The 72089-nt window shown below is 41.5% G+C and overlaps 1 protein-coding gene across 4 annotated transcripts; it reads right to left on the bottom strand.

Moving 5' to 3' along the window:
• Positions 1 to 17068: 17068 nt before the first annotated feature.
• smarca2 (SWI/SNF related BAF chromatin remodeling complex subunit ATPase 2) lies at positions 17069 to 71124 on the bottom strand. Of its 4 annotated transcripts, XM_030788843.1 has the most exons (34): positions 71054 to 71124; positions 69321 to 69558; positions 60643 to 60772; positions 53077 to 53412; positions 51316 to 51399; positions 50429 to 50717; positions 48561 to 48687; positions 47994 to 48167; positions 47463 to 47636; positions 46486 to 46659; positions 46339 to 46389; positions 45023 to 45153; positions 44818 to 44875; positions 44337 to 44440; positions 43934 to 44081; positions 43072 to 43235; positions 41855 to 41921; positions 40840 to 40950; positions 40370 to 40612; positions 40018 to 40131; positions 39508 to 39615; positions 39115 to 39201; positions 38879 to 38925; positions 38470 to 38636; positions 38120 to 38283; positions 37416 to 37643; positions 36552 to 36629; positions 35721 to 35939; positions 33834 to 34051; positions 32158 to 32263; positions 31772 to 31873; positions 21086 to 21209; positions 20634 to 20770; positions 17069 to 18368 (listed from the first exon to the last, which is right to left on the bottom strand). In XM_030788843.1, the coding sequence occupies exons 2-34, from the start codon at positions 69540 to 69542 to the stop codon at positions 18333 to 18335; spliced, it is 4722 nt and encodes a 1573-aa protein (XP_030644703.1). In that variant the 5' UTR covers positions 69543 to 69558; positions 71054 to 71124; the 3' UTR covers positions 17069 to 18332. The 4 variants fall into 4 exon arrangements, with proteins under 4 accessions (XP_030644703.1, XP_030644711.1, XP_030644695.1 ...); XM_030788851.1 differs by lacking the exon at positions 71054 to 71124 and having other exon boundaries at positions 46339 to 46382; positions 46482 to 46659; positions 69321 to 69542; XM_030788827.1 differs by lacking the exon at positions 17069 to 18368 and having other exon boundaries at positions 20253 to 20770.
• Between the last annotated feature and the right edge of the window lie 965 nt (positions 71125 to 72089).

The following is a 72089-nucleotide window of genomic DNA, read 5'->3' as shown; positions in this document are numbered from 1 at the left end:
GGTTCACAAGCCTGTGGAGCCTGGTAGACATAAGGCCGTGGAGAACGGTAGGGCTTCAGGCGATCACAGTGGACCACCATAAGTTTGGCCTGGGGTTCAACTGGTCTTGAAGGTTGTAATCAACCCCGATTTCCCATAGCAATGTTGTCTCCTACCATGTGAAATGCAGAGTAAAGTCGTAGTCTAACAGCTGTGGTATATTCACCAGGGCTTCCAGATGTAGCATTGGTAGTCATTGGGAAATCCTCAAGAATGACATCTGTAGGCAAACGAGCTTCTCTGCCATGACTCAGAAAGAGAGGTGTATGTTTGGTTGATGCATGCACACTTATTGCATGCAAACTCAACATGGCGCAGATGATCATCCCATTCACCCCCTTTAGTGTAGAGAAACTTGGCTAATTGGTCTTTACTAGAACGGTTGGCCCGCTCAACCATACCATCTGACCATACCATTGGATGACAGGCAGACGTTGGTGACCTTGATCTGTGTGAAGACTGTGTGGCACCCCATGTCTACTGATGTAGTCTTCAAACAAGCACTTTGCAACAGTTGTTGCTCTTTGGTCAGGCAGTGCATACAAATTCATTTCATAAAATAATCCATCACAGCAAGTATGTAACGATTACCTTTATGAGTGAGTGGCAGTTCAGTTAAGTCAGCAGCAATCTTCTGAAAAGGCATAGGTGTCACTATATTCTGCATCGGAGCCTGCTGATGTGGAGTCTGTGGTCTGCATGCCTTACAAGCACTACACTGGAGACACCACTGTGTGATGTCCCTGCTCATATGGGGCCAGTAACACCAGACTACTGCATTCTGTAGCGTGCCTTGAACACCAAATTGGCCAGACAGTGAGTGACCATGTAACGTCTTAAAGACCTCGCATGCAGGCCACTCAGGACCACCACCTGAAAAACAGGGTCACTCTCTGACACATAATGGAATCAACAAGGGCAAGTCTGAGAAATTCTTTCCAGTAGTGGTGCAGCTCAGACGGCTTGCCTCTCAGCTTCGCAAATGGTGGTCTACTGTCACCCAAAGACCAACTCAGTGACTGTTTTCAGGGCTGGGTCCTGCTCTCTGTGTCCTGGATGTTGTTTCTATTCCGAGAGGGTGGTTCACTATGTGCTGGATCCGCCAAACAGGCTGTCTCGACAGAATCAAATCAGCAAGATCTGGCGATGCAGTAGCAGATGTGAAGGATGGTTCAATGGCAATCTGTGTTTGTACTGAGTTCACAGGTACAGTTTCTTTCATAGGCATGCTGTCTTTGGTCCTAGATGGGCGTTGCAACAACTAGTCAGGATTACTGTGTTTGAGACCCTTTTTGTGTTCAACTGTCCAATCATATGAGTCTGTTTCAAGTGCCCCATCTGCTGTTCGTCCTGTAGGATCACAATCCGGGGCCATCTTTCTCAATCCAAGGAGGGGTTTGTGGTCCGTATAGCGGAATGGATGGCCTGTGAGGCACTGCCGGAAATGCCGTATGGACCACATGATAGCCTACAGCGCCCTATCAAATGTTGACCACCATCTTTCTGTTGGCATGAGGGTATGGCCACCATAGACAATGACGTGTTCAATCTGAGACAGTCGAACACCTCTTTTAAATGCAGCAGATGATCTGTAAAGGTCTTACTGTAGACAGTTATGTCATCGAGGTACACCAAGCATGTTTTCCAAGATAGCCCCTGGAGTACCAGTTGCATAAGATGTTGAAAAGTTGGAGGTACATTGACCAATCCCATAGACATGACTTTAAAATGATAGAGAGCGGCCGGTGGTGAATGCCATTTTTTCTTTGTCTTGTTCATCAAGCTGCACCTGCCAGTATCCTGGGGACAAATCCATGGTGCTAAACACAGAGGAACCATACAGTACATCCAGAGTGTCATCAGTTCTGGGCAAAGGGTGTGCTTCCTTAACAGTAACTGAATTTAAGACTCTGTAGTCTATACAGAAACGCCAATTTCCATCTTTTTTCCACACCATAACCACTGGTGCAGCTATGGCTAACCTCTATAATGCCTTGTGCCAGCATGTCATCTACTTGTGACTGTATCACAGATTGCATATGGGGAGAGGTGTGGTACTGATCTCATCGTCTAATACAAGAGTGAACTGTCCTCATTGCATACCTGGTTGATGTACAATGGGGGTGTTTGTGGGGTTCATAACACGCACAACAGTGAGACCATTGTCGGCTCTTGCAAGTGTACGAGCTACTGCAATCCCATCCAAGTCCATCTGGTAAGGCTCAAGGAGACCAATGTATCCATTTGGTGCATACAGCTTAACAGCAAGGTGTACCAGTTTGACTGTACAGTGAGTTTCACAAAAGGGAGGTATGGTGGTTCACTCAGAAATCAATGCGGCACAGCTGTCTGCTGTCATTTCGGTAGTGCACAGCAGTGGTAGATCTTGATCGTGAAGATGACACAAATCTCTAACTAAATCTAGCACAGCATAAAGCTGGTGAAGAAAGTCTTAACCAAGTATAATGGTCTGACTGACATTACTAATAACTTGCACTTCCTGCAGCAAATTCAGTGAGCCCAGGCGCAGTGTAATGTTAACAGCGCCTAGTGTGTCCAAATTTTGACTTTGACTTTGGTAAAATAAAATTCTTTTTGAGAGGCCTTCTGTTCAATGATGGGAGTGACATTCTTAAATTCTCACTGATGAATGAAATGCTTGAACCAGTGTCCAACAGGATGTGCATGTCAGACCCTTCAACTATGCCCCTAATGTACGCAGTGCCTTTGTTGCAGGTGGCATTATATGTAACTTCAGAATTTTTCTGCAGTGTGTTTTGTCCACCACTAGAGGGCCCTGTTGGACTATGAGAGAGAGACAGATTCAGTGACTTGTCATCTGGGGCTAGTTGAAGACTAGCTGATGGATGCTCCGCTACATCAGCTAACTGAAGTTTCCCTGCTGATAGACATCCTGATCCCCATATTCATTGCAATGCTGCTGATCGCCATCCCGGTGACCTTGGGATGAGACACGCTTGCGCACTGGACTACTATGACGGTGTCTGATGTCACCAGCTGGTCTGCAATATTCAGGCCTTGGCTTGTCACTGTCTGAGTAATCTGTATATCAATCAGGTGAGAACCTGGAGTAGTAGTAGTGGTCTCTGGGCCTCTCAACCCTGCATGGGGAGAACTCTCAGTCACGATGGTGATGTGCATAGTAGCCCGGTCTGGAATTGTCCATACCATGGCATGCAGGATACTTGTAATATGATGCTGGTGACAGCAGATGGAAACTTATCTGACTAGTAGGTGAGAAACTATGAGCCTGCCTCTGTGCTGCTGTGGGGTGACCTGGACTTTTGCCACGTGGGGAGGGGGACCTCTCAGATCAGGCAGGTGAGTATGCATTATGGCGAGATCTCAGGTTGTGGACATTGAGTATCAGTTTCAGATCAGTTAAATCTTTGCTTAAGTCTCTGACAGTGTCTGAGAGATCTTGTACAACCTTTTGGAGAGGTGCATTACTGTCTGAGATCGCACTGACTGACTGAGCTGTGCCTCTGCAACTCCTTGGAGATGGGGTCGGTGGAAGTAGTTTAGCAGCCTGACGGGCATGCTCTGCCTGGGTGGCACTATCAAATCCCTCTTGGAATGTTTTCACCCCTCTCTCATGACACTTAATCTGAAGCTCTTGATCCAGCCCAGCCAAAAAATGTGTGAGTTTCATATATTCAGTGGCCTTTGGTTCAAAATCTGGGAAAGCTTCTTTCACTGATATACACACATCAGCAGCATAAACTTCCATTGCCTCATTGGGCTGCCTGCTACGTGAGTTAAGAAAAGCCTGGAAAGAAGCAATTACGTCTTTTCTGTCAAAAACGTCTTGTAAATGTTTCTTTGAAGCTGCAAATGAACTTTGTGTGTCAAGGGGCAAATTGTCCCAAACAATGAAAAGTTCAGGCAGCAATCTAGTGGGGCAACTCTGTTGCCATTACAGAATCCAAATTCACCTCAGCATCTCTGTAGAGCACTTCCTGGATTACCTCGTAATGCCTGGCCCATAGCTGGAATGACTCACTGCCATCATTCCAAAACGGCAGAGGAAAGGGATCATCCCGTGCAGCTTTCTGAGCAAGCTGTGCGGCGGCAGCTCCATTCCCACGTCTCACAGCACGATTCATAGCTTGCACTTCCTTGTCAGACATAATTGGGGCAAAGACTGAACTCACGTAGTGCCAGCTGGCAAAAAAAGTGAGAGTGTAGTAGCAACTAATGATGATCCACAGCACAGTTCACTGCTAGCAATACTTCGTAGTGTCGGAGAAACTTCAGACGAATCTCAGACGTGAAGGACACCGCTGCCACCAGTGTAAAACTTGAATCCTCATGAGGGGCTATTGTAGTCAGTGAGTCCGACAAGTTTGTAACTGAAATGGTTTATTTTCTCCAGTGCCTACCCGAAAACAAACACTCTCACATTCCTGCCCTCACTCCTCTCTCCTTTTTTCCCTTTTTTTCCCTCTTTTTTTTCTGACCCCCAAAGACAAAGCATTATGGCAAACGTAGTTAATACTAACAATGAACAGAGGTGGACAAAGTACACAACTGCATTTCTTGAGTCAAAGATTAGATACTCCTAGTCAAATATTACTCAAATACAAGTAAAAGTTGTTCAGTTAAATTTTTACTTGAGTTAAGGTATTGGAGTACAAGACACCAGTCAATCACAGTGTGGGCAGACTGACCCCCACTCTTAGAGCTTTAGCAGATGCCAAGAAAATCCACATAGCACTGCCATGGCCTGCCATAGAAAACCAGGGAAAAAAACGATAATACCAAGATGGCTATAGAACAAAATGGACAACACAGAGGGTTCATAATTTCTCAACTAGGGTCCTCTACTGTGATAACTCACAAGAATTTTCGATGAAATATCTGCTTTTCCCTGAAGTAATTGGTATTTTACTACAATTTTCCTTTTTTTTTCCTGGTATAGTGCCCCCATGTGACCAAATTTCATGAAACTTGGTGGGTACTTAGCATTCCCCTGGCAATGAAGTGCTCCAAGTTTGGCATCAATCCATGCAAGCATTGCTGAGAGAAGCTCACTTCCTGTTTTAGAGGCCATGCCATCAATGTTCATTGGACAACAGCGGCCGTATGAGTTGGCCTGCGAAATTCTTTATACAATTTTTGATCAGACTGGTCTGTAGATGATATGTACCAAATTTGGTGGCAATTGGATCAACGGTCTAGGATTAGATTGCAAGAGTAGGTTTTTTGAAAAATTCAAAATTGCGGACAATCCAATATGGCAGATTTTCAAGAAATGGGTCCATTCTCCTCAGCATGATCCAGGCAATAAGGTAACACAAAGGTCACTACTCTAGGTCAATCGGTTCAAAGGTTATAAGCACAAATGTACTGTGGAGTTTGGCCTGTTGGTGGCGCTAGAGGCAATGATGGAATGACCCCAAATTTGGTGACTGGATACCTTTTACTGTGCTCTATGAGGGTGCCAAATTTCATCATGATCCATGAAGGGGTTCTATGGTCTGCTATTGAAAATTACTTATTCCAAGATGGCCACCACCAAAATAGCTGATGGCTAGGGGTCATAGTATTTCAGTTAGGGCTTGATACTGTGATGATGCACAAGAAGTTTGGCTGAAATATCTGCTTTTGTCTTGGAGTTATGGGTATTTGAATACATTTTTAATGTTTGTCTGGTATAGCGCCACCATGTGGCCAATTTCATGAAACGTGGTGGGTATCCAGTACACTGCTAGTCAATGAAGCGTACCACGTTTGGCATCAATCCAACCAAGCATTTCTGAGATATGCTCACTTCCTGTTTTGGCAGCTTCGCCATCGAAATTCTTCGGACGACCGCAGCCAAATCCTTTGACCTAGCCAAATTCTTTATACAACTTTTGATCAGATTCATCTGTAGATGATGTGTACAAAATTTGGTGGTGGATCAATGGTCTAGGACGAGTTCGCAAAAGTAGGTTTTTCAAAAAATTCAAAATGACGGAAAATCTACTTAGGCGGAAATTGACGTCAGTGTGCATTTGGCTCGTCATGACCCAAGGATTCAGGGGAAAAAAGATCACAACTCTAGGACAAAGGGTTCAAAAGTTATAGTCAAAAATGTACCTTGAATTTTGGCCTGTTGGTGGCGCTACAGGGCTTCATGGATTGACCCCGAATTTGGGGTCTAGATACCTTGGACTGTCCTCTATCAATGTGCCAAATTTCACAACTTTTTACCATACGGTTCTAGGGGCTGCCATAGACTCCCAGAGGAGAAAGTATAATTATAATAGTCAAGAACACTAACAATTACAACAGGTGCCTGCAGCTTTGCTGCTTGGCCCCTAATAAATAAGAACACTCTTTTTTAATCTAATCTCACATTACTGCTAATCCATTTTGTAGGTTTGTGGTGGTTACTGGGCACCTGTTTAACATTCCTCTAACTTTAGCTAATTTCTATGCCCTTAACTGGGATGATGAGCGTTTCTTTTCAACATTTCTTGCATCCTGATTTGAATATACATAACCTAATTATCGGTGAGGACTTTAATTGCGTCCTTGACCCCAAACTAGACAGGTCATCTAATAAAACCCAATTGTAACCCTCATAAATTAACACAGCGGTAGTCAGGCAAATAAAGGGTTAACCAGATTGTTACGAACAGGCAGGATTTATGTAAATGAGCTGCGCGCCATTAAGTTAATTTCCTGCCAGTGTTTCTTTACTGTCTGCATCGTTGTCTGATAGGTGAGCCTATGTTTTCATGTTTAAACGTCTAATGTACAAGGCAAGTTGTGTTAATTAACTTAATTAAGTGTAATGCAATGGTACCGCAAGTTTATTGCCTTTGTATGAATGCGGTGGATTTGAATATTAATTGTGCGGTTGTGTATAAAATATCTGCACGCTAGCCTTCTCGGGCTTTTGCAAGTTCATAGTTATTTACTTGGCATTAGTTTATTTTAAAATCGGGATTATAAAGTGCCGTGCATACTGTAGGAAAACATGTCATTTGAGTTGTAAGCCTACTTAAACTATTATGTGTGGGTGCTGATGCAAGTTATGTACGTATGTGTATGTGTGTTAAAATGAGCTGCACACCATCAAGTTCCATTCCTGCCAGTGATTCTTTACTGTCTGCACCATTGTCTGATAGGACTGAGGTTGTCCGTGGCGGCTCTGCATATCGGTGCCGAGTGAGGACTATGCTTCGAGCGTTCGCGACATAGTGTGTGTGTGTGACTTTGGGACATCGCTGCACCGCACGGGAGTGTGTGTGACTGCAATTCGTGGGAGGATGGAACATTCAAGTTATGTGATACGACAACATACTACGAACTGGTTTGCAACTCACCACACATAAAAAAAAATGCTCCTGAGGTATTAAGACAATATCACTCAGTTGTGCACAACGAGGCCTATAAGGGGGTTTGCTGTACTTTAATTTCTTTGGCTGTATTTTCTTGTCAATGCGTTACATGCTGTTTAATTTTTTTTCTTCATACAAGTAATGAATGGCCATTCATCTTCATGATTTAGGCTGAGTTTTTTTTTTATTTATTATTATATAGCAAATTTTAAGAGGAGTACACAGCCCTAACAGAACCACACCCACCACTCATAGCAACCCTTCTGCTATAGTAACAAAGTTAAGGGGTTACACAATCACTCACAAAATTCACTATACTAAGTAGATCTTTCCTTAACACCTATAAAATCACTGAGCCCTGGCGATTCAAGTATCCACTGTCTCATAGTTGTTCATTTTTCTCCCCTGTTCACCATTCATAAGGTTGAATTCATTATTTTCTTATTGACTGTAAACACCTCCTTTCAGTTAGACTGTGTGATTACAAGGCCATAGTCATTTCAGACCATGCTCCACTCCTAATGCAGCTGGCATTTTTGAACAAAAACATGCCCAGAACATGGCGCTTTGATAATATTTTATTGGCAGACAAATCCTTCCCAGACTTTATAACATCCCAGACTGAATTATTTCTGACACAGTAGAAGTATCACAGAGCACTTTGTGGGAAGCTCTAAAAGTTTGGGGTGTGCAATATTGACAAAAAATGATATCTTGACGTTCTCTGGGATCGATAAGTAGACGATATTTTGCATCCTTCGAAAATGTGTTTGTAAAAGTCTTATATTGTACTAGCTCACTCTTGTTAATACGATATTAATTGTTGCTCACTAACGATAATAATGGAAACAATATGACATTGATAAATATATGACACTAATGGTATTTAAGGAAAATGGGTCATATTTATGTACTTAAAACTGAGGCATTCAAGTAAAAACAAACAAAAACATTGAAATCACCAGTGCAAGTATTATTGAAGTCAAACAGTGAAAGCTGTCCTTAACGGCAACCAATTTCCGACAGTTTGCAGACTGTCGTCTTTTGAGATCTTCATGGCCAGATCATTTCTTATAGTGCTGCTGCAAATAGACTGCGAGTAGAACATATCTCGAGCATTACTGATCAGATCTTAGATTTAGACTGTCGTTATTCTGTATCTCCCGCTCTTGACCTGTACAAAGAGAGATTAGCTCTTCAAACAGAATTCCACCTTCTATCGACAAATGAAACAGCACAGCTGTTATTACAAGCCCGTCACAGGTCTTATGAAGATGGTGAGAAAGGCGGGAAGACTTCTGGCTTTACAAATCAGACAATCAGCTGCTTCAAGAATGATAAGTGAAATTCTAACTAATTCTAGACAGACGACTGTAGACCGACAGGATATAAATAAGGAATTTGAACAATTCTACACTTGTTTCTATTTCTCAGAGTCAGAGGGTGACACCACTTTAATAGATGACTTTTTTAGAAAACTGAATATCCCAATGATATCTGCAGAAGATAAACCACAACTTGACTAACCCCTGTCTCCTTAGGAGTTGAACCATTCTATAAAGAACTTGCAAAGTTCTAAAGCTCCAGGACGGTTTTTAGTTTTGAAGTTCTATAAAGCTTTTTCAGTGTTGATTTCCCCTCCACTGCTTGATGTTTTTAACAAATCATTTAATGCCAGTGCACTTCCTCCAACTTTTTACTGGGCCTGCATCTGTCTTTTGCTTAAGCCGGATAAGGACCCACTTGACCTGGTCTCCTTTAGACCGATTAGCCTTTTGGATGAGGACACAAAATTATTAGCTAAAACACTGGCTAAAACAAGCCCTTCTCACAATTATTTCGCAAGACCAAATTTCATTAAGAAAAGACTTTTACTTTCAAACCTTCGTAGACTTTTGAATATTATTTACTCTCCTTGTCCAAACTCCCAATGCACTGAGGTACTCATTTCATTAGATGCTGAAAAAGCGTTTGATCGGGTCGAGTGGGATTTTCTTTTTTCTGCCTTGGAGAGGTTCGAGTTTGGTGGGAAATTCACTTCATGGGTTGGTCTCCTTTATGCCTTGCCCTCGGCTTCCATTCAGACCAATGCCTTTGGGTCAAAATATTTCCATCTACAGTGGGGCACAAGACAAGGGTCTCCCCTCTCTTCTCTGCTATTTGCGCTTTCCGTCAAGCACTTGGCCATTGCTCTACGCTTGCTCAGTGACTATCAGGGGGTATTTAGAAGAGCGAGGGAACACAAGGTCTCTTTATATGCTGACAACCTACTTTTGTATGTCAGAAATCCAATTGAATCAATTCCAAGTATCATGTCTGTGCTGAGGATGTTTGGTAGGATTTCTGGGTACAAGGTTAACTTATCAAAGAGTGAACTGTTCCCCATCGACAAAGTTGCCCAGGGTCTGTCATACTTCCAATTTCCATTCAAGCTGGCCGACAGGTCCTTCAGATACCTGGGCGTGGTCGTGACTATGTCTGTCCTTGACTTAAATTGAACCTCAAACCTCAATTTCAACGTGCCACCAATGACGTCGGTGGTTCCATCTCCCTTTATCCCCGACAGGGAGAGTTAATGCTGTAAAAATGAATATTCTCCCCAAATTTTTATGTCTTTTTCAATGCATCCCCATTGTTATTAATAAGTCGTTTTTTTAGACAACTAGATAGAGAAATTACCTGTTTTGTTTGGAACAAGAAACCCCCTCGAATTAGAAAGGACTTTTTACAAAAACCAAAACAGATCTGAGGTATGGGACTGCCTAATTTTCAGTTTTATTACTGGGCCTGTAATGTGCAAGCTCTCTCTCAAATGATTCAAAGGCCTGCCCCCATGTCATCCTACTTCTCTCAGTGCACTGTTATTCTCTTCCCTTCCTATACCATCAGAATTTGCTAAAACTAATCCTGTTGTAAAACAGTACCTTAAAATCTGGACTAACGGAAGACAGCATTTTGGATGGCATGTGAATTCTCTCCTTGCTCCTCTGTGTGCAAATCACCATTTCAATCCCTCTCTATGAGATAGCTCCTTTCAATTATGGACCCGTAGTGGCATTATAAAAATGAAAGATCTTTATATTAATGAAATGTTTCCCTCTTCTGAATCGCTGCGCAGTAAATTCAATCTGCCTCAAAGCCATTTCTATTGATTTCTACGAATTCGCAACTATATTCGATCCGATACAACCACCTTTCCTAGTGCATCGAATAGCACCCAGATGGATCTTTGTTTTCTGTTGATCCTTAATCTAGGGGGTAATATCATATATCTATAACAATTTGTCTAATCAATTAGACACATCCCTAGATTTTCTGAAATCTGCTTGGGAGGAGAACTTGGGCATTGTCTTAACAGAGGAGCAATAGATAGAGGCACAGGAGGGTGTGCACTCAGCATCTATATGTATCGGGCATGGTTTTATACAGTTCAAGGTGCTGCATTGTCTCTATCTTTCAAAGGTCAATCTTTCTAAAATGTATCCTAATATAGATACTTTGTGCAACCGTTGTGGGGTATGTCCTGCCTCATTGGGGCACATGTTCTGGCTGTGCCCAAAATTATCCAATTTTTGGAATTCTATATTTAAAACTCTGTCTTACATCCAGGGACACATGGTAGAACCTGACCAAGTGTTGGCTATGTTTGGGGTACCAAGAGAGGACAGTTCTCTCAGGGGACACCCTTCCACTGTGGCAAGGTTAATAACTCTTTTAGCATGCAGATTAATTCTGCTGAGCTGGAAACAGGCACAGCCTCCCACTTACACTACATTGATCAAAGATGTTATGCAGCACCTTAAACTGGAAAAACTCTGATTCACTTTGCGAGGTTCCATTGAGAAATTCCATAAGGCGTGGCAGCCCTTCATTGACTATGAAGAGGCTATGCAATAAGCATCCTCTTAATTCTTTGCTAATATAACTATAACTAATGTATGATATCAATAATCACCATCTAAAACAGCTTTGTACCCTGTTTGATATTTATACTGTATCTGTATCTGTACTGTACATGTCCTATTGTTATGTGTGTCTTTGTATGCACATTCTGTATTGTTTTTGTAATATTTTATATAATTTTGTATAATGTACTTACTGATTGTTTATTAACTAAAATACCAATAAACAGATGTTAAAAAAAGAGATATCCCCAAACTGACCATTTACTTCAAGTCCACTGGATCATCATCCAGTTAGCCTGAGCCTGACCGCAGCTCTGAGCTAATGGGAGAAGACCACACCAACGCTGATTATGATGACGAGCTAGCTCCGAAATCAGAGGAACATGAATCAGATGCTGAAACTCCGCCACCATCTGCAACAACCTTTAGTATCCCAATTTGCCCATGTCTGTACCTGTCAACTTGCTGCCATGGAGTAAACTGAGGCAACCGAATAGGGGGCACCATAGCTGGTGGCAGCAACAGCAACTCCTGCTTCCTGCAGCTCAGATCCCGCATACTGGGGTTAAACAGATGAACAGATATGGGCAATGCCTCTCTATGTGACATTATAACATACTGCAATGATTTCAGAAGACAAATGCAGCTCATCTAGCAGCTGAAATGGATTTCTGTGATGCTGCTGATTTGGTTGGGTCATTGGATTAATGTAATGCTACTGATTTGGTTATGTCATTGGTTCATTGGCAGGCCTGTGTGACAAATTGGAAAACTTTGAGAGAGATGCAAAAAACATGTATCCAACAATATTCCAACAATACAAGATGGAAACACATAGGCAGAGAGGAAGGAAAGGAAGAAACAAGCATATGAAGTCACAGAGCCTCATTGGGAGCAATGAAGGGTGTCACTTTGCCGGCGCCTATGCGACAAAACATAAGAAACATAAAGTTGTCTCTGTACATACATAATGCATGTGGTGAATACCTAGGGGAGTTTAACAGATAAAGCTTCTTGAAGAACTAAGTTTGAAAGTTCAGCGCCACACTCAGCTTGGGCAGGCTGCAGTGCTCCTCATTCTTCACTGAGTGTAGCAGTAACATTTCTCCTTCTTAAAACTAACATGCTCACTGGGGGTATCAGGTCCAGTATCCTGTAAAGGTACTATGTGACAGTGTCCACTGTGAAAAGTACTATACAAATAAAATTGTATTGAATTGAAAGGTTTAACAGGATTGGTGTGGTAAGTGCATTGTTAGTCTGAGCTTTTGAGTTTAAATATAAAAATTCTAATTTCCAGTGGTGATGTGGAGCCCAAAGGCATAGAATCAAAAGTTTACCGTTGAGATGTACAACATTATTTTACCCAGCAGTATCTCTGCAGAGAGTCTTTAAAATACAGACCCCAGTCTACACCCTAGTGGGGGGTGCCGTGTAATAATAGAATAGCCTAGAAATGTCCATGACCTGTTAATCAAAATCAATAAAGCATAATAAATCTATTCTCCATTATACATGCATTTTCCCCTTTCGTTGAAAGTCCAAATGGAGATTTTTAGAGACTACTTTAGAGACAACTATAATCAAAACAATACATGAACAAGTCAGGGTTATGAAAGTTGCTCTCCCAGAGGAAATGAAGAATGTGAATAAATGAAGGGAAAAGGAGGGCTTGATAATGACTGTTTGCTGTTTGCATTTACAGCTCAGCATGGCTTGGGACTCAAGGATAAGGATGCAAGTGTAAAAATGTCTGCTTTCTGTCTGCATTCAGTTCATCTGCTTTAAAACCAAGCTAAGCCCCACATACAGCATATAAAGTTCCATTTCAGTGCCTCTTTCTGCCTGATATGGGCTTCTCTTCAACAACACAAAACTACAGATTTAATAAAACACAGACTTAACCTAATCCTTCAGCACACTGGCAAAATGTCAACATTACAGGATTATTCTATTTCCTACTAATGCTGTTGTGTGTTTATTTATATTTGTGTGTGTGTGTGTGCGTAGGAAGGACAAACAGAAAGAGATTTAGTAAATACATGTGCATGTGTAGGTGAAAGTTTGTGTGTGTATGTACCAGACTATAAAAATGTGTGTGTGTGTGTGTGTGTGTGTGTGTGTGTGCGCATGACAGTAAATGTGTGGTGTGTGCGCGCGTGCGTGTGTGTGTGTGTGTGAGTGTGAGACTATACATATGCCTACAAGTGTGTAGGCTTTTGTGTGTCAGTGTGAGTAAATGTGTGTTCTACAAATACCATAGAAGAGAAAGAGAAAGATCCTACGCAGTCGCAGTAAGAAGAAGCCAGAAGAATGCCTTTATAGATGGCAGTCATCTAACTGCAGTTAGAGAGAAAGAGAGAGAGAGAGAGAGAGAGAGAGAGAGAATACAATGCTCCCACCTGCTGAGGCCCAAACATTAATCCACTCCCTCTTTCACACGTAAATTCCTCCTGAGCATTTGGTACAGGGGTGACTGTTGACCCTTGCTCATGCCACACACTGTCCTCCTCATGCAGAGTGAAACGACCCTGAGTTCCCCCAACCGCTTGCTTTTTCACGTGCGCCTGTGGCGACCACGCTGCTTTTTCACGCCCATCTGTGCCAACCACACCACTCTCAGTGCAAGCAGCACAGTATCTCAAACCAGCATTTCAACCACACGCCAAAATTGGAACGAGTGTTAAAAAATCAGCTGTAAAGCCGAGCCAAGTTCCCAGAAAAAGCTTGTCAAGGCACTGTGCATGTGGAAGACTGAGAGTTTTGAAATGAAAGGTAATTTCAAACACTCAAGGAAATTGATGTTCAGAAGAAAACATTTATTTTACTCTCAGTGTGAATGGAGAGCCCTACGTTTTGTTTGAGGTGTGAGACTTTTACTCAGTTTCTTGAATTTTACTGTTTTACTGTTTCCAGCAGTGGATCCACATGCAGCCCTCAGAGAAAAAGTGAGACACTGTGACTGTATCCAAACCTGTTTAAACACTTTTTTTTTAAACTCACAGCTTTGGCCCTCCAAGTTGGTCAAGTTGCAAATTATAACCAACCATGACCATCCTATCACCATGGATTGACCAAATGGGTGTCTAGCCCTCTCCCATGATAACATAAATCAGATGAACAGGAATATCGTTTCATATCTATATCCGTGGCCCTGGCAGACACGACACAGACATTAGGGCCAGTGCCTGTGGTAAGAGCTGGCACCTCCATTAAACATTCATCAGCACTCCCCTAGACTCATCAATCTCCATGCTGGGCGCAGAGGACCTCAGACAGGTACAAATGGCTCATCTCACTGCCCCAATTCCAACACCATCCGTCTGGATGGCCGCCATACCAATCTGACGGCTTTATTAACACTGTTTGATGGGCAAATCTAGGTGTCACCAAACCCTATTCAAATACAGGCATTTTTAGAAGAGAAAAAAAAGAAATGTGGAATATTAAGGAATATCATAAACCACTAATACAGATTTTTTTTTTACTTCATGGACAGTCAGTTATGAGATTTTCTTTCTTTTCTTTCTCAAATATGCTCTGTAAAAATCCAGTGTTCTCTTTAAAAATACTATGCTAACTCCTCACCTAACACCATCCTGTGCTGTGTGAGCAGGTGTGAGCCCTGTCTGTTGTAATAAAGAAGTTCACAGTGACCCTGTAATCAAATTAGCAGCTGGCATTCAGAAACGTACCTACCCAGGGTTAAAGGACAATTGCTATTTTATAACGAAATGTTTTAAGACCCTATACGTGCTTAAAACATGCAATGAAAGATCGTAATTGCCAAGCCAAAGGGAAGTGTCAAGCTACTGTCTAGTTTGGTAAATGTGTAAGCTAGTATATGATGTTAAGTTTGGTAAATTTGCGAACTGGCGTATGGTGTTTAAAGGCCTTAGGAAGTAAAACAATACAAATAAATGGTTAAATTTTCTGAAGAGATACTGAAAAATTACTCATTCCTGTAATCAGCAGGGGAATAGACAACCTCATGTCTTCTTCAGAGAAATGTACTGGTCAGCAGCTTAAAGGAGACAGCACCACAAACACTGAAATTGTAAGCACCTCCTTAACTTGTTTTTGTTTTTGTTTTTGAAGGTTGATTTATCCAGAGCAGTAAGCAAGGCAGTGGAGTATGCCACAATATTCTCCAAGATTTCATCGGATGTACAACCATGGTCTAAATCAAAGAGTGCTGCAACTGCATCACAGAATGTCATGACATCTAAATCCCAAATGTGACTCCACCCCAGTCAATTTAGAACTTTTAAATCAGTGCACATTGCATTATCCACATATGAAGGTCTAACTCTGTGATTCTGGATAGAACATGCACTATAGAGGGTACTAAGCTTCAGCCTAAGCTTCAATCTATAACCAGTTCACTTCATTCTCTGTGTGATGTGTTCTCCTGGACTTTCTGATAAGTCAGAATGTAAACCAGCACAACCTTACTTTAGTTGGGCAGTTCACTGGTCCTAAGTTATGGAATTTGTGCAGAATAACGCATTCTCTCCACTTCCCTTTTAAGTGGTGCAGATTGGATATTGATGGGAATCCCAGCCTGGCCATACTACATGTGTAACAAAGCAAAATTAGTGTGACGCTCTAAGAATAGGGAGCACCTGCACCTTTCATCTGGCTGTACATGACTTATCTGATTGTACTTGACTAATTTTGCTCAGTGGCTCCGCAGCCATGCTGTCACTGAGTTAAGTCTGAGTTGACTTGAGCTGAGGCTACAGAGGAATAACAAGGATTGCATAGGCACCTGACTATTTCCCTCTGACATCTCTGGCATGGAGACAAGGATTAGCGTCCAATTTCTCTCTTTCTTCTGAGGCTTATACCAATATAAACAGCTCGCAACTTCAAAAAGCAGGACAAACCGGGGCGGAATAGTTGTGTACACTTGAACCGCATCGGCTCAGCATAGCTCTGTATTAACAGCCCAAGCACAAAGAGGAAAGATGTTTTTGATCTATGGGAAAATGGATGCATTCCAGCGACACCCTGAGCCCCTTTGCTGCACCCTGCTGGTCATTGTTGGTAAGGCACTTAGGGTAATAGCAGTGACATTTCCCAGCACTCTCCTTTGGGGTCACCAAACATCACATTTTTATCAGTCTCACATTAACACAACTGACTCAACTGATCACAAACATGCTAATCAGCCAACTGGAGGAAAATCGAGTGCCATGGTGAGGTCAACATTTTGCATATAAGCACAGGCTTCAAGATGACCACAAGCCCATGTCCTGACATCACCCAGAGAAAGACCAAATGAAAACAACAGTGTAAACTTACTCCACTTAAAGGAGCCTCTGTGGTCATTTGTGTAACATGTACAACCTATGACAGGCAATTCAATGAACCACATGACTACTGAAATGACACATGGATACTGAAATGAGAGATGTTAGGGATTTGGCATATGCTCACAGACCCTGAGATATGTCTTCCTACTGCTCTCCTGCTGTTCCTTTCAAACTCAGCGGAAAGCTGTCCTCCAGCAGGATCACACTGGATTAGTCTATAGATCGCTTTTAACAAAAGAAAGGCATTTTGAAGTAATGGCTTCGTCACATGTAGCAGTTCATGGACACTAGATGGCACCTAGGGTTTTCTACTACTGTTCACCTGCACCCTGCTGTGGTACAGTCATTATAGCCGTGTACATAAAAGAACATGTAATGCTAGGCAGTTTAACCTCACATGATCCAGCAAAGACAGACAGCAGACTTCTCAAAATCAATGACATTTATTTGCTTTGGGCGATGAGATCACAAAGACAGTGTGCAAAGAAAGAGATTACGACATGTGAAAGAGGGTGACAAGCATAGACCACACGAGTAACATATGGCGATAAACAAAGTCAAAGCAAAGCCAGACAATGCTCACTAATACTGTCATACAACATCTCATGACCAGGGGTCATAAGCAAAAGCATATTAAACTGCAAAATTACATAATTCATACTGATATTGAGGCTTCATCATGGCATACCTATACTAAGCTGTCTTTGAAAACATATTAAAAAATAACTTTTTAAACAGATTATAAGATTTTCACGGCTGTGGGGCTTGTTTTTAATCTTCGAAGAGAGCACACTCACTCAGAGCTGAGCTGCAGAGAAAGAAGAGGGACAACAAGTCTGGGTGTCTGCTAAAATCTCACTGTCATCACTTCATTTTTCTTTGGCTGTATCAGATTTAGACTAGCCTGTAAATTCACTGAAATATGATGGCACCAAACAGAGAAGAGGTGTAATCAAAATCAACTTCAAAACAGCCAGGTTCCAAAACTTTGAAACAGGTCCAACTCCCTGTAACCTTTACTACACTGACACTGATGTCTTACAGACTGATCCAACGTGACAAGCAACAGCTCATTGGCTAGTTATCTGGTCCACACTGAGGCAAAGACAAGGCCCTCTGTTAAAGTTTTGGACTAAGATTTGAATTCACTTTGAGTGAAGACCACAGAATATGGCACTACATACAGTGACCATGGGCGGTCAGACTTAGTGCCTCTGTATTGCTAAGATACAAACACTGAGAGAATTTTTTTTTTCTTTTTTTTTTTTTTAGAAAGTTACTAAAAATGCTGTATTTCAATTTATGTTTTCCCCCTCACCTCACAGATAAATGCATTTTTTATTTTCTTGCTTGATTACAATACTGCATGGAGATAAAATATGTACAAACACATAGACTTAATTTTAGACTGTGGCGGATATGAACATTTATTACTACAGGCATGGAACACCCACAACCCGCTCCAGCAAAGCTCCAATGTTCATCAAGCTCAACTTAAAACATGTCTTTAATGTCACAATGTGCCTGTCTTATCTTTCATAAAACAGTTTATCCTAACCATGTGGCAGAACTGGACAGAGAGCAGAGCAAATGTATCTTAAGAAGCTGATGAAAAATAGATGAATGAAAGTCAATATATCTCTGATGATAAAAGGAAAGATAGCATAAACAACGCTGCAAATCAGCTCTTGTTATCTTCCTCATTCTCCTCCTCCTCACTCATCGTCAGTCCGGCTGCCTTCCGTCTGTTCCTGTGAAAAACACACACAAACACACACACACACACACACACACAGCATGAGACATGACATGAAGTTAGAGTTTGGGAATATCTCTTACAGTAAGGCAGCACATGGCCATGTGTGCACAGTCCTGAGTGACACTCTGGTAGAGCAGGCTCATTATGCCAGGCCTGGGTGTGCCTGTCTCACACCCCTAGATAATGAGAGTGAAAGACACTCTCCCCTACTAGGATCATAAAGCAGAGCACCAACACTGTGGGAAAAGATGTGTCTGAGGTGGTGGAGGTGAGACTAAGAACAGGTATGGTATGAAGGAGGGTATTCAATCAGACAGAGAAAGGAGGAGAAGACTTACGTTGTCCTCTGGAAATGCAGCAGAGAAGATAAAAGAGAGAGGAACAGCACTTCAAAGCTGAACAATCAAACAGGACGGGACAACCAAGACTGGAACACGTTCCAAGTCTTTAAGGCTTTTAAGATCTTAAACCAATCCACTACTGCAGTAATTCAGTTTACAAATTGAACACTTGAATCATACCATGAAAAGAAAAAACAACAACCTCAAAGACCAGTGCCCCACCAGTGCAAGGTTTTCTGTGTTTTCTTACAGAAGTTCAGACAAAGCAGTATCTGTCACTATTGCTGCTTTCACTCAAGCTGGTGTACTTGTGCACCACAAATACACTGGTAAATACTGGTGTATGGCCTTAATGTTGTTGTGTTAATTGTTGTGTGGAAAAATTGTGTTGATAATTATCACCAGTGGGGTAACCCCTGGTGAACTGAGCGTGCCAATGTAAGTGTGCTGTGACACTTCACACTACCGCCACACAGCTACTCTGGTCCCTGATTAAAATGTCAAGTGATTGGATTGGCTGTGGCTTAGAGGACTAATTTAAAATCTGAGTGGATTAGAGACTAGGGCTGCCCCCAACGGTCGACCTAACTGTTATGAGAAGAGTCTTAGTTGACCAAGTTTTCATTGGTCAGTTAGTCCCAGGAAAAAAAACCCCAAACATTCTGGAGCTCCGCCTTGCCATTAAAAAGTCATTAGACTAAGTTGGGCAGGACATCATCTAAACTGTGGGATGATTTTGAGCGTGTGCAATAACTGATTCACGTGTCTGGTGATACTGTGGGAGGTCCCAAGGCCAAAACATGGAGACTTGTCATGTCAACCTGATTGATGCAGCTGCCATATTGGACTTTATCAAAATGTTTAAAAATGTTTCACATGCCAGAAAGTTTGCCTAATCTTCACCAAAACTGGCACAGATGATCTTCAGACCATGCCTCACAAAAGTTACCAGATGGATTCATGATTTTTGAAAGCATTCATCCGTCTACACCATTTGAAATTGGCAGCGAAGTTGCCAAAAAGGAAGTAAGCTCATATTTCAGCAACGCTTTGATGTACTGACACCAAACTTGATGGACTGACTCAAGACTCCACCCAAAGGGAGTCCAGGAAAAATGCCCCATTTTACCACTCAGGGGTGCTATAATAAGAAAAAACATGGTTTTGCTCATTACTCTTCATATCTTTGGTCTAGAATCATGATTGTCATTTGAAGTCATGCCTTTTCTTGGTCCTGAGGTCCAGACAACAATTCAACAATTACTTCAGCATGCTTGGCCCCCTCATTACTGCTTGCAGCTATATTTATTTGTTCATTTGTTCTTGTAATTTATGTTTATTTACATTAAAAAAGAAACAAAAATATTTTTTTAATTTAGATTTTTAACAAAAAGCTGTTTTTTATCTATTATTTGTTTTATAAGTCATTATGCTGGTGTTACAAGTTCATAAGTTGTGTGATATTACACTGTGTTGAAATAAATTAACAAAATGTTCAGTCTCCTTGCTGGTTGTTCCGACATGTTCTGAATCATTACTGCTTTTGCCGTTAGCACTGCTTTTGTTGTTAACAAGTGGCTCGTTCCTACGTGCGCTTATAAAATTCATATTTTAAAGGCTCATTATTACGGTTTTGTATTCCTCTGTAATGTAGCACAGTGTTAACAATGTTACTTAAAACGTTCTTTCCCAGTGCTGGAACTCAAACCATTTTCTAATGCCCCAAAAAATGTATATTTAAGTAATTACATTAATATCATTAATGTGCAACAACTAGTCGACTGATGGCTTGAACTAACGACAACTTGTTGACGTGGAAAATCTTTGGTTGGGGGCAGCCTTATTAGTGACCATAATGAAAAAAAGCAGGGACAGCCAGGCAAAACTCTGCTGGCCCCTGAGGATCTGTGACTTACATTGTCTTCATGCTCATCTTCGCTGTCATCGTCACTGACGACGGGCTTGGCCTTGGCACGGCTGGCTTTCCTCTTGGCTTTGTCCTGCCCACGCTCATCCCTCTTCCCAAGCCAAATCTTCACTTTCACTGACTTAGCTGCAAATTGCAACAGAGCAGAAACAAACTACTGACGATACTGCAGAAACACAGATGAGTGACAGAGCTACAGAACTTCACATCCTGATGCTTTTGTTTCAGTCTGTAATAAACCTGACATGACAATGAAAAGTACTGATTTAAACCTTCAAAATATTTCAACAGAAATGGCCTAAAGACTCTTAGCTGTCAGAGTTTACATGAGTTTCCACCATATGCTCTTTGGTAGAATTCTGTCTGACTGGCCCTTGACCTTTCTCTAAAGGGTTATAGTACATTAGCATGTCTTCATGCTTTTATTCAGGTACAGCTCACCCTCTGCCTCAGAATCCTCCTCCTCTTCATCGTCATTACTTTCTTCCTCACTCTCCTCCTCTTTAGCAATCTTCTGTCGTGCACTCTTAAAAACTGACTGGAGCACAATAGAGTCCTCATAGATCTACAGACAACAAGCAGAAAACAGACTTCAAAGACAGGTTTGGCCCTGATTTACTCCTCCCATAGACTACAACCACAACCACATAGTTACAGCTCCCAAAATTCTGCAGTGTATTCAGCAGGAGACACAGAACCCTGGGTGTGTACAACCCCAAAGTCTCTACATGGGAATACAGTTTTTTTTTTTTTTTTTGGTGGGGTTTGTGTTTATGTTTGGCATGGTGAGCAAAGCGTTGGAGTGTGAACCTGTCCACACAAGATGTGGCAGTTGTGATTTTTTGGGAACTTTGCAGTCACATGTGCGAATGGCTGTGGGTTAGCTGAGGAGACAGAGGGTCAGTGAGTTTGTAGACTTCAACAGGAGGAGGCCCAAAGAACTACTCCTCCAGAGCTTTCACTTTGAATTTCTCTTTAAAAAGACAATAAAGCAAGCTTAGAAAATGCTGGGTTCTTGCTCGGTAATCTGTATTGATGTGTAGCTGTATTCAACAAAAAAAGAAAGAAAACAAAAATTTACTGAGTAAATGTTCTTCAGCTTTCATTGATTTTTCAATTTACCAGAAAAATCACTAAAGTAATGTGGCAGTAGCTTGGCCAGTCCCACAGTGTGAAAAAGGTCTTTTCAAAGACAGCACCCACTAGACAAAGCATCAAAGGGCACACTAAAGCAGAGCCCTTTAGAGGGCAAGTATAAAAACGACCTGGTAATTTACAAAACCTGAAGCATTCTCCTGATTGTTAAGTAGAAATGAAAGCTGTGAGAGAAACACTGTAATAAGAAAAGTGCTTTTTTTTGCTATGATGGAGATCATCTAATTGGATTTCAAATTGGTTTGAATCTTCTGAGCTTTGTCTGGGCAAATAAAGCAATGGATTAAATTATGAAATATGCATTGTTCTATAATCCTACTCCTTCTTGGATTTATCTGAACCAAGGTCACCCCAGCACAAACAAACACCTCCAGCGCAGAGATGATGACAAAAGGGGAGAAGCTACTCTTTCAACATCCATTGAAATTCCCACACCTTATTTCACTTCAAGGAACGTAATTAGGAGAAGTCCTGTCTGGACAAATCACCACAATACACATTACTCAGGATTCTGAAGGGGAAGATTTACATGGTAATTTAATGTATGTGTGACAAGCTAATTTTAGTGTAAACAGAAAAAAAAGGTCTGTGACTCTTACTCGTGTGACAGGAAAATTCAAAGCAGGTCATTACTGAAAAATTCTTTCCTATACTTTCATATGTATGAGAGTCACATCTGGCTCTTTCAAAAACCGTTCCATTCAACATAGCACTTTGTGGAATAAACTGTATAAACTGAGCTGCATCTTTGTTCTCATTCACACTCAGTACAAAGGATTTATGAACTGCTGTTTCCAAGGTATTTGTAGGTATCAGAAAATTCAACCCACGGGCGGAATGCAACAGAAATTTTGACAAACTGCTTCAAAAACCTCGCCAGTTTTTGTCCTAGAAACATGAAAAGCATATCATCCGAAACCTTCAACGGTCTACTTTAAAATGTATATAGATAAAACGTGAATTTATTTTGTAGAAATATGTGAGGGGAATAAAAAGAACAACATGCACATTTCAGTCTCTGAGTCAGAAAGTAGCTCTTGATGGCCCACCCATTTGCAAATAGATCTATTCATATGATAACGGGATAGTAATTCGCGAGTCGTTATTGGGTCAGTACGAGGCAAGAAAATGCTTGGAAACGCCCAATTTGAGTCCTGTAAACAAGAGCACATGTTTGGGTTGTTTTTACACTGACCAAGGAGCTACACGATGGCACAAGCACGCATCTATCTGTTTTGAGTCAAATTGGACGAATCCTCGGAGTTTCTGGTAAGTGTTTGCGTTTACTGCTTGTCGTTAGCAAAACTAGCCTGTTAGCTGTTGTTATGGCAACAAAAGACACTGTTATTTTCCCACTGAAAATGAGTGGGGAAAGTTTTACGGCTCGGAGGGTTTGCACACAGCGGCAGCAGATAGTTGGATTCAATGATCCGCGAAGCGATTGATCATGTTTAGAGTTATTAATGTGATTGCTGAATGTACATAGCCTGACGATTGTTGGCAAAACTCGTGATCTGCTGGGTAAACAACCTCACGTAGCCAGCGCGTTGCTATCTGTGGCTGAGAATCACTTGTTTTTTTTGCAAAAGGTATAGTGCTTTTATAGGAGTATTTGCTCTTGTTTGTAAGTATTATGATGTTGACTGCTGTTTGTTTAGTTGGCCCACTTGTTGTTTTTTTTATTGCCGTTTTTAATCGGTTATTTTCCGACTGAAAATGAATGGGGGAAGTAGTGGTACGACGACGGATTGTACACAGCGGAAGTAGTTGGATACAATGTTTTTTTTCCTCCGTGTTCAGAGTAACATATCAGGCTCCTGTAGCGTAATAGTGTGTGCTATACAAAATAAGAGTGTTGTAATCATTGGAGCCAAATAAATCAGACTCATGGAGATTATACTGCCCTTACTATGACAATTAGTCTCATCAGTGTAGGCTATTGTAATGCATTATTAGTAATGATGTTGCACTGTTATCAAGTATATGACAATAAACTTGAAATGTGACCTTCTGTTATCTATTGTATCTTTGGGTTCGTACACAGCATATTCAATGAACTGTGAAAAGGCATTTATTGTCTCTTCTTTTCTTACAACTCACACTGACTTTCCAAACACAATGACAGGTGACAATGACATTCCAGACTGATGGGCCGTTACCTTTGACAGTGGGGCGGGGGACTGTTACAGGTGTGGTGACACCTACCTCATCAATATTCATTGTGTAGGCCACTGACTTTGAAAAAAATAGTGTCAGCCCAAAGTTATAAGACTTTAGTGGTCAAACAACATGAAATTTCTGAATGCTTTACTCACCTATGTGTAGCCAACAACTGTGTTTACATGGTTCAGAGCTCAAAAGTCTTGGCCAGAAAGGTTTATAATGTGTTTTTTACAATATCTCAGCACCTCTGAAAACAGGTTTTTGAAAAGTGTATGTTTAAAGTTGATTTAAACAAAAAATAGATTAATGAAATTCTTACTGCTCTCAGATTACTGGTGCTGAGTTTGTGGTGAATATAAGCATATGCAACACTTTGGGATCAATGTTTTTAGATAGGTGAAATATATAAAAATGTCAAGGCATGTCAGACTACCTCAACAGTGGCTGACAGGCCTCAGACTCCAGAGGGTTAATGCTTTTTAAGAACTTCTTAATGATATTTTGATGCCTTTTTAGTGCCACTTTGACACACTGGCTTCACCACTAAGACTACACAAAAACTAAATTTACTAAGTAGTGAGAACTCCCCCACATTTCTGTTAGTACAGAAATGCACAATAGACAAATGCTGTTGGCCTTCCACTGTGGAAATTCACAGCATTAATACCAATAGATCACAGTTTAAATATAGCCACGGAGCACAGTTTAAATATACCCACAGAGCGCAATTTAGAAATACATACACACAAAGCACAGTTTATATATGTACACACAGAACACAGCTTAAATATACTTAAATTAAAGACAGCACAGTGGGTTTCTTGATCATCACTGCCAATAGCCCGATATACATATATGACTAGGCAGCCAATTAAATTCTCTCATGCCAATTAAATTAGCAGTACAATACACTGACTGTTCACAGATCATAGAAATGTCACACGTGCATATTGTAATATTTGCTGAAACAGTGTTCGTAGCACTAAACCAAAAGAAGTACTGGCAGAAGTATATGCACAAGTTGCCCTTGTTATGATCACACTGGCATAACAACAAATCAAACTGTTTGCAGGCCATTTTACTTTCACCCGAGCATATATTTTAACACTTGTTGAAATTGCAACTAAGGGTGTCTGTTGTGTTTGAACAGAAGAAATTTTCAACACCTGCACTAGTAACAGTGAAAGGGAAAACTAATTTGGCAGGGAAGAGCATTGGATCCATAAGAATCACTCGGTCAGAATTATCAGGTGATAACAATAAAGAAAATATTTAAACTCTATGGGAATTGTATTACAGACTGTCTAATGCCATATAAGGCCTAATTTCGCTAAACTGATTTAATGCCTCTTAATGACCAATGGATACCTGGTGTTTCATGAGATCAATTCATCGTTTTTGTATTTGAACAGCTGACGTTTTCTTTTGCTGTTCTATGTAGAGATGAAGAACTATGTTGTGTAAAAAGGGCCTGCTGTGTAATCTATTATAGGTAGATACTTAAGACAGCCTGTTGTGGAGTGCATTGTAGGTATAGGTCCAGTGTATAATGCATTATAGGTACAGGTCCGGTGTGTAATGGACTATGAATAGAGGTCCAGTGCAATGTTGTAGTAGAGTCCAACCTGAGTCTCAAGTCTCCACTGCTCGAGTCCAAGTCCAAGTCCAAGTCCGTGTTGCCTGAGACTAATTACAATTTGGTATTTGGCAGACGCTTTTAGCCAAAGCGACTTACAATAAGTGCATCAGTCAGATTCCTAATATCTCATGAGCAGAGATCACAATAAGACTGAGTGTTAATTTACCCCTTCGTATTGCGCCCCTGGAATACTTTGACAAACATAGATACAAGACAAGGGTTTTTTTTTTTTTGGTTTTTTTTTTAATGTAAGGAAAGGGAGGTTAGCCAGTGGGGGACAGGTGGGTTCTGAAGAGCTGGGTTTTCAGTTTCCTGCGGAAGATGGTAAGAGATTCCGTAGTCCTAACTGCATGAGGGAGGTCGTTCCACCACCGCGGGGGCAATGGCAGAGAAGAGGCGTGGTCGGGAGGAGTGGCTGCTGGGTTCCCGAAGTGAGGGGACCGTCAGTTGACCAGAGGTGGTAGAGCGGAGGGTTCTAGTATGGGTATACGGAGTAGGGGACTGAAGGTATGATGGGGCAGAGCCTCTTGTGGCCTGGTAGGTCAGCACCAGTGTCTTGAACTGGATGTGGGCAGCTACTGGAGGCCAGTGGAGCACAGTAAGCAGTGGAGTGACATGAGAGTGCTTAGGGAGGTTGAATACCAGGCGTGCAGCGGCGTTCTGCACGAGCTGGAGTGGCCTGATGGTGCAGGTCGGCAAGCCAGGCTGTGGCTGAATAGTCAAGAAATTATGTCCTTTCCTAACCACTGGATTCTCCTTCACATCCTTCCTTGACCTCATGACGTTTTCTACTGAGGTCAAGGAAAGATGTGAAGGAGAATTCATAACGACTTAGGAAAAGACAACTGCGGTGCCAAGAGAATCTGGCTGCACTTATGCTTGGCTACGTAATTATGATGTTATTGATGTGGGTCTGCCGTGGTGAAACTACAATGTTCCGAAGATGAACTACTAAAAGCGCATCTTAAATACTTTGCCCCGTGCGTTCTTACCAGTTGTTACACGCAAGCTATTTACACGTGGACAACCTGGTGAAAAACATTACTTCATTACCAAAGTTGGAAATGAAATCAAAAAACGAATATAGGCTACCTGTCACAAAAGTGAAATGAAATGGTTGTCACATTGAGAACGGTTGCTCACGCTCACCCTCCTGTCCACTCACTTATTGACATGAATCCCAATTAGTATCATTGTATGAAAATAATTGTTAAATTTGCGCAAGACAGGCATAACATGTTAGGCCTACAAATCTACTACTGTACACATCATCATTCTTAAGTTTCAAACATGCTGAATCAAAAACATCATCTAGCTAAAAACATCTCATATCCCTGTCATGTTGATCATTTGTTTTCGTGAACGGCTGAATGGTGCTTCGCTTTAAATGTTGCGACTGGGACGGCATTATCTCCTTCACTTTTGTCAAGCATGGTCTAGTGTACTCTATGCTAAACGAGATAAAAAAGGAAGCAAACCTCCTCTGCGTGGCATTCTGCTTGCTAATGTACAGTCGCTGGACAACAAGCTAGACAAACTGCACGCATGTATTAAACACGAAAGGGACATTGGGAACTGCTGCGTTCTGGCATTCACTGAGACGTGGCTGGAGCCCAACGTGCCCTACTGTGCCGTCACCCCAGTGAATTTCTCCGTCTACCGGCAAGATCGAAGGGAAGACTCAGGCAGGACGAGAGGAGGGGGTGTGTGCTTTATGGTTAACTCTTCGTGGGCCAAGGATATCTGTGTTTTAACAACGTACTGTTCCCCGGTACTGGAGCTGCTGACCATCAAAGTTAGACCCTTCTACCTCCCCAGAGAGTTCAGCTCAGTCCTCCTCACAGCTGTTTACATCCCCCCACAGGCTGATAAACCTTCAGCACTGGACGAGCTGTGTAGGATCATAAACGGACTGGAAAACTCATACCCAGAGGCTGCACTCGTTGTTTTGGGAGACTTCAACAGAGCCAATATGAAGAAAGTTCTCCCAAAATACTATCAAACATCACTTTTCCCACCAGGGGAGAACAGACCCTGGATCACTGCTACACCCCATTCAAAGACTGCTACAAACTCCTCCCCCGCCCTGCTTTTGGAAAGGCGGACCACTGCTCCATCCTGCTGCTGCCTGCATATAGGCAGAAGTTGAAACAGGAAAAACCAGTTACCAGGGACATCTACAAATGGGACAGAGAGGTTGAGGGGGTCCTTCAGGACTGTTTTGAGACTACTGACTGGCAGATGTTTGAGGATGCAGCGGATGGCAACATTAATGAATACACAGACTCTGTCATAAGCTATATAACCAAGTGTATCAGCGATGTTGTCCCAAAAACCACTGTTTGGACCTACCCGAACCAGAGGCCCTGGGTTAATGGGGAGATTCGCGCTAAACTCAAAGCGCGGACCACCGCCTTCAACTCAGGGGACCCTGACGCCTACAAAGCAGCCAGATATGACCTCCGGAAGTCCATCAGGGATGCCAAGAAGAAGTATAGGGACAAAGTGGAGTCCAGCTACTACAGCTCTGACCCCAGGAGCATGTGGAGTGGACTGTGCTGCATCACAGACTACAAGGGGAAAAACAAGGACATTGCCCAGCGCAAAGCATCGCTCCCAGATGAGCTAAACACCTTTTACGCACGGTTTGATACAGACAACACAGCGCCCATCGTGCACCCACATGTTGGATGGGAAGGCTGCTACGCTGACCCTAGAAACAGCTGATGTGAGACGGTCCTTCAAAAGGGTCAGCCCCCGCAAAGCTCCAGGGCCAGATGACATCCCTGGCCGGGCTCTCAGAGTGCGCGCTGACCAACTGATGGAGGTGTTCACCAACATCTTCAACCTCTCCCTGAGTCAGTCCGTGGTCCCCACCTCCCTGAAGGCATCCACTATCGTTCTTGTCCCCAAGACACCAATGGTCTCCTGTCTAAATGACTACCGCCCTGTTGCACTGACATCAGTCATCAGGAAGTGCTTCGAGCGACTGGTTAAAATCCACATCTGCTCCTCCCTTTCTGTCACCTTGGACCCTCTTCAGTTTGCATACAGACCAAACAGGGCCACAGGTGACGCCATCGCCTTGGCGATACACACCGTGCTCACCCACCTGGACAAGGGGAATACTTATGTGAGAATGCTCTTCATTGACTACAGCTTGGCATTCAAAACCATCATTCCCTCAAAACTCGTCTCAAAGCTCGCTGAACTTGGTCTAGCACCCTCCATCTGCAGCTGAATATTAGACTTCCTGACGGGCAGGCCCCAGGTGGTGAGAATTGGCAGCCACACCTCATCATCACTGATCCTCAACATAGGCGCACCACAGGGCTGTGTGCTCAGCCCCCTACTATACTCCCTGTTCACCTACGACTGTACTGCCAAGCACAGCTCAAATGTCATCATCAAGTTTGCTGACAACACGAGCATCCTGGGCCTCATCACAGACAACGATGAGACGGCTTACAGAGAGGAGATGAGGGCACTAACCAGCTGGTGCCAAGACAACAACCTCTCTCTCAACATCAGTAAAACCAAAGAGATGATCGTAGACTTCAGGAGACAGCAGGGGGGTGGGCACCTCCCCATCCACATTGGTGATGCTGAGGTTGAGAGGGCCAGCAAAGTCAAGTTCCTCGGTGTACACATCACTGAGGACCTCTCCTGGTCACTACACACAGACACCATGGTCAAGAAGGCTCGCCAGCGGCTCTATTTCTTGAGAAGATTGAGGAAGTTTGGCATGAACACCAGCATCCTCACCAACTTCTACAGGTGCACCATCGAGAGCTTGCTGACAGGCTGCATCACGGTTTGGTACAGGAACTGCTCTGCCCACAGCCGCAAATCACTACAGAGAGTGGTGGATGTGGCACAACACATCACAGGCAACAGACTCCCTGCCATTCAGGACATCTTCCACCAGCGGTGTCTGCGGAAGGCTCACAGCATCATTAAGGACCGCAGCCACCCAGCACGCAGACTGTTCTCCTTGTTACCAGCTGGCAGACGATACAGGAGCATGGCTGCATGTACCACCAGACTTAAGGACAGTTTTTACCACCAGGCCACCAGGCTTCTCAACTCACACAACTAAACATCCCCCATTGGAGACTGGACTACCTGCTTGTTGCACTGTCCACTGCTCAAGTGCACTGTAACTCAACTACTAACTTGCACTGCACTGATTACCTACACAGGTTACTCCCTACTGCACTGTCCACTGTCTACTGCAGTTTCAATGCACTGCTGCACATTGATTACTCCATATCTGATTCATGTTTACATGATACTGCACTGACACTACACTGGTACATAAAGCTGTACATCCCCCGTGTGCAATACCGTTGTTCACACTCGCCACTTTAAATTTTAATTTTAAGCCTCCTTCGCATGTATATAGTGTATATTTCATATTCTATTACTTATTCTGTTATATTTATTGCGCACCCTCCTTGTACCTTAATTGTTCATGGCTCATACCTCTCTTTTCTATTTTTTACTTAGTTAACTCCTTATTCTCCTACTCTTATATTTTTAATCCCCTATTTTGCTCTATTCTACTCCTTAGTGTCTTACTCTTTATTTATTTAATCCCTGTACTTTTATTCTTACGACTAGTGTGCTCTTATTGCTGAGTTGACCTGTTTCTCTCGTCTCACACATTTCACCGTTGACCCTTTGTTAACCTACATATGACAAATAAACTCTTAAACTAAACAAAAAAACTAGCATTAAGAATTAGCATTTAGAGAATTCGACCACCTCTTATCATGGCTGCCACTTAGATACTTCCAGGTCACTTCACTCAGTTAGGAACCTTCCTAAGCAAAAAAGACAATGTGACCGCAGTGTAAGTCAAAGTCTGAGTCAAGGTGTCAGAAATAAATGCTATCAAATCAAATCAATCTGGGATAAAGAGGACGGAGAATTTTTTTTCCCAACCTTTTACACCATAAAGATTTTTAACAACTTCAGGTTTTTATTGATGGACTTCACTTCCAATGTTAATATAACTGCATGTACAAAAAGCAATAACATAACTTGAGGACATGGTATACAGGGGCTGCTGGAATGGCTGTGCTGTGCTGTTTACATTCCAGGAGTTTTACACTCAGCTATAACCTCTTGTGCCTTTTTGTACACGGAAATATTAGCTCTACCAACAAAACAGATCCAAGACAAGTAGCTCAGCAACATAATAAATAATAAAGTTGTTTTAATTTTTTATGGAAACAATGCAGCGCAATACAAATATGATGAGGTAGCCTATACTATATGTTGGAATGTGGTAATAATCCAAGAGGGACAGCAGAATGGAGTCAAGATAACACTCCTTTAGAGGTGTTCATGGTGAACAAGAAAATACCACAATCTGTTGATAAAACTTCAGTGAAATAACATAAAGTAACTGCAGCAATTTGCTTCTTCTACAGAGGTTAGAATGATTACATAGGGCTTAGCTGGGAGAAGAATGCACTGATTGGTGACGACAGACAGATGGCGGAATTTCTGGACTGGACAATCTGCCTGTCATTGTTCCTCCCTTCCATCAACAACAAAGGCAGAATGAAAGCACAACAAGTGGGTCACATATTTGCGTCCAAACTGTCGAGTCCAAGTCCGAGTCCAAGTCCGAGTCCAAGTCCAAGTAAGAAACTATTAAGTCCGAGTACAAGTCCGAGTGACGAGTGACAATCATGATGACTCGAGTTGAAGTCCAAGTCACCAAAAACGGCTCCTGGACTTGAGTACTACAACACTGCTGCGGTGTGTACTGCATTATGGGTAGAGATTCCGGCTGTGTAATGCATTATGGGTAGAGGTCTAGTGTGTACTGCATTTTGGGTAGAGGCCTGGTTGTGTAATGCATTATGGGTAGAAGTTTGGTTGTGTAATGCATTATGGGTAGAGGTCAGGATATGTGATGTATTATGGGTAGAGGTCTGGTTGTGCAATGCATTATGTGTAGAAGTTTGGTTGTGTGATGCATCATGGGTAGAGGTCTGGTTTGTAATGCATTATGGGTAGAGGTTTGGTTGTGTAATGCAATATGGGTAGAGGTCCGGTGTGTAATGCATTATGGATAGAGGGCTGGTTGTGTGATGCATTATGGGTAGACAGAGACATGGGTACAGGGAGATGTCTTGTGTAGTGAATGCACTGACCTGTGAGCCCTCCAGGTTGTAGGTTTGGGCATTGTGACAGAGTAGCATGACGTCTTTCTCAAGGTCGTTCACACTCCTGTATTTATGATTACGCACCCGCTCCTGCAAAACAACAACAACAACAAATCACCTTACTCCTTACTCCTAAATCTGAGCATGATAACTGTAAAACCAGGCTAAAGTCCCCATCACCGTTTCATAACAGGAGCCCAACTCTGCATCACCATCTGATAACCAGAGTCAGCTGTTTAGACTGTTGTAATCCACTGCCACAGTGATGGGTATTGCTTTTCACAGCTTCACAATACAGATAAGAGACAGGGCCAGAGATCTGCCGGCACCCCGCAGTGCTTTCTGATCCCTGCACACGGCAGACTCTGATTTACCTTGATCTTCTTAAAGTCCACCGGCTTCCTTATCAGCTCGTAGTATTCTGGGAGCTCTTTCCGCGAGGGCAGCTGCACAAACACCTCACTCAGCTGCCGGCCTGATCTGAAATCAGTCAAACAGGGCAATGTCTGGGCTGATGCTTTTCCACCCACAAACATCAGCAGCAACTACCACACGCCTGTTTTGAATGCATTTCAAGTCATGATAGAAATCATATTTTTGTCATATTTTGTCTCTTTTCTTGTAATTAAATCAATTCATTCAAAATGAACTTCTATTTCTGTTTGTTTTCTGAGAGCATGCATGCTATGCTGGAGATCGTCTGAGATGACCAAAACATTTCCTCAAAGTTACAAACTCATAAATGTATTCTGTTCTCACAGGTCATATCTAAATTAATCTTAATATGAGGTCAACTTCTCAGAAATCCCTACATCAACCCTCTTCAAAATAAGATCAGAGAGACATTTCATGACATCACACTTAACAGATCACTAATGTTGCTTTGCGCATGAACAAAATATTTCAGCCAGTGCATCCTGTTCGTGGACATTAATAATCTCTGAGACTTTTCATGCACACGCCCAATGACAAAGGGAGGACAAAGCTGCACAGATAGCAGAGGTGAAGACGAGAAAATAAAAGAGAGAGAGTACAGGAAAGTGTTCTGTCCTTGATGCGTGCTGCTGAGTTAGTGGTCGTCATGGCAACAGAACCACACAAAATATGCAAATATATTTAGTATATTCCCCTTCTGAGACCAGACCAGTCAGGATGTGGTCTGAGTGAAGGCTCTTATTAAAAGACTATCTGTAACATCAGAAACTCAGGTCTGTCCAACATTTTCACACATTCCATAACAGGCCGTGTCCATGATATCCAACATACTTCAACAATTCACCACTGAGTGGCTACAGTAGAAATTACTCAACAGCTTGTGTTAAAAGACGATGCAGACACGCCAAACTGAAACAAAGCAAAACAAAGTCGAGATATAATTCTATTTAGTTTGGCATAATGGCCTGGACACCATTAACTCATGGCAGTGCACTGCAGTACAGCTAGCATGTTATCGGAGAAAAATGAGGACTCTTCTGAGGATATGGAATTGTTGGAGTGGAAATTCTTGCAGCAGGCTCAATGACATGTCTGGGGTTATGAAAAAATATATTTTTATTACGTCCAGAGTGACAAGAGAGGAATAAGACATTTGGAAAGCAGGTCATGGATTCTTGGTTAGAGCTGAGCGTGTTTAGGAAGAACATACTGTACGTTCAGTCCGTAATTATTCCCAAAAACACAGACATGTTTATCAGGGCACAAACATTTCTGGAGAGCGATATCATCAAAAATAAATGTTCAAAATTATTCTTCTCAGAAAAAAGTTAATATAAACCAATAGTGAGAAACTATAATAAAATCCACAACTGATTCACTGGCATCACGAGACTGCACAATTACCAAACACATCTCAAACAAACAAACAAACAAACTTAAAACAGCAAAACTCTTCACAAATGTACTCGAGAGAGAAGACAGAGACAGCTTCTCACCGTTAGGCTCATTGTTAGGCTTAGGGTTGAGGTCACTGTTGGGGTTAGGATTGGGGTCAGACTTTCTGCTCTCAGGAGGGTGAGGTTCTTTGGGCCAGGACAAATTTGGCGGGTCTTACCCATCTCTGTAGTTGATGACAGTGTCCACAATGGCTGTCATCTGTTTGGTGAGCTTTGGAGGGTTGGGGGAGAGTTTCTCTGCTGGGGGGCGCCCTCTCCTCTTTTTGGCCTTCTCTCCATCCTCTCTCCTGCCATCTTTGTCCACATGTCTCCTCCTTTTCCTCTTCTTCAGACGAATCTCCTCTTCCATCTCTTCCAGGTTACCATCTTCAATGGCCTAAAGGTGAAAAGGTTTGACTTTCACAATGGCTTCTAAATGAGTTTAGAGCAGAAGAACACATTGTTTTCCTATGAACAGTCCACATCCTATCATTGCTTTTGGTCATGTGAGTGTACCAGTTTCATATGTATTCAAACTTCATATACCCACAATATTTTGGAGAGAGTGGCTTGAGAAATTAGTCCCCCGTGAACGTTCTAAGCTTGTTTACAGATGGAGTTAAACATGTACGAAAACAAGACCGGCAATATAACACACAGCGAAATGAAAACAGTACATGGCACTACCCTGAGATACCTGCTGGCATTCAGACTGATATCCCCCGACTGAGAGGCAGATAAGGGAACTGCCTGCCCCTGTGACTGGTCACAGTAAATTAAACCATGTAAAAGACGGTTAATCTGTTCTGTCTTCTCTTTGCATGTCCTCCATTCTCCACCACAGTACAGAGAAAAACTGAGAACAAAAGTGATGTCTTCCCATTACAAGTGTTGAATGACGCAAAACATTTTATTACTTGAATGCAACTACCTGTGTGTAAATGTGTGTGAACAGTCTGGTCTGTAGACTCGAAATGTGTGTGATGAGTTTTGTTCACAATGCTGCACTATGACAGGTGTTCCTACCTCTCTAACAGAGATGCTAAATGCACTACCGACCAGCTGAGCTGTCATTCAGGAGCATCCCTCATGTATTCAAGGCTGTTTATGAAAACATACTCAAAGTATATACAACGTTTTAAACTTTGATAGCTCTAACATTTCAACACAACTTACAAGTCTGTCAGTCCCCAGTACAACCATAAAAAGCATTTCTTTACAAATGATCCACAACAAGTCTCAGTGGATGTATACAACTCAGCAAAGGGAGGCAGTGTTTGTGATCCTCCAGTGCCAGTCCAATTCTCTCTTCATTCCACACGGTTTCTTATTTTGACTGAATTAGTGGAGCACCTTTGCGTGTCTCCCCAGGGGTCGGCAGAACACAGCGCCTCGCGGGCTCTCCGACTGGCTTCTCCAAATAAAGTGATGTGTGTGTGAACATCAGGTTTTGGTGTATGAAAGAGCATAAGCCATGCCTGTATGTCTGAGCGTCAGGTTTTGGTGTATGACAGAGCGTGAATGTCAGGTTTTGGTGTATAAAAGAGCGTGAATGTCAGGTTCTGGTGTATGAAAGAGCATGAATGTCAGGTTTTGGTGTATGAAAGAGCATGAATGTCAGGTTTTGGTGTATGAAAGAGCATGAATGTCAGGTTTTGGTGTATGAAAGAGCATGAATGTCAGGTTTTGGTGTATAAAAGAGCCTGAACGTCAGGTTTTGGTGTATGAAAGAGCGTGAGTTATGCCTGTGTGGCAGTGATGAGAGCTGTCAGTTATTCAGGGAGTTTTCTGTCAAAAGGACAATGTAACTTACATCTAAGACGCAAACGTTAAGAAAACCTCATGGAAAGAGGAGAGTGCAGATTTACAGAGTATTTAAAATCTTAAATATAAAATCAAAACATGGCCAGACGTCGAATGAAAGTTGTAGTGTAGAGAATTGTTGGACCAAATGAAACTACTTATCTGGGATTTTCATTACTCTGGACAACCTGCAAACCCAGCTGACTCTGACTTCATGAATAACATTGCATGCATTTGTGGTGTGCCATGAGAGGTGACTCTACCCTCAGCCACTGTTTCTCCGTGAGGGCGTCACTGTAATCCACGTCTCTGCGATGGCGGGAGCCGCGGCCAAACATTTTCTCCTCCTCCTCCTCACAGGTGAGTCTCTCCACTTCTGCGTCGTCTTTAATGATCCAGGAGGGCAGTTCATCCTCCTCCATCAGACGAGGCTTACGCTTGGGGTTCCGCGCATCCTCCCGTCGACGGTCCATATCCATGCGCTATGGACCAGACACAAAATAAGACAATTATGGGTTCAGTGTTTTATTACTGTAAGTCCAAATAAATATACATTTTCATATGTCATATGAAGTTTAAGTCTTGATATTAGTAATAAATTTGTTAAAATGTGTAACAAATGTAACCATCCATGTGACATGACCCTCCAGACACAGTATTGTCTTTTAAGGTTTTGTTTAGCACTAAACACAGAAACAATCTGCTTACATTCACACACTGATTTATCATGGGATACTCTGTCTATGAATTTGGAGTAGCAGTTAAAAACACCCTCCACTCTCTGTCAGATCATTTAAAATCTGAAAAAAAACGTCAGGTCAGGCTCTGAGGAGTAGGTGGTGCTAAAACTACCTCTACTGAATCACCAACGAGACACTGAAATTGACAAAACTACTTCTATTGAATCACCCATGAGACGCCAAAATTAATATTATCTTTAACTCAAATCGACGAGTCAGTGTGCAACTGTAATCTCATACTTTTCCAAAAATAACTTACAGAATTATCACAGATTCACAGCTTTTCTGATAATAAATAAAAACGTGTAGGGACATATGCATATGCATGACAATCTGACTAATTTTAACAGTTACCATGAAGAGCTCAAACTCCTCCTCGTTACGTGCTATCATCTGATTGAGTGTTTCATCATCAGGAACTTCATCTTCTTCCTGTTACACACATACACACACAGAATTATCACACACACCCCATAACTTTGTAAATAAAGTGACTATGACATCCATGTTGCTTGTGTCCCCTGTCACATTCAGATAATTCAATAACAGATTCGCTTCATTAAACACAAAAGCTTTTAATCACACTCCAAATCAACACATAAAAAATGGTCCGACAGCAAACCAAACTGAGTATGTAAATAATACACCAAACTCTGACTTAAATGAAACCCACAGACAGAGAGCTGCAGGTCTGCTTCAATGTGATATTTATATTGCCATATTTACTGGGTGATATTTTTGACCACATTTTATGCACTGTTGGACTGACTATGGATATTTTTGTCACCCAGCACGCCTGTTTGAGTTATTATTCCTGCTCATAATTAAGGCTAATACACATTTCACTGCTGGGTGGCAACAAAAGAATGCCCTCTGCTGGCCAACTCTGAACTAGCCTCTCTGAAAACAGCAATAGCAATTATACAGATAATTACACCCATAATATTTTTTCTGCAGTGCCAATAAGGAAACTAGCTGATTTAATGAATGGGAAATCCAACAATAGGATCCAGAAACGCAGGGTGCTTTAAATACCCACCACACTGAGGGACAGGGCTTAAATTGCCCAGCAAAAAACAAGAAAGGGCAAAGGAAACCCAGTGAAAAGGGACAAGAAGAAAAAAGAATGAAAGTATGAGAGAAAGACAATCAAAAGAAGTGGAATAATGGTAAAAGCCCTGACTGGTTGAGCCAGGATCTCGACGTCGACAGGCCTACCTCGTTCTGCTCTTCATGTTCAAGAATGGCCTGTAGGAAAGCCCTGCGTTCATGACTGGATGATTTTTGGTCAAACATGCCAGCCTGGATGACCTTTTGGTCCACATTGAGCTTGTACTTGGCGGCAGCCAGGATCTTCTCCTCCACACTGTTTACGGTGCAGAGACGTAGCACACGCACTTCGTTCTGCTGGCCAATGCGGTGGGCCCGGTCCTGAGCCTGCAGATCCTACAGGGATCAACGAAAATATCTCCACTAAAATACACATGCTGCCATAAGTACTTTATCGCATGTTCCTTAGGGACACCATAAATCATGCTAATCTAATGATTACTTACTTGATGGAGCTGATGAGCTTCCCAATTGTTCCTTCAAAGAAATGATGTGCCTTTTTACTTTTTGTGTTTAAATGTTAATTCTATTCCTTCTCTGTGATAATAACTGGGTTACATCTGATGAGAACTGCATTATATGTGTGGAGTACTGATAGCAATACTAGAACATTCTTCTGACTGTTTCAGTGTGAATCCTGATCTGGTGTGGGTGTTGGTTTAGTGTCAACACTGATCTGGTGTGGGTGTTGGTTTAGTGTGAATCCTGATATGGTGTGGGTGCTGGTTTGGTGTGAATCCTGACCTGGTGTGGGTTCTGGTTTAGTGTGAATCCTGATCTGGTGTAGGTGTTGGTTTTGAGTGAACACTGACCTGGTGTGGGTTCCAGTCGCTGTCGAAGATGATCACTGTGTCTGCGGCCTGGAGGTTCAGACCCAGACCTCCGGCCCTGGTGCTCAAGAGAAAGATGAAGTACTGTGAATTTTCATCATTAAACTTCTTCAGCAGAGCTGCACGGTCCTCAGACTTAGTCGTCCCTGTGGAGAAGATGCATCCAAAAATGCAAGCTGAGTTTTCTAAAAGAGTAGTGATTTCTCGTCATGATTCCATTTCCCTAACCCAGAGCAGTTTGTCTGCTATTGAAAATCTTGTGCTATTCTTATGGTCACTGAACTCACATCAATTAATGAATCAACTAATGAATGTGAGAATAAATGAGTCACCGTCCAGGCGCAGGTACAGGAAGTTGCGGTAGGCGAAGTAGTCCTCCATTATGGTCATGAGGGAAGTCATCTGACAGAAGAGCAGGACTCGGTGGTGAGTTGCCTGCAGCTTGGGCAGGATACGATCCAACAGCTCAAACTTCCCCGATGCACGATACAGATCAGGACTGGCAGGAAAACAGTAAGACCCAGTGACTGTACAGACGGTAATAGAGACTCTGCTGCCCGTCCTAATCTAAAACACTTCTTTCTAATCTTAACCTGTTCCTCACTCAGGTGTGTCAGACCAGCGTGAGTAGATCTCCAGTACTGTGGACTACTGCTCTGGTCTACAGACAGTCTGAGAGTAGCACTCAGACTCTCAACTCAAAGGATCTTAGATTATAAAGTCTGACGAATAAGTGCTTACCCATTGATAATGCCGTTTGGATATCCCAGATGTTCAGCAAAGGATTCCTTAAAGAGACCAGAAATTCGAACACTTGTTGAAAGACACACACCAGTGAGGACTTGTTTTTCGTATCACAGAATGAATTTCAGCTTTCAGTTTCCTCTGGACACGGAGCTAATTTAAAGAGTGTAACCCTGCTGTGGTTTTGAGTATTAGAACTGTTATTTCCATTTCTGGGCTGATTTCTCACACACCTCAATGTGCTGGAACATGTAGGGGTGGTTACAGATCTTCTTCAGCTGCATGATGGTGTTCATCAAGGTCTTCGCTCCTCCTTTACCCTGGTTGACAAATAAAGAACACAAACAAGGCTGGATTTACTACTGGGTTTGCCAGGAAAATGTAAAGCTGTGAGCAGATTTATGATGGCTGGCTCTATGAGTTTGAAATCAAGTCTCATTAAGTGTCACATTTAAGCATATCACTTAAACCATATGTTAGTCATTGAAATGAGACTGTTGATAGCGGACAGATCACCTGCAAACAGAGACTGTTTGCTTATGCATTTTATTTTTGTGTACAAGCATATTAGTTAGCGTTCCCAGTAAATTTGACCCCTAGTCTCAATAAATAAGTAAGTAACCTACTTTCTTGTCTTTCTCTGAGCCATCAGTGAGCAGGATTCCTTTACCCTGCATGTGTCTGTAAAGAACCCTCTGAATTGCAGACATGTCACATTTGATCACATACTCCACCTGCAGACACAAACAAACAGACCTGTCACATTTGATCACATATTCCACCTGCAGACACAAACAAACAGACTGCACTCCATATTCTACAGTTCATTCATGTACCAGTACAATTAAATTGATAACAGAAATTATCACATCAAAAATGTAATACGCTTTGATTCCCCTTTCCTCTGTAAAAATTTATCAACACCATGTCTGGTGAGAAAGGTCCATGGCCATAGGGGCCAGTGAGATGAGGAGTTATGGAGGGTTACAGTATGTTACAGGGTTTTACAGTATGCTACTGTGTGTTACAGTCTGTTACACTTGTTAGTCTCTTACAGTATGTTACAGAGTGTTACAGTATATTACAGTATACAGTATATGACAGCATGTTACAGTGTTACACAGTGTGAGCCAAACCTTTTCAGGGAGCTGGGACTCCACCTCTTTCTTCAGTCTGCGCAGCAGGAAGGGGCGGAGAACCTTGTGCAGGCGGCGAATGATAAGGATGGTCTCTTCCTCATTTAGATCCACCTGTAAATCAGCCAGCAGGAACACTCGATTATATCAATCAAATCATCTGGTAGTGGTCACACACAGGGCTGTTCTCTAAATGCTAAAACAAAGAAAAGTTTGGAAATGTCACAATGGTGCCTACAGGCCATTGATTCTACTCTTTGCTCTCTGACAAGGGGACAACTCTCTAACCATCCCAATAACAGACATTTTTAAAGTTATTAAAAAATGTATCGTGTACTCATATGAGCATTACCCTCTCCCCGGTCATGGCAAAGGGAGCGTTGAACCACTGCTCAAAGGTGCTGCAGCTCTTGAAGATGGTGGGCAGCAGGAAGTTGAGCAGGGCCCAGAGCTCAGGCAGTTTGTTCTGCAGTGGGGTGCCAGTCAGGAGCAGACGGCGCGGGGCAACGTAGTGTGTGTTCAACACCTGAGTCAGCTTACAGTGGTGATTCTTCATCCTGTGACCCTCATCCACAATCATGTATTTCCATCGAATCTGTGACAAAGATAAAAGAACGTACAGCTCACACAGGTCAGTATGGATGAGAGACAAAGGAAAAAAAGATACAAGAAAAACAGAACAATAACAACAAAGTTTCTCTACAGGACAAGGTCATGTTGGCTGCAGAAAAGAAGTTCTGCTGGTGATATAAGAACTGCTGTTGTCATTTTTTATTTATTTATTTTATGTCCTCCATGTCGGGTGAGTCTGAGCTGTCTTACCTTGGCTAGGATGTGCTTGTCCTTAATGATATACTCATATGTGGTGAGAAGAACATTGAACTTCCCACTGCGGAGCTGCGGCACCAGTGACCTTCGCATGGCAGGAGTCCCCTTTACAACGGACAAATCAACAGCGACAGCTTATAACTGTCTTGACTCAATACAAATAAAGCCCTCCTCTTCTCCCAGCCAACTGCACTTAGGGCAACAGATTTTCTGTGTCCAGGTACAGCACTGGGAGACTCACTTTTGACACACAGTACCAGGTGAATAAACTGACTGCCGGGCACTGGACGTGCACAAATCTGAAAACGCTCCTTCTATGAGTGCAACGATGTGATTTGAATTCCCCCAGAGAAACAAATGAAAGGTATTTACCCTAGATTAAGCTCACATTACCTCATGTCAAATTCAGTGCAGCAAAAAAAAAAAAAAAAAAAAAAAAAAAAAGAAAAAAAGAAGTGAAACAAGAAAAAAAAAAAAAAAAAAAAAAAAAATAACTCAGCGACTGTTTGCTGTATCAAATGGACTTGGGACCCCATTCTGAGGAAACACAAAAAATCTGGTGTCATTTGACAACTGGGGGTGCTGCAATAAACAAAAATGTGTTTTAGCTAAAAAAAAAAAAAAAAAAAAAAAAAAAAAAAAAATTCAGTGCAGCATTACTCTGTTTCGGACTGAATGTTTTGTCCTATTCCAGCACTAACACACACAGATGATTTGACTGGTTGGCTACTCCTCAAACCTCTGATTAGTCCAACCAGATGTAATGTCTAGTGTAATGAATCTTAAAACCTGCCACTGAGAAATATTGATTTCTATCATAAATACACAAATACTAAAATACTGATTTCTATCATAAATGCACAGATACTGAAATACTGATTTCTACCATAAATACACAAACACTGAAATATTGTTTTCTATAATAAATACACAAGTACTGAAATACTGATTTCTATCATAAATACACCACACCGAGATCTCTCTTCAGGAACAAAGTAACAGTACTTACCTTGTATGCTATTTTGACAATTGATGGAGCCCACTTGTCTAGCTCATACACCCAGTTGGACAGAGTTCTAAAGGGAAAACAGTATAGAGTGCTCAATGGCCTGAGGCCTGCACCATCACAATAAAAGACTGAGACTTGAGACTTCATTCAGCTTTATGAGAGATAAGTCACGGATATATGTCTGTGCAAGTCAATTATGTTTGATTATAAATAAAAGTCAGAAACTCTTAAAATACATCTGAAGTCTATTTTTCTGTGAATTAATTTCTGCTCTAGCCTTCTCCTCTCTCTCAGGCCAATGTGTATGGCTAAAACTGACAGAGACAGCTTAGAGTCTTTCCTCGGGATCAAATGCCTGCATGTAACTTTAAGCATCTTGAGGATAATGTTAATTATATAACATATTTTATGTTGCATGCTTTAGCGGAACTTGGGAGTCTGGCTTAACACGCACTGCTTGGCTGTTTAGTACATTCTGTCCATAGTACTTCAGATGCCCTAATAACAGAGCCAACCAGCCTACCCATCTACTCCAGGTCTGCAGCTGCGAAGCATGGGTCTGCTAATGCAATGATTCATCAAGGCTTTGTATGTTTTTCAGCATCTTGGCTATACTGACCCAGTTGTGCGTGTCTGGACTATTTTGTCAGTCTGTGCAGGAGACATCTTGCATCTTGATTTTAGTCAGAAATATTTTGATAAACCCGTGCCTTTACTCAGACAACACTCGTATTTTAATTCAAACACACTCATGTGTTGTACTAGTAACTCACTAGCAAATATTCTTAATTACTGCCCGCCAGGGTCTACTTCTGTTCTGTAAAGTGTAGCACACTGCCACCAAGTGGTTAAGTCTTGTATAGGTTAAGTGTGTATATGTGAGTGGGAGTGGACAGGTGACAACATGAAACATGCCACATGCATATACTATACAGGGAGTGAAACTAGAGCAGAAAATTAACATAATTCTTTGAGCAAGAACAGGCGGTGAAAATTATATTTCTGCTAAGGCAGCAAAACTGCATGGAACTGATGGCGGCAAGTGACAAAAAATCTGATAAAACCACAGATTGGATTTTACTTTTCTAAAGAGGAAATTAAGTTTTAAAAACACTGTTAAACTGTGATGAAAAAGCCTAATTTTAGAAAGTTTATATCTCCATCCACAGAAGTCTGTTGACAGCTTGTGCATTAGCTGCATGTGATGTGTGACTCACGAGAGAGGAACAATGATGAGGTATGGTCCGTTCAGTCTTTTGTGCTCCATCAGATAGGTGATGAGGGCGATGGTCTGAATGGTCTTGCCCAGTCCCATCTCATCAGCCAGAATACCATTCAGATTATTGTTATACAGAGACACCATCCACTCCAGGCCCTGAATCTACACCACAGAGGACAGAACAGCTGTCAGGATGATCTGCTGATCTGAGATCAGTGAGGATGGGTAAAAAAAATTAATGGAAAAGATTAAGAGAAACAGACCACCCCTTCACAGTGAACAAATGGGTGTCAATGACCCTCAAACTGAACTCGTAGTCTGTCACTGTCATTTTGTGGCAAAGCAAACAACTATATTGTGTAAGGAGATGTTATCAAAACCATATCTAGACAAAAAAAGGCAGCTGTCTTATGCCTATAGAAGCCCACTTCTGGAAAACTTGGTAATGAAAGGAACACTGCAGTAGTCAAAAAATGGATGGAACAAAACATTACACTGAAATTTGTGGCAGTGGATGATGAACATTCTTTAGCCCCAAACTAAGCTGGTCTGATCTGTGTCCCTCTGTATGACTTCACTAATCATCTACAAGATCGAGACTGTGACTGACTCAGAACACCAGATTATTGATGATTAGTGAAAAATGCCTGCAGTAAAGAGCAACAAGTCACATTAACTGTCCCTAATCAATGTTCACCAAGATATTAACCACTGTAGTACATTGTGACCGTGGATTTGAAAGCTATTGTGTTTACACTAACATGCAGTTATGTAGCCTACACACAGAGTTCTAAGGGATACCTGAGGCAGCTAAAAAAATCCAGTAAGGCAGGTTTTTGGGAACCGTGCTCCTGCAGTACCTGGTACTGTTTTAGGGTTCCATTGACAAGGAGCGATGACTGTTTTTCCACTTTCTCAGTGACAGCGTGGGCGACTCCGTAGTAAGACTGGGAACTGGTCTGTCCGGCCTGAACACTGTACTCATCATCCACATCCTGCTTTGCTGACCTGACACACAACACAGACTATGAGCTCACATGCTCATCCTCAGACCTGTCAGGAGAGACTGGTGTTCTCTGGTATATGGGGGCTTAAAAAAAAAAGGAAGAAGAAAAAACACTGCAAACACAGATATTGCACAAAGGGCCAGTTTACAGAAAAGAAACATGACAGAGCAAGCTCAACAATGCCACTGAACGGAATCCTGTGTGAGTGAGTTCTCTGACAGGCCACTCTGTGTTAAGGTGGAAATGGGCAGCATACTCTATGATGTGCTTGGCTGCTGTCTCAGAAACTTCATCACTGTTAGGATCAGTAATGATTCTCTTCTCCTCAGACTCAGCACGAGACACCACCTCCTCTTCATCCTACAGAGACATAGTCACATCAGATAAACTTACATGTCATTTTTCAGCACGACAGCAACTTAAAAAATAAACAAATGAGAGGCAGGAGCCTGGGAGGATAACAGCTACAGGTGAAAAGGAGAATGAGGAGACAGATACCACATGGCACCACAGAGAGAAGGAGAAAATGAAAAGATTAATACATGCAGAGCGTGGCAATTATTTTGTGTATCTATGTATGTGTGTGTGTGTGTGTGTGTGTGTATGCATGTGTGTCTGAGAGTGTGCACATGCATGTGTGTGCATGTTTGTTTACATGTGCGTGCATGTGTGTGTGTCTGTGTGTGTGTGTGTGTGTGTATAACTAGAATTGTGAGATGAAAAGAATATGAATTCACCTCTTCTTCAAACTCTGAGCCACTCTCCTCACTATCCGACCTTGGGGCAACTTCGTAACTGTTTGAACAGAAACAAGATTTCACTCGGTAACTGAGCATTTTCTAACTACCAAATCATTGTTGTATACCTGACCCAGCCACCAGAAAAACTGTTAACTAAAGCCACAAAAGCCAAGGTGCAAAGGACAGAAAAAGGTGTTTTTACCCAGGGTTCATCTCTAGCCATGCCTCCAGTTGGCTGGACTTGGGAGCATCTGTTCCCTGCAGAACTTTGCCTGTCTCCGTCTGAATGACCTTCACAGGCAGCTCACTCATCTGACTGCTCTCATCAATGGGCTGAGGAGTGGAGCACAGAGCCTTACAGCACGAGCTACCGTGACAGGACCAGCTTTACAAACTGCATCTCTTATTTGTCTGAGGTTTGGGACATTTCCCTTTAACTTTACATAACAATATAAACACTTTTAGGTTCGTATTGCTACACTATGGCCCAACCACACACAACTGTAAACAGATGGTACTGATATTGTACATACTGTAATGGGGTAACTACCGTGATAAAGGACAGGCTCACATAAATGAAGGATACAAAGTACGCCTCACTGAAATCAGGACCTGTGGCCCACATGTGTCTCCAGTGGTAGGAATAGTAGGAGCCGTGCTTCATGTATTCAACTAATGGGATGTTTTGGTGACTGCCATACATGTTACATTGTCAAGAGCAAGGTGAAGGAAGACTCTCCCAACCACGTGATTTGAATCGGCAATTTAGTCAACCACACCGTGTGTTCTCTGCACCACAATAATCATGTGTATACATTTACCATCACACATCTCAACTCACTGAGACCATCACTGTGGTTACAGAGACATCAAAAACAGTTTGCTTATGCTGAGACCCCACACTGCTGTCTGTGATCTGACAGGGCCATTACAATGATAAACCATTAATAATGTGGTCTGAGTCCAGTCCTTACCAATGAGGTCACAGTGTTTATGGTCCGTTTAATAACAGGCACTTCTTTCATTTTACTGGACGATCCAGCCTCCCTGGAGCAGCTTTAGTCTGAACGTGCTCTACAGGCCTGTGGTCTATTCCCCTACCCCGCATCAGCCAAACCAACCACTAGCTAGCTCTGACACAGAGGACACTGGCACTGCTTGGTCCCTAAAGGCCTGTTCACACTCTGATGTCCACATCACCTTTTACAGGCTTTTCAGGCACAACTGCTGTCTGACAGTTGGCCTCACCAGCATATTCAACCATGACCCTAAGCATAACGTGATAAAAAGACAGCTAAATTTAATTAGGAACCACTGTGGAACCACTTAACCTTGTTTTTGCACACTTTGTATCCATCATTTACTATATGTTTCCTTTATTCAGTTTGTTAAATGCAGGTATTAATGACACTTTTATAAACATTAAAAAAACATGAAAATTATCAATGGATCTCACATCTTAGCAGCTGCACATTCAGAAACGTCTATAGAAAGTTCAGTTTTCATTTATCTTCCTACCTCTCCATCTAGTCCAATGGATCCAATTCCTTCAGAAGTTTCTTCTACTTTCTGTGAGACATTGAATACAACCAAAACAGGTCAGTCAGAAAACACTACAGAGTATGTCAGCCCACAGCAATTTTCACAACAGCTACTGACACTCACCTTCTTCTTCTTCCTCTTCCTCTTCTTCTTCTCCTTGGCAGCCTGGGCTGCCTTGTGCTCATAAACCAGCTCAGTCAAGTTGGCCACGTATTCGTCTGTCTGCTGGAGCAGGTAAGCCAGACGCTTGTCTTTCTTTTGATCGATCAGTTTTCTGTAGCCTTCCTCATCCTCTGCCTGTGTAATGGTGAAGCAAAAAGAGTTCTCTGAGACTGGACCCATAAACATAGGGAACATGTCTGGGGGTTATATCTATTATTAGATAATAATATTAATAATAATAGTATTGTTTATCGGAAACACCAGGAAACGTGTGAAATGCTTAAGACTGAGACCAGTAACTAACTTCCTGACAGTTGTCACTATTTAACTTATGTACATGGCCTTATTCGGCCATGCATAAGCCTCAAGTCATTTGACGTTAATAAGGCACAATTCATTCTGAGGTCCATGAAAACACATGTATGCACAATCACTACTCAAGTGGGAAACAAAATCCCTCCCATCAGCAGAGACACAGTAAGTAACTAGCTAAGTTACCAGGCACCCAGAGGGCAGCCGATAAAACCAAATATTAATAGATATAGAAATCTTAAATTATCTAAACCAATTATTAATAGATTTACAAATATTAAAATTATCTAAACAAATCTTAATATATTTAGAAATATCAAATGATCTAAACAGAATATTAATAGTTCTAGAAATATTACATTTTCTAAACCAAATATTAATAGATTTAGAAACAATACATTATCTAAAATAAATATTATCAGATTTAGATTTATTACATTATCTAAAATAAATATTATCAGATTTAGAAATGTTATCGAAACCAAATACTAACAGATTTTACAAATATTAAATCATCTAAACCAAATATTAATAGATTTGTTTCTTCATATTCCTTGTTGTCTGAACCTTAAACATCTGAAGAGTTCATGTGATATTTTATTTGAAAAAGGGAGGTTCTCCAGTACCATGAGCCTTCTCATCCTCTCTTTCTCAATTCTCTCTGTTTCTTTCTTCTGCTCACGCTCTGTGTTGGTGTGCCATGTGGCAACTGCTTTGGAGAGCTTCTGGATTTTTCCAGAAATGGACCGATGGTACTCCTTAAAGTCCTTAGCATGCTGGAGAATGCTGTTCAGATATTCCTGAAAGAACGAGAGAGAGAACGATGAAAAGATTACGACAGTGGAAGAATAATAAAGCAGTTAACTTTTTCCTCTATAGTTCATCAAATAAAACACATTCATGACAAATACAGAGAGTATTCACCCTTTTTAAGAAATACTTCATTAATTAAATTAAATAATCACACAATTTTCTTCTATAACATTAGTGTGGTTGGGAAAATGGCGAATGTGTTGTGTAAGACAAAGCTGAGAAAACCCTGAAGCCTGTAGTGAATCATGTGTCACCCATGTCATTTCAGTCCTAACTTTGTCAACTATGTAATATTTCTGCCTGATGATGTCCACAGAGTATGTACACTGAGTCAGGGTGATTACCTGATGTTTTTGTCTGCGTTTTCTCTCCTGTTCAATCTTCTGCTGCTTCTCAAGTTTCTCTGTCATCCGTGCCTCTCTCAGCGTCTGCCTCTTGCTGCGTTTGTAGGCCTTGGAATTCAGGGCTGTCTCCAGGGTGGTGTCCCTGCGCATGCATGCCACTACATCCTGTCTCAGCTGACGGAGGAGAAGGACAGAGTCAGACACAATGAGATACTCCACACGTGGCCTGAACTTACAGTGACAAAGGACTGGGGAACTTACTTTTTTCATTCCCTGGGGAATGGGGATCAGCTTTACAGTTATCAGGTTTACATTTCTGTATGGAACACCAGGTTACCTCCCTCTCTTCATGAATTCGGTTTAAAAATCAGAATATTGACCTGACAGGTGAGAGAGTGCTCTTAACCTGTTTGGCGTAAATATTGTCACTGATTTTTCTCTACAGTTCAGACTAAATGTTTTGTACACTCTGCTTTTGTTTTTCTTTTAAGAAAACACTGGTAAAAATAAATCCAAACCAGCCTCAGGTGTCATGAAAGTGTTTAAGAAATCACTTATGGTCTGTACCTGTCTCTGGAAATTCAGCAGTCGGAGGGCTTTCAGCTCCACCGTGGCTTTAGTCCTCAAGTCAGGTGGCAGAGAACCCGGCAAATTCTCCAGCTCTTGGATCCGATGAGCAATCCTGGCCTGTAATCTGTAAACCATTTTTTTGTAAGTGTTTTTTTCATATTTCATATTACTTTCATTAATCAAAGCTGAAATGATTCTCAGTGACTGTCACTGCAATTACACTCATATCTACATTTTCTTTGCATCTTGTGAGATCTCAGAACTGCAGGTAAAGCTTGTGAAACCACAATAAGACTGCCTGGCCACCTTCTTCTTAGGGTCTTTTAACTGGGACTACCCATTAATGCAAAAACATATGTCACAAATAAATAAATAGTAAGTCTGAAATCTGCAATCTGGGAATTTATGCCTCGTATTTAAACTACCACTGCTGCAATTTCAACTCAAAATCACTTAAAAGGCTATCTATAACTACAGAAGCCCAAAATCAACATACACCGCCAGAACACTTTCTCTAAGCTCTTTAGCAATCAAAAGAAGAGTGAAAAAAAGTGTCTAAAAAATAAGTCTGTTTCAGGCAACAGGCAGCCTCGAACTAGGGCTGGGTATTCGCGGAGATACCCTGATCAGCTTCGATTCCGATTCACAAGCTAACGATTCAATTCAATCTGATTCGATTCCGATTCATTAGGAATGAGATATGAAATACTATACAGCAGATTTCCATATTTGGAGAGATGTTTAAAAAGCTTTAAAGGGAATACGAAATTACAAATGCAGAGTCATTGGAAACAGATTGTGAAAACCACTAAAGAAAAGGCTTGTAAACCAAAATCTCTTCATTTGAGGGACACATGGGTATAGCTCCTTAAAAACAAAAGCAACCTGTCTCTTTCAAAGCACAAAAAAAGACTTCTGACTAAAAAGAATAGCTGAGAATAAAAATGGGCAAGTCTAAAAGTCATATGCCATCTTTCACAAGGACTTTAACTTACAGAAATGTGCCATAACATAGATTGGAGTTCGCAATTACACTCAAATATAAACAAGAACTTAAATATAAACTTATATTATGCAAAAGTTTGGTTTTGCATCTGCTGTTACAACAATGAGAGATTCACTGAGCTGTTTGGTCATGCGACTAAGCATTGTGTGACATCAAAAGCCTATAGCGAGCCACGCGCTCTCCATGACAACACCCCTGCACTTTGGCTCAATTCCGCATATTAGCACGACTCCAAAATGCCAAAGCAGACATCCCCCGGGCAGCTTTTTTAAAAAAACAAACATCCCTCAGCCAGTTTTTAAAAAAAACCAAGTGATGGTGCAATGAAGTCATGCTGCAAATAAGCGGGAATTTGACGAACGCGATTTCAGAACTTGGATCAAACAGCCTATTATTTTATTTTAGACCTAACTGCTTCTTCATTTACCCTGTTTTATGGCTATGTCAGAGCCCATCTACTTAATGCTCTGGCCATGTTTAACCATTTCCAAATGAACATAGAAAACCGGAAAAAAAAAATGTGTATTAGCCTAAAAGATAGATCCATAAACTTTACAGATCGATATCGAATCGGACGATTTTTCAAAAAAAAAAAGATTAATAAAAAAAACAATGTTTTTGCACACCCCTACCTCGAACAGACTTATTTTTAGTCGTATTTGAAAGCAAGAATAATTAAAATCAATGGTCACTAGGGAAAGAAAATGTCTGAGAAAAGTTTGGTTTGGTTCAGTTTGGTCTGGTTTGGTTTGGTTCTCCTCTTCTTAACAGTGCACAGCTGTTCACAGATATAAAGCAGGCCACAGGGCAGGAAGGCAAGGAAGGAAATTTTAAAAACCTTGGCTGCCTTGGCTGTTACCTGTACTCTCTCTCTTGCAGCAGCTCCACAGGATCTAGGCCCTGCGGTTTCTGGATTGGAGTGATCCGGTTTTGTTTCTGTTGGAGCTGCATGAGGAGAGAGGGCTGGCCTGCAGGCTGCTGCTGCTGCTGCTGCTGCTGCTGCTGTTGAGGCTGTGGCAGCTGGCAGAGGGAGGTGCTGGGTGTGGCCTGGGGTTGGGGCGGAGCCTGGGAGGGGACTGGGGAGGGGCGTCCACTAGGGGCTGGAACAGGAAGCTTCTGTGGAACACTGGCAGTCTCAGTACTTTGGCCTGGAATTGGATATGCAAGAAGCTCACTGGTTTGTTTTCACTGTGGTCACTGCATCCTGTGCTAGCCCGCATATCTGTCTAAGGTGTAAGTCTAGGCTCCACTGAGCACACAGGACTACATTGTGATTTTTAATGTTCATATGTTTGTGCTTGTAGTCTGCATGGCATAGTGTTGCTAAGACTGATTTTATATGGAGAATATTAGCCATTTGGGAGAAACTGAACTGCACCACACTACACTAGTCATTACAGGCATAATATTACTAATGTATGAGTTACACTGACTTCAAACTAATACAAAATTCTAGAATTATTATCTACTGCTTCGGTGTAATGAGATCTAAGGTCAGTTCACATATACCCAGAGAGGTCAGGATGCCAATCCAAGCACTGTGACCTTTAGAGGTCATCACATGCATCCAGGTCATGCTAAAAAAAAAAACTACCTCAAAGTCAACGAGAGTCAGTAGAAAAAAACTAAAAACACTGTTCCAACCTTCAAAGAAAAATAAACTTAACAACAGTAAACAAGGGAAGCATCTACACAAGAGTAGTTTTAATGTTTTAAAAGTTTTAATTGAAAGTCAGTCCGACTTACTCTCAGTCCACGGCTTGGGGCCAGGTGTTTGAGGATGAGGCTGTAGGGTGGGGGCAGCCCCGCCCATCGGAGGCATAGCCATACCTGCAAAAACCAAAACACACTATGATTACTGATCATAATAACTCCTCACCCAGACTCACAACAGTCAGACCCACAACATAACAACATGTATAGAGGGCAAAAATAAGAATAAGCTATATGCCACAAAATAGACCTCAACAGAAAGACTTCAGACATGTGAGTGCTTTAGGAGACACTTAATATAATTTCTGATTTCTTAATACTGAGTTTTTACTTAACATTTTCAGTTTTTCTAGGAGGTTGTGGATTTCACTACTAAGTGACTGAATCTTCGTGTCAGCAAGGTTCCTCTCCCTCCACCTGAATGTGCAGATAGACCCTGGCTACTCTCTCCCATTCTCTCAACTTATACTACCCCCTATCAGGTATAAAACCCAGAACTTTCTCACTATGCTGGTAAATTCCTTCTTTCACACTGGCAGCCCATTGCCAAAATGCTGTCAGAACCAGTGTGCTCGTACATTACTTAAAATTCCTGGAAAGGCAGGATGGTGCAGCTAAAGTACACAGTGGAAGACATTAATGTAATAATGTTCATTTACTATTCCAGTACATATAATGTTAATGTAATAATGTTTACTTACTATTCCTGAACATTTAACGTTAATGCTATAATGTTCATTTACTATTCCAGAATATTTAAAGTTAATATTATGTTGTTCATTTACCATTCCACAACATATGAATTTATTATGTGAATTTAATCAATCATAAATTTATTTTATGATAGATTAACCGATAGAAAAATAGTTGTTAACCCTAGCAGCAATTACGTAGTGATACTGAAGAAAACCATTTGTTATAATGAATTAAAAAAATGGTGCATTGGTTTAAAATATTGATGTGGACGCATTTTCATCATCAAAATCATTGATTACATCAAGTAATCGCAGCAGCCCAAGTTAATGACATAGTGTTCATTTACTGTTCCAGTACATTTAAAGTTAAGGTTATGACGTTTATTTACTATTTCTGAACATTTAAAGTTAAGGCTATAATGCTTATATACTATTTCAGTATATTTAAAATTTATGTAATAATGTTTGCTTGCTGCTCCAGTACATCTAAGGTTAATGTAATAATATTCATTTACTATTCCAGTACATTTAAAGTTAATATAATAATGTTTATTTACCGCTCCAGTACATTTAGATGTAATGTAATAACGTTTATTTAATATGTCAGTACATTAAAAGTTAATGTAATAATGTTTATTTACTATGTCAGTACATTTAAAGGTAATGTAATAATATTCATTTACTATTCCAGTACATTTAAAGTTAATATAATAATGTTTATTTACTGCTCCAGTACATTTAAACTTAATGTAATAACATTTATTTACTATGTCAGAACATTTAAAGGTAATGTAATAATGTTTATTTACTATGTCAGTACATTTAAAGGTAATGTAATAATGTTTATTTACTATGTCAGTACATCTAAAGGTAATATAATAATGTTTATTAACTGCTCCAGTACATTTAAAGTTAATGTAATAACATTTATTTACTATGTCAGAACATTTAAAGGTAATGTAACAATGTTTATTTATTACTCTAGTACATTTAAAGTTAACGTAATAACGTTTATTTACTATGCCAGTACATCTAATATTAATGTAATAATATTTATTTATTATGCCAGCACATTTTAATTTCCCCCTCTGCTGCTTACCTGGTGGTCTATTGTAGGGCCCACTGCTGACAGGCTGCTGTTGCATTGTGGGAAGGCTCCTCTTGCCTTGCACAGCCAACTGGAGGTTCTCAGGCAGCGGCTGACCACGACCCAGTATCTTATAGGCCAGAATCTGAGCCCGTAGCTGCTGCAGCTGAACAGGGCTGAATGCAGAAGGTCCACGGCCTGGCTGGCCCATTCCCTGGGGATCCATCGGCATCATGGGACCTGGTTGGGCAGGGGGCAGCTGTGGAGGTGTCGGGCCTCCTCCTGACATTGGGCTGGGTACATGTTCTGGCACACCCCCCATTGGAGAGGGATGAGGAGACATATATCCTGAGAGGAGAGGGGAGGTGTATGGATTCAAACAAACTGGACATATCTGTGCACTACTGATGCACAGGTCGACCCATGACCCACTCGCGGGTTGACCCATGGGTCAGGCTGGTTCAGACTAAGCTTACTTGAAAATAGGACGGGTTCAGGTGGGTCGGGTCAAAAAGTGACAAAGCAGCGTTCTGACTAAGTTATAAATAACGTACAGAAAAATTGCGTGCAGTAAGCTTTGCGTTATAAGCTCTTCGAATTGCGTGCAAAGACTAGGCTGTGATTACTATTCCGTCTCCCACCTTCTCTTCCCCTCTCTCTCTCAGGCACACAACCCTGTGCCGGAGGGTGCAGCTCCTCTTCTGCTCTGGCTGTCAATAATCTGCATTACTGAACTATAAAATATGGAAGCCCTAAGATGCAATGAATTTACATTTAATTTAGATTCTGTTTTCTTGTGACGTGTTATTTTTCTTTGATTTCTTGAGATCTCTAGACCTGTGTCATCAGGAAATATCAGGAAAAACGAAACTTTGTTTTCTTAAGATAACGACATAATTCGAGATCTCAAAAAACAATCTTGTTACCTTGTCCTGTACCATTCCAGCGAGGATCTCCTCAGGTATCCTTCTCTGCCTCAATGCAGCATAGAACAGTTCATCCATTACAAGTCTGAGAGAGAGCGCACTGACACGCACTTGCTCCTTCTCCTGTACTTGGTTACCCGGAACGAAATACAGCAAAGCACAGGCCGACTGACAACTATTCTGTTATCACGGGAAAACGGTTGTTTTCTCGAGATCTTGAATTAATTATATCGTTATCTCAAGAAAACAAAGTTTCGTTACTTCGTGATAATGACATACATAAGTCGAGATCTTGAGAAAACAAAGAAAAATAACACATGATCACGAGAAAACAGAATCTAAATGAAATGTAAATTTATGGCATCTTAGGGCTTCCACAATAAACTAACCTGCATCTATCACGCATCTCTCTGCACCAAGATTATAATTTATAATGCATTAAGACAGACCATAATTTATATAGCCTGACCTAATAGCTTGTCAGCAGCTTTACCATCAATTTGCGATTGTGGTTTTGGTCGATGCACGTGTTTTACAGTGTTGATAATAGGCTTCACCTATGAGTTTTTCTCCTAAGTGGTATCCATAGCTTTTGTTTAGATTATACAATGCCCAAACTTTTTCTTTTTTGGTCAGAAAGAAGAGGCTACCACTGACGATATGGCCGACTTAATCTGAGAAAAGGGAAAAACGGGCGTTGCATGCACAGTGAGCCAAAAAGTAAGGTATGGGAGAGATTCTGGCAGGTTGTCCTGTCCGATGACGCCATTACAGACTACATTATCTGCTCGAGTTGTGAGGCACTGTACAAACATGATGGCCATAAGACAAGTACATCAAATCTGAATGGGCATTCACGTCGTGGCGCGCTGAAATAGGTTAAATCCCGGAACTGTGGACTCCATTCTTTTTCTACACAGCGCAGCAAACACCAAGCTAAAAAAGACAGCATGTACCAGTGGTCACCAACTGACGGACTTCGGTCTGAATCTGGACTACGAGAGGCTTCCATCCCGACCGCGAAGCTTTTGAGATAATGGGGGAAATAATAAAAAAATGATCGGCCTATTATTTTTTTCTCAGTAAAGAAACTTTTTAGCAGGCACAGCACGGCCTCCTATTTAGAAATTCTCCGGATGCTATCATAGGTTGCTATGTACGCTGTGTTCAGGTAGAGAAGCGGGCAGACCGATTAGCTGGGAGTACCGCCTGTTTGGGCAGATAACGGCCGGTTCCAAATACAGGCCAGGTAAAAAAAAAAAAATCTAAAAAAATCTTTCAAAAAAAACAACAAAACCCATAAATTACAGAAAGGCTCAGTTGGTAAATTCATCATATTTCCACAGCACTATTTAAATCAGCACAACAACATACAGTAATTATGCTCACCGCGCTGTTGCTATTAGTTTAACTTTTTAACAGAAATACCACACCGATAGTGTTCTAACTCACATGGATTGTGGTCGCTGTAGGACTATGTGTGTTAATGGCCCATTACTACTATTCAGGGACTGTCAAAACGCTCGCCGTCTATTTTTTATGCGTTATTTTATTTCTATGAGTTATTTCATTTAACAGCGCGTCTTATCGGTACTCGGAAAAAGTCATGATGTATGGCTCCAGAATGCGACCATTTTGGTCGCACATGCTACCAAAAATCTGTCAAGTGCGTCTGAACATTTTCATTGGTAGCGCCGGTGCGTATGTGTGTAGCGTTATTTTTTTCCCACCCGCATTCTGCGGAGACCCGCCCCTACTCTGCCAAATTTCTGTGGCTCAGATTTCATAAAACGGCCAACATAATGCATTTCATTTATTGCAAACAGTGCTGCTAAAGCATGGTTGGGAACAGTGCGTTTGCTGTCGGAGCATCGACGTTCCAAATTGAAACGTTAAAAAAAGCAACGTTTCCAGAAATTTAGAAATTTATTTTCGGACGGGCCTCGGCAAAAGTGAGCGGGCACGACTTTCACTTACGGTGCATGATAGTCTACACATTCCTTTATAAGGTGCTGCTGAATTGAATGAGAGGTCAGACGCCCCGTATCGCAACTGTAGCGTACTCAGTAACCAAGCCTTCCGTTCTTTGTTTGCAATGAAACGGAATATGAAGTAAACCACAAAATACTGCCGCATTTTTATTCATCAAGCACAGTTTAGCTAGAAGTAGCGGAAAACGCATGCCCTGTCACAACACTAGCGGGATTTCCATCCAACTATATCATGCAAAGTAACGCCTAGACTTCGCATCAGATCTCTTAAATCGCATAAGAAATTTCTCTGCTGGAAAGAGGCGACCAGCATAGGGTGAAATGATACTGGTTGATTGAAACAGGCGCTTGTTGAGATTTTATCACGTATTTCTGTTAAAGTTGCTCTAGACAAGTTTTAAACCCACAGCTGTTCACAACTCCTCCCGCAATTAGGAGAGTGTACATTTTTAATCCGCATAACACGGCAGATGGAAATGCGCTTAGACATTTCCTTAGCCGAATTTTCAAGACAGCGCTTAAAATATGCGAATGTGTTGAGTGGAAAACCAGCTGCTATGTCCTGTTCAAAGTTTACATCGCTGGAACTAAAAAGTCAAAACCAAACTTATTAATTGGCTAATATAGATGTCAGTCAAACCCATCCAGCAGTATACAAATAAAAAACTGGAACACATTTTCTTTATTTCAGGAGCGCTTGTGATGATATTTTTGTGTGATGTTATCAATCAATTTAACAAACAACAACGTATTATTTTTTAGCATTAGATTAAATAATTTCCACCTAAGTCGGGGGGTCAATGCATCTTTTGGGCGGGCCTAAGCCCTTCGGCCGTCCCTAGGCTATGCACCTGACGTCCAGAGCAGCCCCCCTCCCCTGCACCTTTATTCCTGTTCACAATCATTTACATAATGAGTCAAGAAATTACCAATGTGTATGGGAACTAACAAAAAGGTAACGCTTAAAATGTATTATTCAGGGTTCCTACACATTTTCCTTTTGAAAATTCCATACTTTTCCAGACTCAAATTTCCAGACTTCTCGGTAGATTTTTCAGATCATATCTGACATCCGATCACAAATAACTATATATTTATTTGGTAAAGAAATGGTTTTAAAACCCAACTGCTGACATGTATGTTACATTCTGACTATGTATGCTATTACTGTATGTTACCAAATAATTGCCATAAGATTGTAGCAAGGTACTGTAGCTCATACAAATCAATTAACACCAAACCCAGACAAGTTCAATGCACAGCATTTTATTCAAGCTGCAATACTAAAACAGTGCAATGTTATTCAGTTTCTATCATGTAAATTTAAATAACTGTATACCAGGGGGTATGGGACACCAATTTCTCCCCAAATGTTCAGAGAGAGGACCAGGGAGGTGCCCTGAGCTCTACAGCCTGGTACATGAATTATCTCTTAAATAAGAGAGCAATTCATGTTTTAGGTTATCAGGGGACGGGAGGCTGAAATTTAGATTTCTGTACTTACTTCTCCATAGCAGGGCCTGTGAGAGACCAATTTACCCCTAAGAGATGAGGGGAAGCCCAGGGAAATGTTGATTTATTTTTAATTTAGGAGTCTTTTAGTAATTTGGATTACCAGGGGGCTAGAGAAATTTGTCTATGCCTCTTTTCCATCAGGACAGTGCCAGTGCCAGGCCAGTTCTGCCTTGGTGCCTTTTGAGAACTGGTCCGCATTTCGACAGGTTTGAGAAGTGAATGTTACGTAGCGAAAGTTGGGGTAATTTCCGTAGGGAAATAAAATCATGGCAGACAGAACACAACTGCTTTGCTTGCTTTTTATAACTTTATTTTTATACTAGGCCTCCATACAGCGAAATACCTCAGGAATTTCGCCCTACCACTTTTTACTCTGGGGGCGAAATTTGCAAAAAAAGCAAGCCTGTCACCTAGCTCAAAAGTTCGAGTCCTTGAATGAAGCTACAGTGGTCTATTTGCCCCAACCAGAGCCATTGAGAGAGTTTTCTCTACCGCTCTGGCCCCGACTTGGTTCATGTAACATGTAAACAACAACCCATGCCAATGTAGACACAAATGGTTGCTCATACATCTTTTAATCATATACATGGTTTCATCATACATACATGTAGCCTTTTGCCTCCATCATCTTGGTCAGACTTTTTTTGTTACTCCCGCCTCTCTAGAGTATGTCATGTACCAAACACATCACACGCTGAACTGACTGGTTCTCGCATGGTTCTCATTTGCATAGCCACTGATGTCAGTGGTTCCAATGTTTGGACAAGCAATTTTGAGGAGCCGTCTTTTTTTGGTAGAAACGCGTGGAACCGGTTCTAGATTAGGCACCAGAACTGGAACCACGTCGGTGGAAAAGGGCTACAAGTCCCTTTTGCTGGGCTTTTGGCTGTGCTGTCTGTCTGCTCCAAATGCCATGAAAAACACTCTGCTTGTATGAGCAATTTATTCTTAGAAATTCTGAATTTTATATTTTAGAAAAAGGAATGGGGCAACAGTCTGGAAACAAAAATATTTTTCCATACTCTCTTTTCTTTTTTCCATACTTATCCAGGCCTGGAAATGACTAAAATCAAATTCCATCCTTTTCCATACTGCGTAGGAACCCTAATTATTGCGGCACCAAAAGGCATGGTGAAAAATTTTGGGTGCACCTAAATTATGTGCCAGTGCACCTAAATGAAAAAGTTAGGCGCACCAGTGCAACCAATGTGAAATGTTAGTCTGGAGCCCTGTCATGGAAGGGAAAAAATGTCTGATTTTAGATGGCATAGTTACAGTAAGGACAGGTCAGCCGCTGAGCTGGAAACAGAGGAACAAATTTTACCTTTAAACCTGTCATCATTTCAACCTGTTCCCGTTTATCCTCCTTGACTGACAATAAAACAAATAATTCACAGTTTACAGTGGTAAACGATTACCAATTACATCTTGTGATAGAATTACCATTCTTTGTGAACTATTGCATCATTTGCTATGTCCACAGATTGTTTTAATCTGTCGATAATTGTGCTCTTTGTTCTCTCTCCAAGTTCAGGTAATATTGGTACATTAAAATGATCTGCGAAAATTCTGCAGTTCGAATGCTCATGAAACATCTGCTTTTGTGTGGTCTGTGTGCTAAACTTTATTGTGCTTTGTTATTATCAGCAACATCTGACCATCAGCACTAATCTGACACAAGCAGCCTGTAGTAGACCTAATGTTTTTATTCTTTAAATACAGCACAGTAAAAGCTATATTTGAGTAGTAGGTATACCCATAAATCCTTGTAGGATAAATTAGAAATAAGACATTACTACAATCTTGCAAAATACACTACTAAAAAAGGACAAATCATAAATAATGCCCTGTCTCTAATAATAGCCTGTCTCAAATAAAGACCTGGTTCTTTTTCTTCAGTTGAGGTAAAGAAAGGCCCTGGCCACTATTGGAGAATTTATGGTATCTTTACCAAAGCAACCTGGGGGACAGAAGAGAGTAGTGTTCAAAATAAGATGCATTTTGTTAAGGATTAGTTACTGTATGTCATGCCAAAAACATGTTACTGCGAAATGGAGAATATTTTATGCTTTGTTCAATAAAAATGTTAACTAAATTGATTTCTTTAGTCTGGCGAAAAGCATGAGCCCATATTTGTAGGCATCTAATTGTTCAGACCTCAGCAGGGGAGGAGGGTTGACTTGCTGGACCTCTTGCAATGTTAATTAAATACCCCTGGTATAGACCTGCACATATAGGCTACTACTTTGTTAAAGTTCACCATTAAGATGTGAAGGATGCATTGTTTGTGTGTGTGTGTGTGTGTGTGTGCGTGAGAGAGAGAGAGAGTTCACGTCTTTAATTAAGGGTTACATGCTTTGCTGCTATTCAACAATAAAGAACACCATATGGAACAATTTGTCTGTTTATTTAGTGGCCTATACCCACTGGCTATTAGGCTAAGATACAATAATCTATACCTTGCAATCAATTTATTTTGCTAACATTCGGGGAAACAGCCCAAAATCAAAGTAGTACAACACTTCGTTGTAGCCTACGCTGGTTCGTGTAAAACCTGAGTGTCTGTCCTTTTTGAAACATGCACTAAAACAGAAAATGATATTTCTTACTTTATGTTATAGATGCAATCACTATACAGCCTAAAGTTGGCGGTTTGCGGGTCAGGTGGTTGATTAACGCATATTTTCGTGGGACGGGCGGTGCAGGTTAGCTCTCATAATGGGTCAGGTGGGTGCAGGTAATAAAAACCCTGACCCGTGCATCACTACTGTGTACATTCTGGGTGACATACATGAAGCTGGTTTAACAATCTGTCCAATTGAAGAGTTAAAACATCTATTACACTGATTAACAAATCTTTACCTCCATTATATTACTATACTGAAACACCTCCTCAGACATTATCCCATACTTAATTTTGTGCTAAAGCTCGAATTATACTACCTTTACTGCTTAGGAACATATTACTCTCTCAATCCAACCAAAGAATGGCAGTGTGATCAAACACTTTGATATATATCAAGCAGATCAGGTCGAACTGTACCAAAAATGGTTACTTTTCTTTCAACGATGAAGTGACTTCAAAAGTATAAAATGAGTAAATATACAGTATCTGTTTGTGTGGTGAGTAGTTTGTGGCACTGTACCTTGGCCGTGTTGGTCCATTGGACTCTGTGGAGGGCCCATGCCACTATGTAGGGATCTCATCCCAACACCCTTCATTTGGCCATAATGCATGTCCTCAGCCATACTCTTCTCATGCATACCCTCCATAGACTGCCAAAAGGGGAGAGAGATTGACAGCAAACCATGGTAAATCAGCAGCCATGAAGATGGCCAAATTTTAAATTCACGTGGTAGCTCCCTGGACGACCAACTTTACAAATGTACTATTCAACACAAACTTTACGGTAGCTGAGATATGAGGTCATATCATTCTTATTCTATTTGCATTTATATTGGTGGCAGACATGGCCATAAGTGGGATTCTATTTCATCTCAAGCTGGTGGAGATTTACTGTACACACTTCAAACCACACACACTACACTGTAAATATTTTGCATATTTTAAAGTAAGAACCCAAAAACTGATAAACGACTAGCTTAGTTGATGCTTTTCTTGTATAGATAGAATTGTCCTGGTTCCTCAACAAGAGGGAACAAGTGGGCAGAGATGGGCACAAATACATTAAAAAGTATCTTATTACAAATTACAAATACTTGCTAATCAAATGTATCAAAATAAAATACAAAATACTGGCGTGAAAAATGTAATTAATTAAAATACAAGTAATTTGAAAATACAAAAATACATTAAAATTATCTGTAACACTATTTTAGACATTTAGCAGATGCCTTTTTCAGGAGTGATTTACAATAAAAGCAACAGCAGAGTAAGCTCATTTCCAAGATCTCTAACTTTACAGGCAATCATTTGAAGAGGAGCAACATATTATGTATTAGAGATTAACCGCTATAAAAAAATGTCTAAGTTTAGCTGTTAGACATTAATTTTGTCCTTAGGAACAAAAGTAGCTAGCCTGATTTATTGATAATGAAGGCTTCCACAAGATGCCACTGTCTCACGGTGTCTGAGCTTGCCTGTAACGTTAGCTAGGATGCCACTAGCAAGCAAATTCTCAAGTTTTAGAGCACAGCTATTTACTAATTGCTCTATTCTTCTGTCCTATAATAACATTCAGTGAGCAATATCTGATATATTTTACTGCAAACTTTACCTTAAGGCAGTGGCTCTAAACTTCATACCTAAGGGCCCACTGCCCCGCATGTCGTCGTTTTAACTCTTCATTAATTGAGCTAATCAAGGGCTTGATGATTAATTGATCAGTAGAATCAGTTGTGTCAGTCCTGAGCTCAGGAGACTTAAAACAAAGATGTGCAGGACAGTGGGGCCCCAGGACTTGAGTCAGTTTGCAGCGAGCGCCAAAGCAGCTTCTTTCCTAAGGTTACTGGTCATGAGGAAAACACACACTTCCTAATGAGCGTACTGGACCCAACAGTATGTGTCACGTGATTTACTTGCATAGCCAAAGACTGTAATAGGCTATATTTAGTGGTCCTATAGTAAGCCTGGTGGTGAAAGTTCTCGTCTTATTTGAGAATAAAATTACATACTTGATTAAGTATTTTAAATACACAAAATACAATCTCTCAAAGTATTTTGTTACAAATTACATCTGCTTGTTTTCCATTCAGCAAAAGATAAATTACAAAATACTCAAAAGTAATTAAATACATATTTTAAATACATTGAGATACTGCCCATCTCTGCAAGTGGGATACTGGAACCAATCTGGAGTTGATGGAATGGTACTACAACAACAAACTTAATGAGATAGACTGCATGAAATACATGAGGGAACGTAAGGAAAAGAACGTCATTCCTGCTTAGAGAGAAACAGCTGGTCCAAACCGGATGCAACCCACTCTGGATATTCTCCCTAGAAACTAAGACTAAAAACCAAGGTAAAGACAGCGTTGCAGGAGGTTAGGGATCTGGCTGATCTACAGACGGGTATAATAATCATGGACAGGCCCTGGCAGCACTGGCAGCCAGACTGTAGAGACACACAAAAGATGCAGATGCCAAAAGAACAAATGTCCTTTTCAAAGAGCCAGCCAAAATATACTGACAGTTGAAAAGCAATGAAACACCAACTGTAGATCCAACAAAAACCGAAACTAAGCAGTATTGGAAGAGCATATGGGAGGAAGAGTCATCACATAACACTTGTGCTCAGTGACTAAGAGTCCTGAAAACACCATACTGCAATCTCCCAGAGTAGGAACCAGTCATCATGACAACAGCAGATGTCCTAGAATGGGTCATAAACATGAAAAACCAGGCAGCACCAAGGTGTGTAAGAAACTTACTGCTTTGCATACCTGCCCGGCTGCACAAATGAACCAGCTGCTGGCAACTGGCGCCCACCCTGACAGGTTAACTAACTGCTTTGCATACCTGCCCGGCTGCACAAATGAACCAGCTGCTGGCAACTGGCGCCCACCCTGACAGGCTAACCCGAGGTAGGACAGTACAGGTCATGAAAGACCCCAACAAGAGACCCACACCATCCAACTACCAATCAATTTCCTTCCTATCTGCAGAACAGAAGCTCCTGTCAGGCATCATAGCCATTAGGTTGAATGATGATGTGAATATGTACATGAGCAATACCCAGAAGGGGCAACAACCCCAGAGACTCAAAGCTCCAGCTTCTGTTAGACAGAGCCATCCACAAACACTCCAGAAGCAGGAAAACCACCTCGAGTTTTGCCTGGATTGATTACAGGAAAGTATGACTGCATCACACAAATGGATACGCGAATGCCTAGCACTCATGGAAGGTCCAAAAGACAATTAGAACCTTCATCGAGAACTCGATGGGCCATTGGAAGACAACACTAGAAGCTAAATCAATGACAATAGCCCAGGTGACCATTAAGTGCAGCATATTACCAAGGAGATGCACTATGCCCACTGCTGCTCTGCACAGGCCTGAACATCCTCAGCTGGATCATCAGTGAGAGTGGCTATGGATACAGGGGTTCAGGAATGGAACTTCCATCAGCCTCTTCGTCAGTATGGATGACATCAAGCAGTCTGCTAATACTTAAAGACACGCTGACTCACTGATCCAAATATCCAGAATCTACAGCAAGGGCATCAGGACGTCAGCTGGACTGGAGATATGTGGTCAGATGATAGTGAAAAGAGGGAAAATGATCAAGTTTGAAGGAGTTTAACTACCACAAGGATACATGACGGACAGGACAGCTGCAAATACCTTTGGGATCCTAAAATCCCACTGTAACCATGAGACAGAAAAAGGTAAGACAATAATATCCAAGTTTCTCCACAGAGTAAGACAGACCCTAAAGAACCAACCAGTCATCAGACACGGTGCTTGCGGGAACAGCATATACTGAGAGGCATAACCAAGTGGCAGGGATCATATACAGGAGCATCTGCAAGTGACATGGGTTGGACACTCCAAAGTTCATATGGGAGGCACCACAGAGAGTGGAGGAAAATACCAGAGCCGATGTTCTGTGGGACTTCCAGATCTAGACAGATAAACACGCAATGGCTAACCAAGCAGATATAAAGCTCAAGATTCAAGTTGTATTGTCATTTACTAGATAACAATGGACATTATTATCAATAATGAAATTCTTGGGCTTGGGGCCAGCTCAACTTGCAAAATGTAGTAGGTAGATAATAATAAAAGAACAATAAAAGGTAAATATAAAGGCAATATAAGGAGATTTATAAAAAAAAAAAAAGAATATATATGTACATGTGCAGTGGATTTACAGTCCTGAGTGAGACAATTTTAAAGTGCATGTGCAACAGCATGTGCAACAGCATAGACAGTTGTGGTGTACGCAGTAGTGAACTGAGTAGATGAACAGTGCAATATTGGGTGGGTATGCAGTGCATTGTAATGTAGGCAGTTATCAGTCTAAGGGTCCAAGCAGTGTGTGCATGTGTAGTGTCAGTGGTTCAGAAGTCTGATTGCTTGGGGGGAAAAGCTGTCTCTGAACCTGCTGGTATGGGTCCGGATGCTCCTGTACCGTTTGCCAGATGGCAGGACTGTGAATAGTCTATGGCTGGGATGGCTGGGGTCAGCGAAGATCCGCTGTGCCTTCCTCCTGTAGCGCTGGCTGTAGAGGTCCTGGATGGCTGGCAGCTCAGTCCTGGTGATGTGATGCGCTGCGCTGATCTGACCACCCACTGAAGAGCTTTGTGGTCGTGAACGGTGCAGCTGCCATACCAGGCCCTGATGCTGCCAGTCAGGATACTCTCTATGGTACACCTGTAGAAGTTGGTGAGTATCCTGGGGTCCATCCCAAACCTTCTCAGTCGTCAGAGGAAGAAGAGCCGCTGTCTTGCTGCTTTCACGACCACTCCTGTGTTGTGTGACCAGCTTAGATCCTCGCTAATGTTAATCCCCAGGAATCTGAAGCTGCTGACCCTCTCCACCACTGTTCCCCCAATGTGGATGAAGGTGTGTCCCTCTCCCTGCAGTCTCCTGTAGCCCACGATCAGCTCCTTGGTCTTGCTGACATTGAGCAGGAGGTTGTTGTCCTGACACCACAATGTCAGGGCTCTCACCTCAGCTCTGTAAGCAGACTCGTCACCGTCAGTGATGCAGCCAATGATGGTGGTGTCATGGGCAAACTTGATGACAGTGTTGGAGCTTTGTGAGGCCGTGCAGTCGTGGGCGAACAGGGAGAACAGCAGGGGGCTGAGCACACATCCCTGGGGGGCACTAGTGCTGAGTGTTAATGTGGAGGAGGTGACGCTGCCGATCCTTACTGCCTGAGGTCTGTCTGTCAGGAAGTCCATGATCCAACTGCACAGGGAGGGGCTGATGCGCAGGTCTTGGAGCTTTGTGACGACTCTGGATGGCACTACAGTGTTAAAGGCGGAGCTGTAGTCAATGAACAGCATCCGCACATAGGTGTTTTTTCAATCCAGGTGTGAGAGGGTGGTGTGCAGTGCGAGTGCTATCGCATCATCTGTGGACCTGTTTGGCCTGTAGGCAAACTGGGGTGGGTCCAGTGTGGCGGGCAGGGAGGATGTAATGTGAGTTTTGACTATACGTTCAAAACACTTCATCACGATGGAGGTGAGTGCTACTGGGTGGTAGTTGTTAAGGCAACTCACATTTGTTTTCTTCGAGACTGGAATGATGGTGGTCTTCTTGAAACATAAGGGGACTACAGACTGTTGCAGGGAAAGGCTCAAGATGTTCGTGAAGACATCTGCCAGTTCGTATGCACATGCTTTGAGAGCGCGGCGTGGAATATTGTCAGGACCAGGAGCTTTACGTGTGTTTACCTTTCTGAGAGATTTACACACGTCTGCCTGAGATATCTGAAGTGGGCAGTTGTCCTGTTCTAACAGCAGGACCAGTTTGATGTTGTTCTCATAGCGAGCATAGAAGGAGTTCAGCTCCTCTGGAAGAGAAACAGACACCTCCCCCATGCTGCAGCCCTTTCCTTTGAAGTCTGTGATGGTTCTTAGTCCACTCCACATTTGTTTGGTGTTGGAGCCACTGTAACATGTCTCCACCTTTTCCCTGTATTGACATTTTGACGTTTTTATTGTCTTCCTGAGCACGTACCGGGCTTTCCTGTATTCATCTGGGTCTCCGGAGTGGAGGGCTGCTGTCCGCGCTCTGAGCGCCGTACAAACTTTGCCGTTAACCCACATCACGGGCTGCTCACACTTCAGTTTCTGCCTATATGCTGGCAGCAGCAGGACCAAGGCGTGATCTGATTTGCCGAAGACTGGGCGAGGAAGGGCTTTGTAGGCTTGAATGAATGGAGAGTAAGCATGATCCAAGATGTTTACACCACGCGTTGGAAATTTCATGTGTTGGTGATATTTCGGCAGAACTCTTTTCAGGTTGGTTTTGTTAAAGTCACCAGCCACTATGAAAGCAGCCTCTGGGTGCAGGGTTTCTTGCTTCTCGATAACTCCATACAGCGTGTCCAGTGCCCGAGTGGTGTCGGCGTGTGGGGGGATATAAACAGTGTGAAAAACACTGCTGTAAACTCTCTGAGCAGATAAAAGGGTCTGCATTTGATCTTGAGGTATTCAAGATCAGGAGAGCACCCCGTCGATATTGTCTGTACATCCACACACCACTGATTGTTGACCATGATACAAACACCACCGCCTAGAAAATAACACTAAAAGAATAAGAAAAAAGCAAAGTTGAGGAAGACACCGAGCGACAGCGGCCTTCGTCACTGGCGCCATCTTAGACTAAACCTTTTTTTATAGCAGAGAGCAACAGTGGTGACCGATGTGACAATCCCAATTAATGTTAACATCCAAAAGAAGGAATATGAGAAACTGGAGAAATACCAGGGATTGAAAGACGAACTAGAGAGAATGTGGAAGGTGAAAACCACTCCAATCCCACTGGTGTGAGCTGCACACAGGGCTGTGACCACCCCTAAAATAAAAGAGTGGCTCCAACAGATACCCTCAATGACAACATCAATCTCAGTCCAGAAACGGGCAATCCTAGAAACAAACCTACTGCATCCTCAAACTCCCTGGCCTCTGGTAGGAGGACTAAGACTGAGGGAAAAAGGTATAAATATAGAAAGAAAAAAGGGTACATATATATATATATATATATATATATATATATATATATATATATATATATATATACAGTTGCGGTCGGAAGTTTACATACACTCATCATTGACGTGAATGTCATAGCAATATTGGGCTTTCAATGATTCCTTTGAACTGTTCTTTTTCTGGGGCAGAATGATTGTATAACATACATCTTTAATAGTAAAAAAAAAAAAAATATGGTGCACAAATTTTAATTTATTTGGGGTTTTCTGAAATCAACACAGGGTCAAAATTATACATACAGGGTCAGAAATATACATACACTCAGATAGATTATTAATATAATGGTGCTGAAAGTTCCAAAATATCTATTAACTTGCCATGGCCAAAGCCTCTTAACTTCTTGTTAGTGATCATGATTGACTACAGCTGGTAGCTTCTCTGTGCCAACATAAAAAGGGTTTGTTTGACAGCACTCACTGGATTGACCAACACAGTAAAATGGGAAAGTCCAAGGAGCTCAGTGCTGATATGAGACAGAGGATTGTAGATTTACACAAGTCAGGAATGTCTCTTGGAGCCATTTCTAAACAACTGCAAATTCCAAGATCGTCAGTTCAAACAATTGTACACAAGTACAAGTTGTTGGGAGGTGTAGCCATTTTACCAAGGTCTGGAAGAAGACCCAAACTGTCACCCTCAGCTGAGAGAAAATTGGTTCAGATAGTCAGGAGCAACCCAAGAACCACCAAGGCACAGACCTGCCATGAACTGGAAGCTGCTGGAACACCAGTGTCACTGTCTACAGTCAAATGAGTTCTACATCGCTATGGACTGAGAGGCTGCCATCCAAGAAAGAATCCCCTGCTCCACAATTGACGCCTTCGAGCTTGACTAAAGTTTGTAGCTGACCACATGGTCAAAGGAAAAAGCCTTCTGGAGGAAAGTTTTATGGTCAGATGAGACAAAGATTGAGTTGTTTGGCCACAATGACCAGAGATATGTTTGGAGGAGTAAAGGTGAGGCATTCAACCCTAAGAACACTGTACCAACTGTTAAGCATGGTGGTGGTAGCATCATTCTCTAGGGCTGTTTTGCTGCCAGTGGAACTGGCACATTGCACAAAGTGGATGGAATAATGAAGGAAGATTACCTCAAAATTCTTCAGCATAACCTCAAGCCATCAGCTAGACAGTTGAAACTTGAACACAATTGGATGTTCCAACAGGACAATGAGCCCAAACACACATCAAAGCTGGTTGTGGAATGGATAAAGCAGGTTAACATAAAGCTTTTGGAATGGTCTTCCAAAAGTCTTGACCTCAACTCCATTGAGAATATGTGGACTGTGCTTTAAAAGTCGGGTCCGTACCAGGAAACCAACAAATTTAATTTAACTCTACCAATTCTGTCAAGCAGAGAGGTCAAATATCCAGCCAGAGTTATGCTAGAAGCTTGTTGATGGCTACCAAAAGCGTCTGGTCAAGGTGAAACTTGCTAAGGGACATTTTAACCAAATACTAGGTGTGCTGTATGTATAATTTTGACCCTGTGTTGATTTCAGAAAACCCAAAATAAATTAAACTTGTGCACCATATTCCCTTTTTTTTCCCCCTCCCTATTAGATGTTGTACAAATCATTCTGCCCCAGAAAAAGAACAGTTCAAAGGAATCATTGAAGGCCCAATATTGCCATGACATTAATGTCCATGATGAGTGTATGTAAACTTCCGACCACAACTATATAAGTCTCATAACTTTTTGAAACTTTTTTTTTTTTTAAGCTTAGATTCCTACAATTTCCTGGCAAATTGACTTCACATGAATTACAGAACAAGCTTCAATTATTGCTTTTGAGGTATTGTTCGGTAAAATATGAAACTTGACACCTTCTCCTTGGACAGCTACATTAATGGCTGTTAATACAGTGAATAAATTAAGGACTACAATGTATCTTTCAGTATATGTTAGAACACAGTTTTGTTAGTATGGTAAAAATGCTTAAGATGAGTAAAGTTGTGTTGTACTGAACTCTGTGAGCGTTTTTTTTTTTTAATTTATCCTTCATTAAACAGTTTTACCTCCAAGTCCTATTACTCTTTGCACACACAGGACACAAAAAACAAACACATGCAGTGGTCATGACCGCAATAAATGAGAGGTTATATTTCTAATGTGCAGTGATATCTTGTGTACCTTGTGCATGGGATGCATGCCCTCCTGGGAGTAATCTCCAGTACCCTGACTCTGCATGGTGTGGGGGACACTTGGGGGTCCAGGACTGGGGCCCATCATGCTGTGTGCTGAGCCCGGTGAGGGGCCAGGACTGGGTCCTAGAATGGGCCCTGGAGACAGGCCAGCACCTGGAGACGGACCCGCGTGAGCCATACCAACTGCTTGGTCCGTAGGAGTGGACATCTATTAACTGTGCTCACTGAAATGCAAAGCAGTGGGTGAGAAAACAAAACAGATGAAAACTGTTTCAAGCCCCACAGCAATGCACTCAACCAATTATCAGGCTTAAATCTAATATTCAAATTAATTTAGAACACATTTACTGTGAAAACATCTGGGAAACTACTGTTTTTTTGTACTTCACAAAATTAAGCATCAAAGTGCATATAATTTCACCAGTTCCTATGTTTGTTCCTGAGCGTATATACCTAATTTGGGGAACATAACCATAATGCATCTCGGTTTTTATGATTTGTTTGTTGTTACTATGTTATTTATTTATGCATTTATGCATGTATGTATGTGTTTATATTATCATTATTATTGTTGTTTTTGTTATAGTTGTTGCTATCTTTTTCCGTCTAACACCATACACCTTTCGCGCAATCAAAATCTACGAAATTGTGTGTCGTCAAAACAAAAAGAACAACAAAAAAATTACAGATATGCATGATAGTGCTCCTTCCAGTCAGTGAGGTAAGAAGGGACACACCTCCCTGCTGACTCCTCGATAATTTGGGATATAACCGCTGAAGTCCGGGACGGCGCAATTTGGAAGAGAGCCAATATACTGGGGATTACGTTCTCAGAGGGAAAATGTGTTGCAATTTAAAAAAAAAAAAAAAAAACCCACTTCTCATGTTCTGCATTTTGATGTCATGCGTCTGTAACAACGATTAACAGTTATAACACCCGCACATTACACTCTCTAGAACTTTAATTGGTCACATTTATAAAATGCAGGTGAAAAAAAAATATACTTCACGGATTGATTAAAAGTGTTTAAGTATACAACGCAAGTCTTAATGATCCTCAAAAGGAGCGTCCGGAAACAGCCTACAGGCCCGCAGTCTCACTGAACGTAATTATGAAGTTAGCTAAATATCGAGATTTTTTAAAAAAAACTTAGATGTGACTGAACATTCCTCCCACCCCCAGTTTGTTCTTCAAAACCAGTGACAATTAAAGAATTGCTCCAGCAAAACGTGAAAAATACTGTAATATAATACTCAAATTGTTTGCTTTTTGAACACCCACGACAAAATTTTGGAACTGTTGTGTATAGTAAAACATGGCCTCCTCAGCCACAGTGCCTCCCCCGAAGTCTGTAACTTGGCGTAAACACGCCAGTGCATTTATCTAATCCTAAACAAAACTTTCTAGAGCGTTGACTCGTTCTCTCAGAAACAATACATGACGCATTTTTAGCGAAAATAAATAGTAATGTATTACCGACTCGAATAGAGTTTCTTGCCGGAAAAATTTATTCTGCCTAAAATCGTGTCATGTCAAAGTTCCCTGCTACGCCTGATCCAGCCCCACCGTCCGCATACGAAATAGCTGAAACTGTACAGTTATTTTAGCATTGTAGCTAACTGTAGGCAAGCCACACATTCCAAACGACAAAACTGTAATTCTGTCACTTACAGTTATGGGCATGACAAACGTTCATATATCTAAGTAAAATATATTACCTGATAAATAACACTTCTGAATATGGTTGCTACATTATTTCTGCTTCAAATATGACTGCCATCATTTTGATCCCATCCCCCTCTGTTTTGCTGACATGCTCAAGTTTGGGGGGTTTTTTTAGCGTTTCTCAGTCTGATTTGTTGAACGGACAGGAAATACTTACTGCTTTGCTGTGCGATTGGTTAAAGAATACATCAATTTACTGTTCTGTATAAATGGGCGGGTGCATTCGAGATCACTTTTGCTAAACTGCACCGAAAGTACTGGAATATTGGTTGTCTGCCTGGGGAAAGACAGCCAAGGTGTGAATGACAGTGCTGTGCACGGATGAAATGGTGACTTGTAAATGAAAGGAACTATCAAACCAACTATGTTTACACGTCTTCTGTAAAACAGAACTTAAGAACTTATGCTGGTTTATGCAAAATAAGACTTCTGATGCGATTCAGTTGAAGAGATTTGTTTTGGAATACTTGATCACAGCTGGAAACTGATAATACCTTTCGTATACAGGTGCATTGATTCATTGTACGATGAAATTGATTCAAAGCCCAGGTGAGCTGTGCTACATTTGAGCACTTAAAGCCATCGCATACATCTCTCCAGTATAGAACTACTGTACAGTATTATAAAGCAGTCACCTTTTACAGCAGTAGTTTTGGTCACATTAGTTAGGCAACACTGCCACACACCTCCACTGAAACTGCATGCAAATCAGTTTTTAAAATAATGCTTAATAATACCTTGACATCAATGCAAATGCAGTAAATATTCTGGACCTATACTTACAGTTTGCTAGACACTACTTATATTCACGTATAAGATAACAATTACCTCGACGTAAACAACAGTAAGTGCTAGCGCTGTTCAAGTCCGAATAATTTGTATCTCCACAGTATTTTAGTTTCTCGGTTGTGTCTGTTGCAACTTCAGTCTTTAACCACACCGGGGAGGTGTTGTGTAACATTTGGGGTGGGAATGCCTAGTCTAAACTGTGCGTTTTAGTCAGTGACACAAATGTGATGACGCTTATTT

The sequence above is a fragment of the Chanos chanos genome, chromosome 1, assembly GCF_902362185.1.
Source record: "Chanos chanos chromosome 1, fChaCha1.1, whole genome shotgun sequence".
NCBI lineage: Eukaryota > Metazoa > Chordata > Actinopteri > Gonorynchiformes > Chanidae > Chanos > Chanos chanos.
The sequence above is the reverse complement of the archived record's forward strand: the minus strand, read 5'-3'. Positions and strand labels throughout refer to the sequence as shown.

Excerpts from the sequence above, each read along its gene's own strand:
- smarca2 (XM_030788827.1), bottom strand. The coding sequence starts at position 69,542 with ATGTCCACTCCTACGGACCAAGCAGTTGGTATGGCTCACGCGGGTCCG. Across the intron at positions 37,644-38,119 it reads GCGACTGGAACCCACACCAG|GATCTGCAGGCTCAGGACCG; the intron begins GTCAGTGTTCAC and ends TGATCCCTGTAG. Across the intron at positions 34,052-35,720 it reads CGGAGAAACAGTGGCTGAGG|GCCATTGAAGATGGTAACCT; the intron begins GTAGAGTCACCT and ends TTTCACCTTTAG.